General features: G+C 46.9%; 1 protein-coding gene across 2 annotated transcripts; it reads left to right on the top strand.

The window, feature by feature from the left end:
- Positions 1 to 15,052: 15,052 nt before the first annotated feature.
- IGF2BP1 (insulin like growth factor 2 mRNA binding protein 1) lies at positions 15,053 to 61,082 on the top strand. Of its 2 annotated transcripts, none has more exons than XM_082372960.1 (15): positions 15,053 to 15,990; positions 17,162 to 17,222; positions 40,899 to 40,947; positions 41,466 to 41,517; positions 44,930 to 44,993; positions 46,270 to 46,551; positions 47,309 to 47,443; positions 47,946 to 48,068; positions 48,844 to 48,979; positions 50,021 to 50,143; positions 50,507 to 50,623; positions 51,455 to 51,529; positions 52,295 to 52,426; positions 52,694 to 52,807; positions 54,486 to 61,082. In XM_082372960.1, exons 1-15 carry the CDS (start codon positions 15,816 to 15,818, stop codon positions 54,576 to 54,578), a joined length of 1,731 nt encoding a protein of 576 aa, XP_082229086.1. In that variant the 5' UTR covers positions 15,053 to 15,815; the 3' UTR covers positions 54,579 to 61,082. The 2 variants fall into 2 exon arrangements, with proteins under 2 accessions (XP_082229086.1, XP_082229085.1); XM_082372959.1 differs by having other exon boundaries at positions 50,504 to 50,623.
- The last annotated feature ends 9,878 nt before the right edge of the window (positions 61,083 to 70,960 follow it).

Raw genomic sequence — 70,960 nt, 5'->3', positions numbered from 1 at the left:
TATTTATTTTTGACTGTGTTGGGTCTTCGGTTCGTGCGAGGGCTTTCTCTAGTTGCGGCAAGTGGGGGCCACTCCTCATCGCGGTGCGGGGACTGCTCTTCATCGCGGTGCGCGGGCCTCTCACTATCGCGGCCCCTCCCGTTGCGGGGCACAGGCTCCAGACGCGCAGGCTCAGTAGTTGTGGCTCACAGGCCCAGCTGCTCCGTGGCATGTGGGATCTTCCCAGACCAGGGCTCGAACCCGTGTCCCCTGCATTGGCAGGCAGATTCTCAACCACTGCGCCACCAGGGAAGCCCTGAAATTCAGATTTAAGTGAGCATCCTGTACTGTTATTTGCCAAATTTGGCAACCCTACCTGGAAAGATTTTTAAAATCCTAGTGCCTCAGTGTCATTCCCAGAGACTCTGTTGTGTCATTTGTCTGGAGATTTTTAAAACCTTCTATTTTGAAATAAGTTAAAACTTACAGGGAAGTTGCAAAAATAATATGGAGAACTCCAATATACCCACAGATTCACCAACTTTCAACATTTTGCCACTTTTCTTCTATCATTCTATTATGTATCTTCTAAACATTTGAGAGTAGGTTATGTACACCATGCTCCTTTACCAGTTAATATTTTCACCCATATTTCCTACAAACAAGGATATTCACTTATCTAACCACAATAAGTACAGTTATGAAATTCGAGACATTTAACATTGATATAAATCATATAGTCCATATTACAATTTTTTCAGTTATCCCAATAACATCCTTTCAGGTATTTCTCCTCCATTCTTAGATCAGGTCCAGGTTCATGAATTGCATTTAATTATGTCTCTTTATTCTCCTTTAATCAGTTTCTCAGCCTTTCATTCTTTCATGATACTGACATTTTGAAGAGTATAGACCAGTTATGTTATAGAATGTTTCTCCATTTGGTTTTGTCTGAGATTCAGGTTATGCAACCTGACCAGAACACTAGAAAATGAAAGTGTGTCCTTTTTGAGGTATTGCACCTGGAGGAACAATGTGTCTGCCTTCCACCTTCCCATAATTGATGATAATTTTGATCACCCAAAGTTTTGTTGGATTTTCCCACTGTACAGTTACTATTTTTCTCCTTATAACTAATAAGCAATGTACACGGAGACACGTTAGGACAATGCACATACCCTCTTCCTCATCAGACCTACCCCACCCTCAGACTGATTTAACACCTTTGATGATTCTTGTGTGAACTTATCTTTACTATGATGATGGAAAATGGTCATTTTTCCAATTTACCACTCCCTCCACAGTGTTGGCATTTTTAAAATGGCATTGTTGAGGTAAAACCGACACATAATTAACTGCACATATTTAATTTAAAGTGTACAAATTGTTGTTTTGACATGTGTCTTCTCCCATGAAACCATCAGTCCAGCTAAGGTAAGGAACATATCTGCTGTCTTCAGACGTTTCCTTGAGCCTCTCTCTCTTACTATTTACTCTGTCCAATCGCTGATCTGCTTTCTGTCACTGTAGATTGGTCTGTATTTTCTTGAATTTTATATAAATGGAATCATACAGTATGTACTCTTTTTGTCTGGCTTCTTTCGTTTAGCATACTTATTTTGAGATTCAATTACATTGTGGCATGATGTTCATTCTTTTTTATTGCTGAGTAATATTCTTCGATCATATGGCTATATTAGTTTGTTTATCCATTTACCTGTTGTTAGACATTTAGGTTATTTCCAGCTTTTGGCTATTACAAATAAAACTGCTGTGAACACTTGTGGACAAGTCTTTGTAGGGACATAATGCTTTTATTTTTCTTGGGTAAATACCTAGGATTAGGGTATATTTAACTTTTTAAGAAACTGCCAAACTGTTTTTGAAGTGGTTGTAACATTTTATATTCCCAACAGCTGTATGAAATTTCCAGTTCTTCCACCATCTTGCCAAAACTGGATATGGTCAGTCTTTTAAATTTTAGCCATTCTAATAAGTATGTAGTGGTACCTCATTGTGATTTTAATTTGCATTTCTCTGATGGCTAATGATGTTGAGTATCTTTTCATGGCGTTATTTGCCATCTGTATATCTTCTTTGGTGAAATGTCTGCTCAAATCTTTTGCCAATTTTTGCGGGGAGGGGTGTTTGTTTTCTTGTTATTGAGTTTTGAGAGTTCTTTGGATAAAGTCCTTTGACAGATATATGATTTACAAAAATTTCCTCCCAGTCTGTGGTGTGTCTTTTTTTTTTACATTTTTATTTTCTATTTTTCTCTTCCAGTTTTAGAGGTATAGTGACATACAGCACTGTATAAATTCAAGGTGTCCAGCATAATGATTTGACTTACATACATCATGAAATGATGACCACAGTAAGTTCAGTGAACGTCCATCATCTCACAAAGATAGAAAATTTTAAAAAAAGAAAAAAATTTTTTCATTATGATGAGACTCTTAGGGTTTACTCTCTTAACCACTTTCATCTATAACCCACAGCAGTGTTCATTATGTTCATCATGCTGTACATGATGTTCCTAGCACTTCTTTCTCTTAAAACTGGAAGTTTGTAACTTTTGACCACCTTCCTCCAAGTCACCCTCCTCTCACCCCCTATCTCTAGTAACCACAAATCTGATCTTTTTCTATGAATTTGTTTGTTTGTTTGAAGTATAATTGACCTACAACACTATATTAGCTTCTGGTACACAACATAGTGTTTCAATATTTCTGTACATTGCAAGATGATCACCACTGTGGCTTGTGTTTTCATTCTCTTAACAGTATCTTTTGAGAAGCAGTTTTTTAAAATTTTGATAAAGTCCACTTTATCAATTTGGCTTTTTGTGAATTTTGCTTTTGGTGTTGTACCAAAGCTTTGCCTCACCCAAAGTCACAAGGATTTTCTCTTAGAATTCTTATAGTTTTTGGTTTTACAGTTAATTACATGACCTAAGTGGTTTCATTTAAGTATATGATTGAGTTAACTTTTGTATATAGGTTGGGGTATGGAAGGATATTTATTTTTTTGCATATGGATATTCAATTGTTCCAGCACCATTTGTTGAAAAGATTATCGTTTCCCCATTGAGTTGTCTTTTTTTAAAATTAATTAATTTATTTATTTATTTTTGGCTATGTTGGGTCTTCGTTGCTGTGTGCGGACTTTCTCTAGTTCCCATGAGCGGAGGCTACTCTTTGTTGCGGTGCGCGGGCTTCTCATTGTCGTGGCTTCTCCTGTTGCGGAGTACAGGCTCTAGGTGCGCAGGCTTCAGTAGTAGTGGCACGTGGGCTCAGTAGTTGTGGCTTGTGGGCTCTAGAGTTCAGGCTCAGTAGTTGTGGCTACAGCCTTAGTTGCTCCACGGCCTATGGGATCTTCCCAGGCCAGGGCTCGAACCCGTGTCCCTTGCATTGGCAGGCAGATTCTTAACTACTATGCCACCAGGGAAGCCCCATTGAGTTGTCTTTACACCTTTCTATAAAATAAATTGTGGTACATGTGTGGGTTGCATTGGGATTTTTTTTTTTTAATCTATTTTTGGCTGCGTTGGGTCTTCGTTGGTGCGCTCGGGCTTTCTCTAGTTGCGGCGAGCAGGGGCTATTCTTCATTGCGGTGCGCGGGCTTCTCATTGTCGTGGCTTCTCTTGTTGCAGAACACGGGCTCTAGGTGCGCGGGCTTCAGTAGTTATGGCACGCGGGCTTCAGTAGTTGTGGCGCACGGGCTTAGTTGCTCCGCAGCATGTGGGATCTTCCTGGACCAGGGCTCGAACCCCTATCCCCTGCATTAACAGGCGGATTCTTAACCACTGCACCACCTGGGAAGCCCTGCATGGAGATTTTTAAATGCTCCACTGGTATAATGGCAAGTGCAAGGACTTGGGTCCGGGCATATCTGGGTTAGACTCCTGGTCTTGCTACCTGTCAGTGGCCTAGCTGAGCTATAGAATAGAAACAATGATACTACCACTTCAGGGTATTTACCACATTTTACAATGTTCTCTCTGCATTTCTTCTTTCCTCTTCTGCTCTCCTCCCAGGCAAAGTGCTGGAATTAGGAAAGCTCGTCCTGACTGTTTCTCAAACCCTAGGGTCCTCAGATCCAGGGCTCTAAGAAGGAAGGAAGGAAGGTATAATGGGTGCAGTATATCCATGAACTATTTTCAGCCAGTTACGACATCAAACCAATCAGACATTATTCCAGGCAAGGCTGTATGGGTAAATTCCAATGCCAAGTCCCTTTGCTTTTGGTGGAAATAGTATAACCTCTTGCCACTTGTGTGGAAGCTCTGCTTAGCCACTCAATATTTGATATTACTTGATCAATGGAATTTTTTGATAGGCAACGTTTTTCAAAATATTGGGCTCATGGGGGAATAATAAAGGAGATCTTAGGTGGTAAAAATAATGAAGCCACTCACTTAGAGACAGGAAGCAACATGGATCCTGCCATGTGGTTTCCAGTGTATTGAAGGACATGAGATCCCTCAGCAAGAAACTCCGAGACTAATGAGGAAGAAATAAGCTTCAGCCTTATGGGTTTCCAGTGAATGCAAATGAAAACGAAAATGACTCAAGTCTGGGAGTTGAAAGGAGCAGTGTGTCTGCAAGATCCAGGACAGACTGGGCAGGTGTGAATCTGGGTGCTTGCTTCCTGTTTTTCACCAGCTGGTCCTAAGTTTTAGCACATACCACCTCAGTGTATTATGAATACATGTATAATTAATCAGACCTTTAGCTAAAGTCAAGCCACGTCCATGATGGATCAGGGTGAGTTGCAGTTAACCCTCAACCCTGACTGCTAATGGAAAATGAACTTCTGGCTGCATCAAATCTTGGAAGAGCGGATGAGCCAAAGCTACTCCCTATTTGGCTTTTAAAGGTATTTGGGGATGATTAACTTGAATATTCCTTTTACCTTTTTTAAAAGTTTGTTGTAAAAATGTAATAGACAGTCTAGAAATCTTGAAAATATAGCAGAGTCAAGAGACAGCAAAAGAGACAGGGGGGAGAGAAAGAGAGAGAAAGAGAGAGAGAGGGAGGAAACAGAAAGAAATCCACTCATATTCTCAAAACCAAAGAGTTATTGTTAGTGGTGATAATTTTGAAATGTATAGAAATATTGAATCACTATGTTCTGCACCAGGAACGAACATAGTGTTGTATGTCATTACTTCAAACAAACAAGCAAGCTCATAGAAAAAGAGATCAGATTTGTGGTTACTAGAGATGGGGGGGGTGAGAGGAGGGTGAATGGGAGGAAGGTGGTCAAAAGTTACAAACTTCAAGTTATAAGAGAAAGAAGTGCTAGGGATGTAATGTACAATGTGATTAATATAACTAACACTTCTGTGTGTTATATACGGAAGTGGTTAAGAGAGTAAATCCTAAGAGTTCTCATCACTAGGAAAACCAATTATTTTCTATTTCTTTAATTTTGTATCATATGAGATGATGAATGTTCGCTGAACTTGTAATCATTTCATGATGTGCGTTAAGTCAAGTCACTACGCTGCACACAAACTTATACAGTGCTGTATACCAACTATATCTTAATAAAACTGGAAGAAAAAAAGTATTGTTAACAATTTTTCCAAACTTTATTATTTCCATTAATTTTTATTATGAAATATTTATACTTAATGAAAATAATGCAAACTATACACGTACAGTTTCAAGAATAATAAAACAAACACTTGCATAGCCATGACTCAGATTAAGAACTAGGACATCCATTCCCAATATCTTTGAAGTGCCCTATAAGCCCCTCTACAATCATCCCTGTGCTACTTCCCAAAATTCACCACATTCTGGAAGTTTGCTTATCATTCTCTTTCTTTTCTTTAAAGTTTAACCTCTTCTGGATGCATCTCTAAACAATATATTGTTTAGTTTTGCATATTTTTTTGAACTTATATAAATTGAACCATAATATGTATATTACTCAGTCTCTGTTTTTTTTCTTTTTTTCAATCGACATTACGAAATTCACCCATGCTGATACACGTTGCTAAAATTCATTCACTGTTACTGCTCACTAGTATTCCATTGCATAACTATACCTGGCTTTACTTACCCACTCTCCTGTTGATGAATATTTGTAGCGTTTCTAGGTTTTGTTATTATAAACAACGCTGATGTAAAATATTCTTGCACATGTCTCTGGGTATCCACGGGCAAGAGTTGCTGTAAGGTAATTTCTAGTCTTTTATGCACATGTAGTTTTTTTTTTTCTGTCAACCACACAGACTATATGAGCACAAATACTCAATTTTGTGACATGCAGTTTTTGTAAACTTCCCCCAAGTTTTTCTAAATTCTGTTTGAACATAATTTTTTTGATGTTTTAACACAAATGTAGTTTTATTTTATTAAAGATTTATGCTAGTAACTGAGTTAAGAATTTGTATACTCAGGTAAAATAAGATAAAGGAGAAAATTCAAAATAGTAAGACATGTATTCAAGGAATTTTATACAAAATACTGAGTCCAAACAATATCCCCAAATTTAACTCTATAACAAATGCTAGATTATCTATTTTGGGGACTTCCCTGGTGGTCCACTGGATAAGACTCCACACTTCCAAGGCAAGGGGCACGGGTTAGATCCCTGGTCGGGGAACTAGGATCCCACATGCCGTGTGGTGCGGACAAAAAAAATAAAATTAAATAAATAATCTATTTTGTCAGTAAAACTAATATTACTGAGGTTACACTTTGAAATGATATTACCTCTGTTGTATTTAATTAAGGAAACAACATACAGACATACATCCATTACTGTATTCATGTGACCAGTTTGTAATCTAAGCAGAGTGTAACATGAGATAGTTTTATGCCTCTCTAATCACAATCATCAGTGATGATCTATGGAATCTCATTTTCACATCACTTAATTAAAAACTGATCAAATTTAATAATTTCAAAATTTTTTATTTTAAAATTTAGTCTAGTTTAAAACTTTAATTTTAAACTCAATGTAAATCACATTTCTTCCTCTGCATTATATGTTCAGGCTTGATCTGGAACTCTTGACAGTTTATTGTGAAGGATGGTAGGAAATATAAAATATAGGTCAAGTGTACAATTTGATAAGTTTTGACACATGTATACACCCAGGAAATCACAACCCCACTCAAGAATGTGACTCAGAGAGTGTGGGATTTTGTGTACGTCCTTCAGGAGCAGAGTTTCTGTTTCTAACAACCCCCCAGCTCTCCCAAACACAAGCCCCACTGGTCTTGTTTGAACATAATTTTTAATGGCTACATAATATTTTACTAAGTGGCTATGTTAAAGTTACTTGAAGATTCCACTACTTTTAAGCATTTATATTGCCAACATTTTTTTCTTGACACGCACATAACACATCCTTGTTCATTGTTGTTTTTTTTTTAATTTCGAAAAAGATATTTTTTGCCTTCTTTAATCATGGTAAAATATATATAACATAAAATTTATAACTGTAATCATTTTAAGTGTAAGAATCAGTGGCATTAAGTACATTTACATTGTTGTGCAACGATCATACTATCTCAAAAACTTTCTTATCCTCTTAAGTTGAAACTCTGTAACCACAAAACATTAGCTACCCACCCCACCTGCTCCTCCCAAATCCTGGTACTTTCTGTCTCTGTGAATTTAACTATTCTAGGTATCTCATGTAAGTGGAATCATATATTTGTCCTCTTGTATCTGGCTTATTTTACTTAGTGTAATGTTTTTAAGGTTCATCTATATTGTAGCAGGTATCAGTATTTCATTTAATTTCTTTTTAAGGCTGAATAAAAAGTTTTATATACTGGACTTTTGGTAGAAGTGTTACTCAAAAGTGCAATTTCTTAGTCAAATGGTATGAATTTTGAAAGGCTTTTGTTGCTTTAAACTTGTTTTCCTCCACAGTTATATGGAATGTTTTATTTCACTATATTCTTGCTAGTAATGAGTATTATAAATTAAAACCAAAACAAAGCACTTTGCTATTTTCATGACCGGCTTAATTTTTTCTTTAATTTAACCTGCTATAAAAATTGGTTTGCCTTCTCCTTGAGGGTTCATAGCTGTATTGATAGCTAGGATATTCAATAAACATCTACTATGGGTGGGTGACTATACCAGACATTCTGGGAGAGAGTCACCAAGATGGAAGGCTGTCCTGGAGTGACATTTTTGCTTTGGATGACATACAAAATAACAAATCATTACATGGTTAATGGGGTGCTAGCTGCATTCCCAGAAGGAAGACCCTAAGAGGGCTCTTGGCAGGAGGTGCATGTAGACTGTCCCTTGAGATTGTCCTGCTGGCTGTGTGGCATCAAGGAAATCAGGATGACAGAGATGTGCCAACTAACTCTGATGGTTGCCAATGAGTGCCTGAAACCCTGAGCTGAGAATAATTCCGAGGCTATTCCTTTGACCAGAAATGGAGAGAGGATGTTCCTCAGTGGGCAATGGGTACTGTCATGGGCACAAGACTAGGGGGCGACAAGCCCAGAGATACCCCTTGGTTGCTATTTTTGATGTAGACCAATCAGTTTTTTGGATGGCTGCATTTACTTGTATTTCATCTGATGATTGTTGAGTATTGTATTTAAAAAAGAAAAGAAGAGGAGGGGAGGGGAGGGGAAATGAAAGGAAAGAAAGGAAGGAAGGAAGGAGGGGAGGGGAGGGAAGGAAGGAAGGAAGGAAGGAAGGAAGGAAGGAAGGAAGGAAGGAAAGAAAAAGCACTTACAGGCTGAGCACAGCATTTTATCTAATCACACTGACCTCATCTTCTTCTCAGGTAGTATGAAAAGATACTTATTTTATATATATATACACATATACATATATATATATATATATACACACATATACATATATATATACATATATATACATATATATACACATACATATACATATATATATATCAGACACCTGTGTCTGACTCCCTGGGTGATAGTCTTTACCCCCAAGGATTTGAAACATAAAATGCTAATAACCAAATTAGTTATAAGCAACACAAGACACAGGAAAATGATACAAAGAAGTAAAAGTGTCTAGTGAATGTTCAGACAACACATGCTGGGAGCACAGGGCGGAGGAGCTCTGGGGTCTGAATTACCCTGGAGTTCTCCTCAAAGAGGTAACAAGTTTCCCGTTTTGGTGTATAAAATAATTCAAGCATCTCTGTATCCTTCCACTTCACCGGAAATAACAGTTTGAATGACAACAAGTCAGTGATAGTGGGAGAAGAAGAAGGAAGAGGGAAGGAGTGAAGAAAAGCATAGAAAGTTTGAATAGGTATACCGATTAAAAAGAGGAAAGAAATGGGTTGAGGGGCAGAAGAGTCAGAGAATAATAAAAGGGGGAAGAGAAGTAACAAAGAAAAAAGAAAAATTGAAAAGAGGGTAAAGGTAAAGGGGGAGGAGGAAAGGAATTGACAGTGTCGGGAGTAGGAAGAAAAATGGAGGAACAAAAGGAGAGGAGGGGGGAAGAAAAAGGGGAGGGGCGGGGGGGAGGGGCGGGGAGGAAGAGGAAGATAGGGAAAGAGATCCTGAACCTCATTTCAAAGCAATTTAGAAATAACTCTAATATTGCTTCCTACACACTTTGTAAGCACATTTTAGAAATGAAAAGAAATTCATAAAAATTATTCAATCATTTACCATACACATGTTAATCAAATACTTTCCAGTTATGTTTAAGAATGGAAGTTGTGTTAATAATAATTCTTAAAAATTTTTCAGCATTTATGGGTGAAGTGTGTGGACCAAAACTCTTTCTAGATTGTTAACCCATGAAAATTGAAATCACTTTTAGAATTGTATCTCAATTTAGTTAAACAAACAGTTTTTTAAAAATAATATACTGTTAGGCTGGGTCCCTTTCCTTTTACAAAGGAAAGGTTTGTTTTACAAAGACAGATTAAGTGTTTTTAATGAGTATTTTGCTGATGAAATATTAGTGAAATAGTATATGTATTACTTTTTTCAACTTAAAAAAAAAAATAGTAGCATCCCCTTTTAAGCACTCAGAAACATTTAAGACACCTCGTGAAAAAAAAAGTCCTAACTAGAAACAGGAGTAAAATCAATTAATTTTATCATCCGAAGTAAATTTTTAATGAAGCGAACAAAAATATTTTGCTTTCCAGATAGAAAAATTCTTTCAGTCTTAAAAAACATAGAAGTTATGCAGCTAAAGTCAAATTAACTCCATGCAGTTTGATGTTGTAACTGATTCATTTTGAATTAAAATCATTTAAATACCTAGAAGATATGTAGCTTTCAAGTACAAAATTGTCTTTTTACTATTCCCACTTAAATAATATTGAGGTATGTATTCCCTCACTTTTGTTGCTTTTTACAATTTATTTTGAAAAATAACATTTATTTCCTTGTCTTTTCTTCAATTGTACAATTTCCCCCCAAACAAACCAATAATCTATTTTACATTTTGTGCAAAACAGGAACTAAACAAAGTTGTTCATTATCTTTTAACCAAATGATTTTGGAGTGAAATGCAGTACTTGTAATCTGAGGAATGTTATCGACCATCTCTTTTACATGTGTCAATAGGGGCTAGTGTGGTGCAGTTTAATTGACTAACAAATTGAATTTGGAAACATCCATTTTTTTTTAAGTTAATAAAATAAATGATTCCCTGCCTTATGCAAGTTTCTACATTGCAAACCTGAGCCAAAACCAAAAATTGAGCAGTTTTGTCACACACATTGTGTGACCCATACAAAAACAAATGATTGTTCTTAAAGTTCTTTTTCTTCCTTGAATCTCTTCTATCTCTGGAATAAATACATTTCTATTTAAGGCTTTAAACATTGAACACTTTTAAATAATAATTTGAAGGAGGAAATTTCCTTTTCTGCTTATAATTCTCTTACATTTTATGAGTTATCTTAAACACATAGTTATCTTTATTTATTTGACAGGAGAAAATGCTGAATGTGCTTTAAAATTGGGACAAATTTACACTTTTTCAAAGTTTATAGGCAGTTAAAAGAACCACACCAAGACTTCAAGTTGCAGGAAGAAGTAAAATATCTGAAGACAATAACAATGAAAAACAAGCAAACAACAACAGAATAAACAAAAACCAAGCAAACAAAAGACAAATTCTTTCAAACACTTTGAAGTCAACGTGGCCATATGTCAGTAAATGTGAAATTTTCTTTTTCTATATTTCATAGAAACCATAAGTTTATTTCAATATTGATTACGATTCATTAGAAAACAAAAAATGGAAAAATTCTATTTTAATGTATTTTCCTCCTAACTGCTTTCCAGTTTGTGTGTGTGTCCTCTTTTTTGTAAAACATGTGAAGCTTTTAAAATAGAAAGTCATTGATAACTGTTAGATTTAAAATGCAATATATATTTTGGGGATTTATCCAAAGGAGCTAATCTAAAAGAGGAAAAAGTTATATGCCCTCAAATACCTATTCAGCACTACTAACAAAAGTAAAAAAAATTTGATGTAACATATATCTAAGAATAATGATTAATGATTAACTTACATCTATTGGGCTGATGAGAACATGCTGGCTAAAAATGATCATTATCAAAACTTGCAGGCAGCATGGGAAAATACTTATGGCACAACAGCAAGTAAAAAATCAAGATATACAAATAAGATGACAAAATATAAAACTATTACAAATGGAAAACAACTGAAAACTGAAAAGAAGTACTAAAATTAATTTTTAATTATATTTAAATTTTTTAAGTTGTTTTATTCTCTTAATTTTTTTTCTCTCTGCATGTATTTGTATGTTCACACTGAAGGAAAATGGATCAGAATCCCATCTTTAAAATGGAGTCAAGTTTCAGTGTTTCTGAATTCAGAGAATTGAATTATGTAACTAGACCAAACACTTCTCCAGGAAAAAATAGAGAAGAAGGAGGAAGGGGGGAGGAGAACAACAAGAAGTATAATGATAATACTTTTAAAAATCATTATTCTTAAAGAAAACAATTTATCCTGCAGCTATATTTTTAACTCTCACAAACTAAATTGAACTCTGCACTGAAGATTAAATTTTCCCAAAGAAGTTGTGTAGAAAAAAAGTTATTAACAAATAAATGTTGACTAGTTGTCTTTAATTTTTAAAAAGCCAAAGAAAAGAATGATGATAAATTATGGAATCCCAAGTCATCCCATTCCTATCCCTAACCTGGGAATGTGAGTCTTGACAAGAAATAACCCTTCTCTCAGGTTAACTTTAGAGCTGGACTCACTCAGAGGGGAGAGATGAAGCACCAATCAACATCATTCAGTCTCCCCAACCTCAGCCTAAAATAGCCAGGTCACTGAGGCAAAACTGATTTGGGGGCTAAAAGGGTCTGCATCTCAGCCCCAGCTGCCTCCTCTCTCTTGTGTTCTTGCAGCCTCTGACTATACACAGAAGCTCTTGGTGGGGGTGGGGGGAGGATTAGAATTCAGTGAACAGCTGATTTTTAAAAAGAACTAATCAGTTTCAATTTATCAGTAGTTGATAAATTTTTAATTTAATACATTTATATTTTTTCCTCTGTCATTTTAAAACATTAAAGAAACTGACTAATTTCAGCTAACATTTAGACTTCTATTTTTACATGGAAAAAATCAACATAAAAGTGAACCGAATTCAATTATTAACTTAAATTTGTTTCCCTTTGAATTTAGGATAGGAAAAGGTGGGCTGCATTTTACAGGCGTCTAGAGCTCTGAATGAAGATTTTTGTGGGGTGTAACTTGCTTTTGTCTTAGGAATAAAGAGATAGAGTAGTGGACATGTTCCCCAGGGAGAAAACCTGAGAGGTGCTTCTATTAATTCCTAAAGATTTAAATTAAATGAAGCAAACAGCACTTAAAGTTTCTGGGAACTGGAATGCCCTCCCAAGTACGCTCTTCCTTGTTCCCAGATGTAACAGAAAAGGTTTCAGGAGATCGGGGTTCCTATATAGGGAAAGGCCAAGGAACACAACAGCCTTTCTGAGACCATCTTTTAGCCCTTTCAAAAGTACACACACAGCACCAAGAAGAGTCCCCGGGCAACAGACCCACACATTCTCGCCAAGATAATTTTTTTTTTCCCCTGGCCTCTTAATTTTCCTCCGAATGTTCTTTGCTCTAGTACAAAGAACATTTGTATTAGCTTGCTTTTCAGTTAAGAAATTGTTTATTGAATACCTACTATGTGGCAGGCAGTTTCCAGCTCGTTGGTTTGTTTAAAATTGTTTATGGTCAAGAGCTGACTGAATATTAAGAGTCAGAAACAGGGAGCAGAGTCGGAGGAGGTGTGGGGGGTGGAATAGAGATATCGCCCACCTTCTTGGAGAGAAAACATTTTTCGTCTGCTCAGCAACTGATGGCTTACAGTATTTTAATTTCTGCAGACCCATGGAAAGAAAAAATATCACCAAAGTAAAAATCCGACAAACACGTGGCTGGCAAGAACAAAACGCGGATTTGGAGGGTGGGTTTTGAAGGTGGTGGAGATGGAGAAACCGAGTTGGAAGCCCTCCCCCATCCCCACCCCCAAGCCCCATTTCTTTTCAGCGCGCGGGGAAAACGGGGAGGGGGACAAAGGTGGAGCGTGCAGTTCTTTAACTCCTGACTTTTGAACGGTAGAAAATCTTCTGCCAGAAGGGCGGTGCGCCGAAGTCGGAGTCGGCTCACTGACTCTGCAAACACAAAATAATAACAAGAAAAAAAAAAAAATCTAAGGCATTCATATCGGTGCAGCCAACACGTGTTGCGGAGTCGGCCCGGGCCGCAGGCGACTGAGACAATGGGGTCGGGGACCGGGAAAGGGAGAGTGACCCCCTTCCTCACCTGCCCTCGCAGCACGCGTGCCCGCGACAGAATTATTTCTCCCTCCCGCAGAACCCAGAGCAAAACCCCAGCTTCCGCCCAGTTCGAGACTCTGGTATGACTGGGGGTCCACCCCCGCCCCGCTCCCTGGTTCGCTGGTTAAGGGGGCTCCAGGGTCCCCTGGCCGCGCTCTCCACCACCCGCTGGCGCCATCCCAACCCCCGCTGCTAGAAACTCGTTGGCCTCGCTCGCCCCTCGGCCTGGGATCCCGGGTGCTCGTGGACCGCACGCCCGGCTCTGCGTAGCGTAGCCGGGACTCCGAAACGCGCGGCCAAATGCCCCCTCCCCCACCGCCGAGACGGGGTGCGACCGCCCACGTGTCGCCCCTTGCCCAGTCGGGTCCGTCCCTCGGGTTCCCGGGGCTAGAAGATCCGGAACGAGTTGGTCAAAGGCGAGGGAAGGGACCAGGGCGGATCCGCTTCCCCCCTCCCCAGGCGGGCGGGGGAGGGGCCGCCGCCCCCTCCTCCGAGCACAGCTCCCGCCCCTCGCTTCCCCGAGCGCGGAGCGGAAATTACCCCCTCCCCCTGCGGGTCTGACCTGGGGACGTGGGCGGGGCTTAGAGCTCGGCCCCCGGCCCTCGGCGCCTCTCCCGCCTTCCCGCCGGGATCCAAATCCCGCACCCCAAACAAAGTTCCGAGACCCGAACCCAGCGCTGGGAAAGCTGCCGTCGCTGTCGCGGGTGGGACGGGGGGAGGGTACTCCACCTGTCTGCCCCCGCGTCAGGGAGGGAGAAAGGGATCATTTAGATCTCCACCCTGTCACTCCCTGCCTGAGACCTCCCCCTTCGGTTAGCCCGGGTCCGCTCACGCGACCACTCCTCTTCCTTCTCTCCACCCCTCCCTCTCTCTCGGGGTCATCTTGGGCCGGATCCGCGCTTTCCCCCAGGACCCCGAGACGTTATAGTTCAACAGCCGAACCCCCGGTATGAACCCCGGGGGAATCCCGAAACATGATTTCCTGTGGATCCCTGGTTTCCAGCCACGATCCCCCGTGTTTCCAGCTTCACAGTCCCGCGCTCGCAGGGCCCCTCGATCCTGTATCCCCCGAGGCGAGGGAGTCTCCTAGCGCTGGGGCTGGGAAGGCCGAGACCCCCCCTCCCACTTAAAGATCTAGGGGAATAGCGCTTTTCTTCTGAAATCACCGGCTCGCGCGACCCCCTCTTGAAGACCCCAGAGTCCTCGGCTTCTCTTTGTCTCTCTCGGCCGTCCCCCGCCTGTCAGTCGCTAGCAGTTAGCTGGGGTAGGGTGGGCTAACTCCCCCCACTCCCGACCACTCGAATAAAAAATAACCGCACATTTTATCCAACCCATTAAGAGGTGGGAGATTCTGGGCCGGACCACTCTCCCCCCAGCTAGGGCCCGGGTAGGGGGATGGGTGGGGGGCGGGGCGCCTCCCTAGGGGCCAGATTCTTGCAAGGGGGAGGGGGCAAGTAGAGCTTCGGGAAAACAGCCCCCACCCGCCCAACTTACCCGGGGGGTGAGTTGAGAGGCACCCTCCCCCCCCCGGCCGGGAGTTTGGTGGGCTGGGCCGGCTTGGAGGGCCCAAGGGCCCGGAGGCGTCGGGGGTCTTCCCCTGCAGGGTGGGTGGGGGCTTTCACCACGTGGCTTCGCCTTTTTTTTTTTTTCCGCTCCATTTTTTTTTTTTCAAGTCGATTTTATTTAGAGGCGGCGCCAGGGCGGCCGCGGAGAAACGTGACACACCAGCCCGCTTGGAGGGGTTTCGGACAGAAGGGAAGGAGCCGAGCCGCGTCGTCCGCCTCCCAGCGCGCCGCGGGCACTTCTCCCGGGCCTCCCCGAACTCTCCCGCGACCTCTGCGCGCCCTCCGGCCGCCTTCCCCTCCTCGGCTCCGGACAACTTCAGGGGTGGGGTGCAAAGAAAGTTTGCGTCTGCTGCCGCCGCCTCCCGCCTCGGCCTAGGAGGCTCGCCGCCCGCGCCCGCCCGCTCGGCCTTGCCCAGGACTGCGTCCTGCCCGAGACCGCCACCATGAACAAGCTGTACATCGGCAATCTCAACGAGAGCGTGACCCCCGCGGACTTGGAGAAAGTGTTTGCGGAGCACAAGATCTCCTACAGCGGCCAGTTCTTGGTCAAGTCCGGCTATGCCTTCGTGGACTGCCCCGACGAGCACTGGGCGATGAAGGCCATCGAAACTTTCTCCGGTAAGAGTGCACCCACCTCCCCGGAAAAAGCACCGCGAAATGCCTGAACAACGGGGACCTGCTCCTCCTCTTTCCTTGCCCGCCAACTCCTCTCTGCCCCCGGCCTGCGGGGCCTGGCCTCGGTACCGACTCCCATCCACCTTCTCCGACGCCCCCTCCGTCCCCCCGCTGGCCCCTCGCGCGGAAATATTCGGCTTTCCTCGCCCCTTCCTCCTAGCCCGAGATGAAGAGCTGGAGGCTTTAGTGAGGTGATCCTCCTAGCCTCCCACCGACGGGGCGGGAGCCCATGTTGGCAGGAGGGGGGGGGGGCTCGCCACCGAGGCCAACTCAGTCTGGGCGCCCTACGTCAGTCCCTCGGTGTCCGAGGCTGGACGCCCCCACCCCGTGCGCACCCCCTCCCCTTCCTCCGCCGTAGGCCTTTCCGGGCTGGGAAGGGGTCCCCGCTCCGCTCCCGACCTCCAGGGTTTCCGTGGGGACGGCAGCCTTCGGGCCTGACCTGAGAGGAGCGGGGTCCCGCCTACCGCCCAGGGCCCGGGGCTTGAGCCATTTTGATTTGAAAGTGGGGCGTGAGCGGGGTGGCGCGGCGGCGGCGGGTCGCCATGCTGCTTCCCGAGACGCCCAGGCTGGGCCGAGAGGCGCGCGCCGCGGCCGCCGGGGACCCTTCCCGCGGGGCCCAGCTCCGCTCCCCCGGACCTCGCCTCCCGGCCGGCCCCGACAGGTGACCACCCCGCCGCCCGAAGCCCTTCTCCCTGGCTTGACAGGAAAATAAAGTTTCATTCTGCAGCCCCACCCCCACCCCTTGCCACAGACTTTGGGAGAAACGGGGAGCCCTTTCTCGGCCCCTTCTCCCCACATCTGGGAGCCGTAAAGGCAGCCGGCCCTCACGGACGCCCTCGCACTTCCCCCAGATCCGGCTCCCAGAGCCGTCCACTACTCGGCTACCTCAGTGAGAGAACAAAACAAAAATTCAGAAAACACGATAATGAATTTAGAGAGTCCACCATTCCCCAGGCGACCTTTTCGCATCCGGCTGCGGAACCCACTACCTGGGTTCCTAGGAAGATCTCAAATCCCAGTAACTCCTGAATTACCCTGATTTCTCCTTCTTTTTGCCGCCCCCCCGCCCTCCCCGTCCAAGCTCTCATGTTGTCTTTTTCAATTTAATCTTTAGGGAAAGTGGAGCTGCAAGGAAAACGCCTAGAGATTGAACACTCCGTCCCCAAAAAACAAAGGTAGGAAAGAGCTCTTCTCTGGGGAGGGGGTCAGCCTGGGGGCGCTGAGAGGCTGTGTTCAGGGGTCCATAGTGTCTCCAGTGGAAGAAACCCATTACTGGCCTTCCCACCCCCAACTCCGGATGTTGGGGGCAGGGAGGGAAGATTGGCTAAGATCTTGTAATGGGTGGTTTACAGCTTGTAAAAAAAAAAAAAAAGCTGAGGCTGGGGTGGGCTAGGAGATGTTACTTGGAGAAGTAAAAGGGAGAAAAATCAATAGAGGAGAAACCTTGTGGAGTTTGTTCAAGGTGTGTGGGACCATTTTTGTGGGGAGGCTAAAAATCTTTAGAGAGTTGAGACTCATGGACATTCAGCAACTTTCTGGCAGGACTGTTTTTTCCCCCCCTTCCCTCACCATAATTCTTAAGTGGATTGGGAGGGGGTCCCCTTTGACTCTCTAGGGGAAGTGGAATGAATTCCTGCCCCCCAAAGAATTCTGTGCTTGTGCTTTATTTATACTTCTGCAACAGGCAAGGACATTATTTTTTTCACAGACACCTACCTCTAGTCCCTCCCATCACACATCCTCCCCTCCCAACTGGATTTTGCAAATATGCTTTGGCTGTACTATCCTTTCTGAGCCCCCCACCCCCACTCCTTCAGTCCATTGTTGCAAGGGGACCGACCATCTGGGGTGAGAGCTTTGTGTTCAGGCTGTGAGCTGGGGCTCTTTGGAGGGTCTAGAACTCCCTGGATGAATGGTGTGTGTGTGTGTGTGTGTGTGTGTGTGTGTGTGTGTGTGTGTGTGTGTGTGTGTGTGTGTGTGTGTGTGTGTGTGTGTGTGTGTGTGTGTGTGTGTGTGTGTGTGTGTGTGTGTGTGTGTGAAAGAGAGAGAGACTGTGTTCCAATACCTTCCTATTCTCACTTCAGCAAAGGGGGTAACTCTTATCATGTTATCCCCAAAGCTGATTCATGGTTCAAATCTTTCATTGAACTCTGGCTGGGAAGTATAAGGGCAGAGTCTTTCTGCTTTCTCAGACCTGACTTTAAACATGTTGACAGTGCAGAGTTTTCTCTCATGTTGCAGCCCCCAGTAAATCTTTGATCTTCTCCTCGCTTTCTCCCCTCATTTCAACTGGAAACTTGCTGCATTTTAGAATAGTTCCTGGCCTTTTCTGGGTGGGAAGGTGGAGGTGGGTGGCTCTGTTTTTCTGAAGGCAGTTAAGAGAGTCTAGAAAGTTTAATGTGAGAAAAATCTTTCAGTGGTTTAGCTTGAGATATTTAAGTAACTTGGAACTATTGTTTCTATAGATGATCAATATGGCTTGTAACTATGTTTATAGAGCTTGTGATTTAACCTCAAGTGCTTGAAATACTCTGTTATTGGAAAGGCAATTAGAGTTAGGAGTAAAGAGGCAATAAAATCGGAAGAAAGGGAAAAAGTCTTATTTATTATTTGGAAGCATTTCCTGGAGATGGGAATGAGAGAACTATGTACACTGACATCAGTAGATCTACTGAGAAGATAGGGGATATTTGAACTGAAAGCTGAGTGTTTGAAACATGTTGATGAACAATAACCAGAATAACTGGAATTCTGAAATATGTGGAATTTTTTTCTTTTGCTCTAAAGGATGGTTTAAATTTTAAAGGGAATGAAGTGATAAGCAAGAAAATAGCAAAATGTGATGAAATGGAACCCACAACATTTATATTTTAATTTTCATGGTGCTCAGTGTTTATGGATCTTTTCCCCTAAGCCATCTACTTGCTTTAAAGCCATTTTTAGGCTCCTTCTTGTTCCCTCCAAAATGTATTACTGAGGGCTCCTTTCAGTTGGGAAGGGGTGGGGTTTGTGAGGAGTGGGTACAGAATCTTCCCTTCCACACCCATATTCAATCTTTTGTGTATTCTCTCCCCCTTCCTGAAATAATTTTTGAGCACAAACATTGAGTCAGTTGTGTTTTATTTTTTTCTCTGAGTAGTGGTAAGGCACTTCATTTTTCTAGAGTGAATCAATTTTTGAAGTTTTAGGATTTTTTAAAAAAAGAAAGTTTGTTTTCATGAAGTCAGTTTGCTCTATCATTTTGTGTTCTTTGAGGAAGCATGTTGTGGTATGTGTTTTTAGTCTGTCTGAAAGTATTTCTTCAGTTGGTTTGTTCCTGGCTTTTTCAGTCTCATGGATGTATAGAACAGGAACTAGTTAATTAACTATGACTAATATATTTTAAGCAAAATGAACAATGGTGCATATATATATTTTGTGTGTGTGTATATATATTGTTTTCACTATTTAAAATAGAGAACTCTTCTTGATGTACTCAGTTCCAAATGAATTATGACTTTTTAAACATTTCTAAGAGATTCATAAAAACCTGGCAACCTAAATGTTCCTTTTTTTTTTTTTTTTTAAGAGGGGGGTTATCGAGAAAAAGCTACAATATTTTTTAGCAGTTATTAACTCTGAGTAACTGATTTTGAAGTATTAATATATTTTGTTTTAACCTTGTCTCTATTTGCTAAATATAATTTATTCCTTTTTAAGAACTCAAGAGACTGAACATTAAGTTGAAAAACTGAAAACATTAAGTTGAATTTTTAAAATGGGCGGTGTTAAATTTCTCTGAGATCACCTTCCCAAATACTTTCTTAGTCAGTGTTGGAATTTTGGTCAAGAGTTTCAGCTTATTGTTGAGAATTTGTATATATTCACTGTCAAGTATTAGGACAAAGGAGGAAAACCAAAAGCATTTTAAAGACAGTTGTGGAAAGGATTTGTATGTGTTTTTTTGTTTGTTTGTTTTAATTTCAGACACTTGAGTAGTTAAGGTAAAGGGGTATCATGTTAGTGAGGCTTGGGTATTTGGGGAGAAAATTCCTTAAAAGGGAATTAAATTTTTGTTTCATTTGCCACTGTGTGTGCCTTTTTCTAGAGGAATGTGGCCTAAAGATAGCATACCTCCTGTCCACTGGTGTCATCAAAATAAAAGTTGTTGCTGTTAAGAAAAAAAGTGAAGAGATGTACTGCATTTCTCTAGGTGAAATGTGTTCAAGTTAAAGACTTTGATTTCCTTAGGCAGATTAATGGTTGTTTTCTCTGACTTAAAATGAGGTGGGCTAATAACACTTTCCCTTAAATTTCTAACTATCAAAAAGCACACAGAAATTGGTCTCCTAGCCCTATAAGTGTGAGAACTCTCAGAAGAGAAAGTATTCAAACTTAATTCTGATTTTATGGTTTAATTTTCTAAAGTTAGTTGCTTTAGAAATCTCTGCAAAGGGATGTCTTGTAAGTGGCAAAAATATTTTTAAGTGATTTGCGGAGACTCTGAAGAAATAATTGGATCACTAAATGTTTTAAAAACAGACAAAAATTTTGCCTTCAGAAATGGGTTTGCCTTTAAGGAAAATTGTTCTTATGGGCTGAAAATTAAGTATGGGGGTTGTTAAGAAACAAGGGAATGTCTTTAAAAAACAACTATAAAGGAGGACAAGTACTAGGGTGGGAGTACTTGCAGGCACTTTTGCCTTAGTGGTTATGGTTGAAAGATACGTCTGACCAGATATTCAACTAGTAAGTTCAAAGTAGAAACGGTTTGTGACACTTTTAGCAAAAAGGTTTTCTTACTAATATCAAGTTTCTGAGTTTTAAATAAGTTGATTCTTAATTTTTCTGCGCTGTTTGGAGGAAAGGTGGAAATCAATTCACTTTCTCCATTTTAATTTTCACCTAGAAAATAATGTTTACAAATTCATAAATTAAGTTTTTTTCACTGCTAGAGAAATCTTTAACTTGTTATTTAGTGCTCAGTATTTCAAGGTGACTTTCCTAAAGACAGTGGTATATGACTATCCTTTGGAAGAGTTGTAGGTTTCCAGAACACTTTATTTTCTAACCCAAAGTAGAAAGATGAAATTTTACTCCAGTGGTTTCCCAGATGGAGAACTTTTGAGTAAAGAGGGGGAAGAACTGTAATTCCCATCACTAATTTATTCAAAGTATAGTTAACTGTTTCAAATGTGAAGTTTTAATGGCATAGATTTTGCTGGAACAAGAGCAAAACATTCTTTCTTGTAATTATGTTTTAGAGACAAAATACATGACATTACCATTGGAAGAATCTTGATTCACAGGTCCAGAGCTTCTAATCTTTTAAAATTACCTTAATATATGTCATTTGAATCATATTTTATGTGTTTGGGTACTTTTAAGGCTTATTTTTTGAGCTTATTTATTCTATAATGTGTAACATCCAGTTGACAAAGATACCATTGAGATTGGCTAGTGAGTATAAAATTTTAAAACATTAAAATTTTAGTTAAGTGAAAAGAGGGAGACCTAAGTGCTATTTGTAGAAGTCTAAGTAAGGGTTTTTGTGTTGAAGAAATATGTATTGGTTGTACCTGTGTTGATTGTCGTGTGTGTGGGGGGGTGGTAGTGTTGGTGATGTTGTTATTAGAATAAATGTATGAAGCAAAGGCGTTTGAAAAACAGACATTTTGCCAGCTGTTAGAATTTAAATTCAGTCTTGTTCGCTCCCCATCCTCTTAAAAGATTCTTAAAATGTGGCTAATGCCTTCCAGAAAGTGCAGCTTAGATTTTGGGATGGGAGTGTTTGGGAGAGAAAAGAGGAGGAGGGAAAAAGCAGCAGGGGAGACTGGAAAAATCAGACGAGTTAGTCCTGGGTTGGAAATTCCAGACGGGGGAAAAAAAAGAGAGAGAGAGAGGGAGAGAGAGAGAGAGAGAGAGAGAGACAGAGGGGGGGGGGAGAGAGAGAGAGAGAGAGGGAGAGAGAGAGAGAGGGAGAGAGAGGGAGGGAGGGAGGGAGAGGGAGATGGGGGTTGGGGTGGATTGCCCGCTTCCCTTTTAAAGAGGAGCGGCTGGAGGCGCACAGCGACCCACGGGAGAGGGGGTCGCAGACACCAGGTTTAGAAGACGGGTGGTAGATTCAGCCCAGGGCAAGGCGATTTTTGCTTTCGGAGTTGCCTGCCTTCCCTTCGCTTTTTCAAAAAACAGAGAAAGTCGCGGCGGCGCTGGAGGCGCTTCCTGGAGAGCCCGCGCCGGCCCCGCTGCCCTTCCCCGCCCGCCGCAGACCAAGCCCAGCCCCGGCCTCGCAATCTCTGCCCGCTCCGCGCAGGGGCCCTCGCCTGCCTTTGAACCAGCCCCTGCCCGGGAACATCCGCAGGCCTGGGTCTCCGACGAGGGCTTCCTTTCCCAGGGTCCCGAGACCCCTGGCTGCGGCGCGCCGGCCCACAGCCTCGCCTTCGTTCTGGGAGCCCCCAGATCCCAAACCTCCCCGCGGCTTCCCCAGCCTTCCCCACTGGGAGAGGTCCCAGGCCCCGCGGTGCAGACCTTCCAGCGCCCGCGCTGTCTCAAGACCTTTACATTCTAAGGCAAGAGCTAAAGGCTGGAGGGTGATTGTGGAGTGAAGAGTCAGGGGAGGGAGGAAAAAAGCAGGTCAGGGGAAAGTAAGAGGGGAGAGGTGGAGAGAAAATGGAAGTGCATGTTAGCTGTTGCCCTCTCCCAGGAGCTGAGGCCCCTTGGCCATGGGGCATAGAACCTTGGAGAGTTAACAGCGTCGCATAATCTGTAATCTTCAGTAGATGGACTGTGTGTCCCCATGTCCCAAAGGCTGACTGAAACAATAACAAAGGGAGTAATAGTAACCAGAGGTTCTATGATGGGTTTTATTTATGTTGTAAAAGATGGACAACGGGTCTTCCAGTTGGCCACTGGCGAGGCTTTGAAGATCTTTCTCAGGGTCTCAGCCAGTGTTTGACTCCATGTTAATGTCAAATTTGCATAATACCATTTCCACCTGTGCCCAGTCCACACCTTTTTAAATGTCTGTCAAAACAAAAAAGAAAAGGTCTCTTCTCAAAAAACGTGGAATCAAAATGTATGCTTTTTTGGTTATTGATAAAAGTTTGATTTAGCTAGAAAATGATCAACCAGGAGAGCGCCTGTGACAACACAAACCATTTCAAGGGCGCATCGCCAGCAGGGAGATGTCCAGTCCCCAGTTTGTTAACTGCATTCTAGTAGAAGAACTTGAGTTTGTTTAAAGGGGGCTCTGTACTTTTTAGTGGGTCCAAGGGGTCATCCTAGTATTGAACAAGCAGAGCCAGCTTTGTAAGACCTCCTTCTCCTTTGCAGCCAGTAGGTTTGCAATAAATAGTCATGGAATGAAGGAACAACAGGCTGGAACAAGCTTTCACCCTAAACGCAGACTGCTGAAATAAAACGTGTGTTGATTATGGGTAAATCACAGGAGAAAAGTAGGTCTGGACCTCATCATTTTAATATAGTTGGAGAAAACCTGATTGCGAAACACTGAAATGTAACTGTATACAGAACAAACACCACCAGAAATGCAGTCCTAGTGCAGAAGTCCAGGCTTCCAGGATTTGATGTTCTGGTCGTGTGGCAGAGAGCAGAGAGCATGGCGAGCCCACCAGTGAACTGCTTTTGTATGAAATACAGAGCAAGCAGCTGGATGAGTAAAATAATTTTTGACTGGATTGTCCAGATATTTTCAACACCCCTAGGACAAGTCTGATTATTAGACAAGTGGCATTTTGGTGGCTAAAGGCGTATAAGTGACCCATCAGGATGGGTGGGAATTTTGGCCATAGTTTAGGGGGAGGGTTGTGGAGAAAAGCTCTGTTAGAGAGGAGACAGGAGAAGTGGAGGATCTCTCATTTTCTCTTTCCCTCTCTAATGTATCTGTTTTGTGGATTCTAGTCAATCCTTTCAACATTTCCTTAGGAAAAGTGGGTTAAGGAAGGCTTCAATTTTTATTCATTTTGAGTTAGTTTCAGTTAAAAAATTAGTCCTTCATCCAGATGTTTTGGCCACTTGAAATGGAAAATGTTAAGTCTAAGTTAAGTTTGATTGGATAGTTTAGTTGATTGGATATAGTTAGAATCTTTAAGAGGAGAAATCAGAGAATTTAGAAATTTAAAAAAATTGTTTTGTGTAAAGGTTGGTTGTGGAGTCTGAGTTCTTTGGCAACAGGAGCAGGGAGGACAGGAATCATTTTCAGAATTCTTGAGGCTCAAGGAGGGAGGAAGCTCTATTATTAGGTCAGAGTCTCATGACCTACCCTAGGTCCCTCACTCAGTCCTACAGGAGTGTGGAGGAAAGGTCTCTCCAGGAGAGCTCAGTGCTCAAAAACAAGAGTTTTTTGGAGTCAGGCAATGACTGGGAAACTGGAAGAGTTACTTAACCTCCTTGAGCCGTCATTGCCGTAACTGTAAGCTGGTGCTGTTACACATTAGCTATTATTTTCCTTTGTTTCCCATGTGGACCTGTGCCTCCTGTCTTTGGACTGTGTGTAACAGCTTGGCCATATATCTAAGGCAACAGGTACGGTGTTCAAGTACACTTCTGTGAATATGGCGTGTATTTTATGTGGAACAATGATGGATAGGCATATTGAGGGGGATTTGTGTGCAGGATGCTTTCGATAACCTGTGTGCTGAAAGGAAAGGCCACCTTTTGGGAGAGGGAGATGAAGCTCATCAGGGCAACCCTCAAGAGCCCCTAGATGTGGACCCTACCACTGTCTCTTAACCATCCTCTTAGGAGAATGGAGCATACATTGCAATGTTGATGCCCTCAACCTGGGCCAGGTTCCTCGCTGAAATTTCACACTTCGGTGCTCCTGTCAAAAGTGCATGTAGGGTAGGGACTTCGATGAGAGGAGAACTATCCTAATTCTGCAGATGAGGTGTTGTAAGAATTCAGGATGAAGGGGACTGTGTAAGTCCTTTTGGGGGTCTGAGGAAGAAGAAATGGGCAGCTTCCCCTATCTGGTAGGAGATGGGCATGTTTGTCTTGAAGTTCTGTTCTTGCTTAAGCTAACAAAGTAGGCATTCAGGAGTTGGGGACCCTTGGCTGCGGAGGAAGTGACGGCATACATGGCTCCCCTTCCCGTGCCCTCTTAGATGGCAAAGCCACAGTGGTCTCAGTTTCTCTCCCTGGTCTGGAAACAGTCCCCAAAGGTGTGCTCAGGACCCACCTTGATGTCCACTTCCTTTTTTCAGCCCTCCCTGCCCAAAAGGTACAAACTCACAAACCCACAGACTTTATAGCCCCTTTCCACATCTCAGTCCAGGGAATGAAGGTTGAATCTTCTCTTAGTGGGGTGGGGAGAAGGGCTTCCAATCCGGATGTGGTTTTAGGCCATTTAACAGGCTTGTGACTTTATTCAGTTACTATAAAGGGTTTTACAGTTAGTTTATGCGGAATGATGTGTGTTGCCTCTTTTCTGGAGTGGCATTTGGGATTGCTTGGGACTTATCACCTTTCCATTAGGTACTCTGAGGAGGAGAAAATGAGGGGAGAGAGGAACTAGAGTGGGCCTGTTGGGTGGAGTAAGCTTGTTGAGGCTATCTATTCAGAGTTAGACGTATTTATGCTACTTCCTCCTCCAGGTCTCTAAGTTGCTTGGGAGGAGAAGTCCAACTGTAATAGAGAGCAGTTGCTTTGGCAGGATTTGGAGACAGAACCCTAAATTAAAGGGCAAAGATGATCCTTCACAGACGTGGCTGTTGGTGGCTGCAGCCAGTGTGTTCTGAGCGAGGACGAGATGTAAATAGGATGTTGGCTGCGGAGACGGCAGGGTTCAGAAGAATAATCTCTTCACTTATTTTCTAGAGTGTCCACTCCAGCAACCTTTTATTTAATGTAGAAGGGAAAATCTAGCTGACTGAAGTTATTTTATATAGAGAGGTTTCCTCCCAATGTTTATTACCATTTGATTCAAAGCCGCTTCTGCTGACTTTTTAGAATAGAGTGGAGTGATATCTGTCCGGAATAAGCTGTGGGAGGAAAGAGGTGGAATAAAATGATCTTCACGAACCTCATAACCTCACAGATCTCTCAGATCATCTTTCTTTCACTTTCCCACCCTTGCCCCTGACCATCTTGAGTAGTTTCCTTTAAACTTCTTTTTTTTTTTTTTTTTTGTGGGAGAGGGGAGGCATGCCTCACGGCATGGGGAAGCTTAGTTCCCCGACCAGGGATTGAACCCCTGCCCCCTGCATTGGAAGTGCAGAGTTCTAACCACTGGACCGCCAGGTAATTCCCTAAACTTCTAACTAGAAGAGGAATGATGCCTGTCTAGGCCCACGTTCCTTTGTTCTCCTCTTCAGAACATCACATGGTCAGCCACTTCAGCCTGGGTGTGTGGGGCTCTTGCCAGTCAGTCATTAGCCATTTTTTGGAGATGGAGTGGGGTGTTGATTTTAAAAATATATTTTTACAACTAAATCATGTAAGAAAATATTTAACATGTTATAGACATCTGATAGCTTGCATATTGCTCCAAAGCTTGGTACTGCTAATCATGCATTCATTCACACATGTATGCATGCACCCACTTATTTTTATCTATTCAGAGTCTACTATTTATTTTTAATAAATGTATTTATTTATTTATTTTTGGCTGTGTTGGGTCTTCGTTGCTGCGGGCGGGCTTTCTCTAGTTGCGGCGAGCAGGGGCTACTCTTTGTTGTGGTGCCCCGGCTTCTCATTGCGGTGGCTTCTCTTGTTGCGGAGTACGGGCTCTAGGCGCGAGGGCTTCAGTACTTGTGGCACGTGGGCTCAGTAGTTGTGGCGCACGGGCTTAGTTGCTCTGCGGCATGTGGGATCTTCCCTGACCAGGGCTCGAACCTCTGTCCCCTGTATTGGCAGGCGGATTCTTAACGACTGCGCCACCAGGGAAGCCCCAGAGTCTGCTACTGACATGCCCTCTGCCAGGTTATAGAAATATAATGAAGAACAAACAAAAGACCTTGGTCTTTAGAGTGGAAACAGCAAAGAAATACAATTTATCAGATCATTTTTCTCCAGGAGCTTTTAGGTTTCCACCTCTATCCTTTTTTTTTTTTTGCTAAGCTGCATGGCACAGCCAAAAAAAAAAATAATTAAATTTTAAATTAAATTTCATTTTTATATTAATTAAAATTAATATGAAATAATTAAAATAATTTTACGTAGTAAAATATACATAACACAAAATTTACCATTTTTAAGTGTACAGGTCGGGTGTATTAAGAACATTCACAGTGGTGTGCAACCATCCTCTCCGTTCATCTCTAGAACTCTTTTCATCTTGCAAGACTGAAACTGTACCCAGTAGACAGTAACACCCCATTCCCGCCTCCCTCTGGCCATATTTAAAGCATCACCAATTTTGATTCTTACACGGTGGTCACCTCCTCATTCTGTATAAAATGGGGGTCTTTGTCTGACCCTTCTCCTGAATTATACATTTGATTATTTATTGGGTTTTTATTTAGCATTATTGGGTCTTTTTCAGGGCAGGGAAGGGAGACATAGGGAGAAGGAGCTGCACAAAAGAGGTGCAAGATAAAATTCCTGCCCTCCAGTGTTTTCACTTTAGATCCAGGAAAAGCTGTGGGACAGCAGAGGCTAAGAGACTGCATGCAGTGAGAGACACACAAGCTCAGGAACTAACAGGAACTAACTAACAGGAGGTAGGCTTTGAGTGAGCTTAAGCTGTGTTTTTGGAGGACAGGCAGAAAAAATAGGAGTGGATTCAGGAGAGCACTGTGGACAGGCACGGAGATGTTTGTGGGAAGACAACTCTTCTGGAAGAGAGGGATGGCATCCTAGTGGGGAGAGGCCCCCAGGTAAGTATGGCAGATGTCCGTAATTTCCCTTATTGAGCATCTTCTTTTCTCTAGAGCTCTGTGTGACGTGCTGTGGGTCAAAAGACGAGTTCCTTCTGCAATAATAGGGAGCACAGGGCTTCCCTGGTGGCGCAGTGGTTAAGAATCCGCCTGCCAATGCAGGGGACACGGGTTCGAGCCCTGGTCCGGGAAGATCCCACGTGCTGTGGAGCAGCTAGGCCCGCGAGCCACAACTACTGAGCCCGCGTGCGGCAACTACTGAAGCCCTTGCGCCTAGAGCCCGTGCTCTGCAACAAGAGAAGCCACCGCAATGAGGAGCTCATGCACCGCAACTAGAGAAAGCCCATGTGCAGCAACAAAGACCCAACGCAGCCATAAATAAATAAATAAATAAATAAATAAATAAATAAATAAATAAATAAATTTTTAAAAAATGCTTTAAAAAAAATAATAGGGAGCATTTATTGACTATCTACTCAGAGCTAGGCACTGTTCCTTCATTGAGTCCTAAGAACCCTGCAGGCATTATTCTTCATTCCACAGAAGAAGAAGCTGGAACTCTGAGTGGTTATGGTAACTTAGCCAAGGTCATACCTTGAATACTGGTGCTGGGTTTCAAACCCAGGCCTTTCTACCTTCAAGGCTGAGCTCTCTTAGAAGGTGGGAATAGCTGATCCTCTAATATTCAGAGAAGTTGAATGTTTTGGGGGGGAGAGCATAAGGTTAGCAAATAAAAACATGCCCAACATTAACTTCTCCCTGCTCTGAGCCTCCTTCCTCCGTAGGTGCTTCATACTTGCCTTGCATTATTTTTCCTCTCACCATTGAGATTTTCAGGCAATCTTGAGTGGCTGAAGAAAACTAAGAACATTCTCCCCTTGTCTGGGCAGCTATCATGGGAAATGGGAATTCTGCTTTTAATGAAAAACCACGGAAAGGGGGTTGAATGAAGTGGAGAAGGACTTGAGTGGTTTAGGATTCAGGCGTCAACCTCAGTTTGCCCTTCTGCCAGATGTGTGCACACCGTGGTATCTGGGGTCAGTATCTTCCTGGGCCTCGTGTCCTCATATGAAGCCTCCCCATCTCCATGAACCCCGCTAAATAAGCTGGGTAGCTATTTTGAGTTCTAAGAGCTTCCATCCTTTGGCATTCCTATAGGTGCCAGGGCTGGCGCTTTGGGCTAATTTTTTTTTTTTCCCTTCCCCTTTCCTTTTGTTTGGGTTCAAACCTGGGGAAAATGAGAGGTTGGGGGGAAGGGCGCAGGGATCGAGTGGCTTCCCCTCCCATCCGCCCTCCTCCTAGCAGGAAGGGACAAAGAGTTGACCTTTGTTACAAGCCTGCAGAATCATAATTCATAGCTCATACATGTTTTTGAGGAGCGAGAACCCAGTTACCTTTCCCTGATGAGCAGGAGCCGGCTTCATGGTGTGGTGACAGTGGCTGGCTAGTGTCAACTTGGGACTAGGCACTTAACCTCTCTGAGCTTCTTTTTGAATTGCAAAATGGAAATAAAAATATTCTCAATCTTCTGTGGTTTAGAGGCTCAAATCAACCTGTGTTCTAGGCTCATAGGAGAGTGTGGATTGTAAACCCTAAAGTACTGTGTAAACGTGAGTTATTAATAAGACTACCATTAATTGATGACACCCCAAGAGGGCAGACAAAAGAAGGTCATTCGCATCCCCAGACAAATACCCTACTCTGCATGGAGGTGTGACTCTTCGATTATAAATTTTCTGTAGCCGCTCCCAGAACGCCCTGGGAGGGGAGGGTCTTTTTTTCGAGGCCCGGAAGGCCTCTTGGTTCCGCGCCCCCAGCCCACCCCACTCCCAGGCCTCAGTTCCTGCCTTCGCAGTGGGAGGCCTCCCGCCCGGGTCCTGCCTCCTCCCACAGCCCAGCCGAGGTCTCCAAGGAATGCCGCCTCCCGGGCCATTTTCTCCCCTTCTGCTTCTGCGGCCCCACTTCCAGCCCCTTCCCAGCCCCCTACCCCCAGCCGGTACCCACTTAAATGCTTGCAGGCCTGTTCGCAGGCGGGAAGCCCCCTCCCCCACAGGACCACCTCAGTCACAGCCCTGACCACGGGGAGGTCGGGTCTGGATTTACTAAAGGACCCCGGAGGGGGAGCCTGGCCCTCGCTGGCTGCCTGGCTCACTGATGGGGTCGGGTTTCGGCCGGTGGCTCTGGAGAGAGAGACAAAGGGCAAAGTCCTGGTCCCCACCCCCACCCGGCAGCCCCCGGCGCGTGTCCCCTCCCCCTCCGGGCCCTGCGCGCGTAGCCCAGGGCCCCCTGGGCCGGGTGGGACCGGCTGGGGAGAGTCGGGACGCCGAGGGGGTTCTGGCGGCAGAACGTTCTAGACCGCCGGGCCCCCCAGCAGAGGGGGCCCCCGGGGACATCCTCTGTCCCGCTCCTTGTGCTCTGCCGACTCGGCCCACCCAGCGGCCGGGGTGCGGGGCCGAGCGCTCAGCTTCCCCTGGGTGAGGTGAGAGGGGCTGGGGGAAGGGGCCGGCCCACGTGGGGCACAGGCCCGGCGACGCCAGCCCGGCCGCTCAGCTGCTCGGCCCTTCTCAATTGCCCGTTCATGAGGACTCCCCTCCTCCCCCCCAGCTGCTGCCAGCCCTCCCCCACTCTCAGCTGCTGCCGCCCTTCCCCGGCACCTCTTTCTCAATTGCCCTGCCCGCGCCTGCTTTCCGCCGGCCTCCTGAAAGGCCGTGTTCGCCGTCCCTTGGGCTGTTAGAGACCTTGCCCCTGCTCCCCCCAGGATGGATGAGAACCGTCTCGAATGGTGCTGTCGTGACGCCCTGGAAGAGTCTGGGGCTGGGGAGAAAGACCTCTACAGAGAGGGCATTTTGCTCCCGCGCAAGCCAGGGCAGAACTCAGGGTAGGGGTCCATGTCAGAAGAGAGTTGTTCCGATGAAGATCTACACACTGGAAAGAAACAAACAGCAGCTTCCTGAAGTTTTCGGCCACCAACAGGTCTGTGTTGGCAGCTGTGGAGAGGAGACAAGGATTCCTTGAGGTTGTTAAGGGACACACCAGAGCACCTTTCCACTAGTAGGGTGAATTAGTATTTTTCAGCGTATGCTGGCGTGCATTCTTATCCTTTAGCAGGAACACTAACAATTCCAAGAAGTACCCAGACTCCACTAGGGTCTTTCTCAGTGCAAATTGTGAGTTGCAGAAAACTGATTTCTCTTGAGTCTGGTCTAGTATCCTTTTCTTTGCTTCTCTGCCTCAAAATCCTAGCCTGGAGCTGTGCTTCCAAGCTTGCCGGTCCCTCCTGAGGAGAGAGCCTCTCCCCCTTGCTCCATTTCCGAGGCATGCCCCATAGGGCTTTCCTCTGGGTGTCAGCTCCACCGTCAGTCAGGTCTCTGGGCCCCAGAGTGCCAGACCTTTTGGCTCTTAAGCTTTCTGGAGAGATGCTGACATCTCCCCTGGGGGGTGAGCTAAACCAACGTCTCTAGTGAGGCTGGGGCAGGAAATGGTCTTTCTAGCCCCCCTCCACCTTTCCCTCTGTCGGAGCGAATTAACACCCGCCCCCCCCCCCCCCCCCAAGAAGATCCTGGAAATGCTTCCCATTGCCAGCCAGAGAAGGCAGGTGAGCAGTGTCCCCAGTGGTTAATTTCTTATCCACACCATCGCTGCCTGGACCAACAGGGTTGCACTGCTTACACCAGGTCACTTCTCCTGTTTGTCTCCATGCATTAGGTTTAGTCTGATGGCTTCATCACACCTCGCACTTCACACTGTGTAGGGCTCAGGAGGCCATCTCTGGCTCTCGGAGCCCCTCAGGTGAAAGAGCATGGTTCTAGGCAGAGAGAGCATGGTGGAGGGAGGGAGTGGCAGTTGGCCCAGGCCGACTTGGAATTTGACTGGAAAGAGCTCCACTGTCTCAGCTTCTGTTTTGGCTTCCTCTGGCACTGCCCAGATGGGCAAGAAAAAAAACGTGAGCTCTCTCTAGTCAAACCATGTATTTCCGAGATGAGTGAATTGAGCAAAGGATTTATTCCTCTTTTGCTTGCTTTCCAACATCGGGTGGCGCCTTCCCACCCGCCTCTCACCTTTGCAGCCCTGCCTATCCCAAACCAACGTGAAATTTTTCAAGACAGAATTTTTGGTGACTACACTTTTTCCCTGCTAACAAATCTCTCTGACAGTCATCCAGCCGTATTATAGTATAGTTAGCTCTTCTGCAAGTTAAATCCTGTGCCCAAATTGGAGCCGCATGCAGTAAAAGCCAGTTGGCATGCACTTAGCCATACAGGATATGGGCATTTTTCCTGCTGCTGACATCGGGGCTATACAACTTCTGCTGTGTTAACACTTCTTGTCAGAGAGAAAGAAGCGAAGTTTGGTGAGATGAGCATAAACCAGCCTGGGAGGAGGCTGGTTTATGCTCATCATAAACCAGGTTTAACCAGCATCAACCAGCTGAGTTCTAGTCCTACCTCACAGTTGCCAAGTCTCTTTCCTTTTCCTGAGCCTCAGTTTCTCCATCTGTGAAATGAGGGTGACTATTTAAGACCCTCTCAGACCTCGGCGTATGAATCTTATTTCCTCAATGTAGGAATCTGATTTTCTTCAATTGGAACTGCCGATTGCTGGGTTAATGGGGTGTGTGTGTCCTTGGTCATGTAAGAGGCCTAGTGAATCCATCTCTTCTTCCCTGACTCCAGGTAGGCCAGGAGCACATTAAACACAGTACAAGAGCCTGCCAGAGAGGGAATATCGTCCATCCCAGAGTTTCTCCCCGAGATTTGCGTTTCCTTCCTGTCCTCAGCATTAGTTCAGGAGCACATGTGGGACAGTGTGTGTGTGCCTCATACCTTTAAAAGACCATGTTCATGGGACCACAGATACACTCCAGTGGTGTCCCTGCTTTCCAGCTCCTCCCCCCAGTACTTTGACCCCTTGGTGGTGGCATCTGCTCTGCTTGGTCCTGCACCTTCCAGTAGGTCAGTGTTTTCCTTTCCAGCCCCTACCTTGCTGGTCAACCCACCCGACTGCCTGCCTGTCTGGCTGCCCTGCCTCTGGATCAGCCTGGCACGGAGCCCTGGGCATTGGGCCAGCTCCTCCTCCCCTCCCCAGCCTGGCCCGCTTTCTCAGCTACTGCCATGCTTGGAGCGTGCCAGGTCCGCCCCCTTCAGAAGCTTTCCTACACAATTATTTTTTTCTCCACCTCTCCACTCTACAGGGATAAGGAGGCAGGGTGGGGAGGAAGGACTAGGTCAGTGGTGATCTTATGGAAAGGGCAGAGGTTGGCACGTTAGGACATCTTTTATGTGTGATTTCCAGCTGGGGAGAAAAACTGGGATGGGAGCCAGCTTTGGGGGGGTGGTGCTTATTCTCCGGTGTCAGCCGCATGGGACTCTTGTTGAGGAGTCAACAAGATCACCCACTTCTTTTTTTTGGCCGCACTGTGTAGCACCCGGAACTTCCCCGACCAGGGATCGAACCCACGCCCCCTGCAGTGGAAGCATGGAATCTTAACCACTGGACCACCAGGGAAGTCCCAGGATCACCCACTTCTGAAAGGGTACTGTGGCCAGCCCACCTCCCCAACCCACTTAACCTTGTCTATTCTCTTCTCCCATCCCAAACCAAACGGAGGGGACTTCCCTGGCGGTCCAGTGGTTAGGACTCCTCGCTTGCACTGCAGGGGGCACGGATTCGATCCTGTTCGGGGAACTGAGATCCTGCAAGCCCTGCAACATGGTCAAACAAAACAAAACAAAACAAAACAAAACAAAACAAAAAACCAGCAACAGCAAAAAAAACCAAACTGGGGTCCCCTGCTGGACTGTAAACTCCTGAGAGCAGGAGGCTTGCCTGGCCTCTTCATCCCTCCACGCTCTGTGCTGCAGCATAGCGCCTTGCATTGTCCAGTAGAAATGCGAGGCAAGTCACATATGTAAGTGTAAATTTTCTAATAGCCACATTAAAAAAGAAAAAAGTGAAATTAATGTAGACGATTAACTCAAAAGTTATTTTTAAAGTTAATTCAAAAGATTATTAGTTCAATATGGAATCAATATAAACGATTAATGAGATCGTTTACTTTTGGGGGGGCTACTAAGTCTTAGGAACCCAGTGTGTATTTTATTTTACTGTTAGAGCCTGTCCCAATTCATATGCTAAATTTTCATTGGAAACAGTTGATCTGTATTTAGAGTTCATAAAATATACAGAAGAAAAAGTTAAATTATACAAACATTTTAATTTTAAGAAAAAATTCAGTTGCTGATTTGAAGTGCTCAGTAGCTACATATGACTAGACTAATGGCTACTGTAGTGTGGACAACACAGGCCCAGTGCATAGTAGGTGCCAAGAAAATCTGGAATGATTCCACAGCAGCTGGACACCAGAAACCTTGGGGAAGTGGTAGTGACCTTCTTGACTGCTGATTAGAATTGAAAGAGCATGGTGTTACTGCAAGTTTGAAAAATCTTAGTTGCTCACTCTTAAAATTGCCAGGTAATAACCCCAACTCCATCCCCAGTCAAGCTTAGCTTCCTAATTGCCTTGGGCTAGTTTCTTCCCACATTTTCGAGGAGATGTCTGCAGGCTGGAGTGAATTTTGCATTTTTCTGGTGGAGAGTGTTCTTAGCTTTTATCGTATTTCCTAATGGGAACCTAGTCTCCAGGAAAAAAAGGGGGTTAAGAACCACTTAGGCAGACCATGAAGGCACAGAAAATCACTCTAATTAAGAAAGTGTATCACTATAGGTGGACAGGGTTGATCTCTGTCTGGGGACACAAGATCCAGTAAAATGGACTAATCCTAATCCTTGTTCCCCTGATATGAGAAACTGAGGTCTAGGGAGTTGAAGGCCTAACTTGCCCAAGAGCAAGCAGCCTGCTAGTCAGAGAATCACGGCCCGGGGGAGGGGTGGAGAGGTGAAGGGTCTAATCTGGAGATCCTGGTTTAATCCTAGTTCTCTGGAGAGATGAAAGTCCAGGTTTGACTCTGATAGTGGCCTCTGGGGGTTGAGGCCCCAAGACTGAAAAGATTTCCAAAACCTACTGTTGCCTCCCTCCTCACAACTGGCCTGCTCCACCCTGGTTTAAAGGAACGCTTCCCTCTCGGGCAGGGTGAGGCCGCCAGCGTGATTGAAGATGGCACACTACCCTCTGGGAATGGGGGTGGAAAGAGGAAGGAGCTGGTTTGCAAAGGGTTAGAAAAAGAACACTCCCTGGGGCAGTTTTTAGCTGTCCTCCGGAAGACCTGAAGACTGTTCCCCGGGTGCATTCCGTCCAGGTGTGCATCTGTCATATGGGGAGGCCCCCTTCTGCAAAGTGTCCTATCTATGCATCTGTTCCTCTCTCCGCTCGACTCAGGCCCGTTCTCCCTGCCCTCAGCCGGCTCCTCACCAGGGCCTGGATTCTTGCTAATAAAAATAAAAGAGGAAAACCTCATTGGCTTAGACCCATTAATTTTGAATCTGTGATGACTTTAAAATTGGGTGAGCTAGAATTATCTTTTTATTTTTGTTTTATTTATTTATTTATTTTTATTGGAGTATGGTTGCTTTACAATGTTGTGTTAGCCTCCACTGCACAACAAAATGAATCAGCCACACACACGCAGATATCCCTTCCCTTTTGGACTTCCCTCCCACCTAGGCGACCACAGTGCATTAGGTAGAGTTCCCTGTGCTATAAAGTATGTTCCCATCAGTTGTCCATTTTATACATAGTATAAATAATGTATATGTGTCAATCCCAGTCTCCCAATTCCTCCCACCCCACCCCTTTCCCCCATGGTATCCATACATTTGTTCTCTACGTCTGTGTCTCTATTTCTGCTTTGCAAATAAGATCATCTATACCATTTTTCTAGATTCCACATACATGCGTTAATATACGATATTTGCTTTTCTCTTTCTGACTTACTTCACTCTACGACACTCTAGGTCCATCCACGTCTCTACAAATGACCCAATTTCATTCCTCTTTATGGCTGAGTAATATTCCATTGTATATATGTACCACATCTTCTCAGAATTATCTTTTTTTAAAAAGTTTTTTGTTATGGAAAAAAAAAACTTTGGAATGTGGAAAGGATAATTAAATAATTCCACCATGTACTCATCACCTAGCTTTAAAAATTACCAAATCAGGGCTTCCCTGGTGGCGCAGTGGTTGAGAATCTGCCTGCCAATGCAGGGGACACGGGTTCGAGCCCTGGTCTGGGAGGATCCCACATGCCGTGGAGCAACTAGGCCCGTGAGCCACAGCTACTGAGCCTGCGCGTCTGGAGCTTGTGCTCCGCAACAAGAGAGGCCGCGACAGTGAGAGGCCCGTGCACCGCGATGAAGAGTGGCCCCCCCTGCTCGCTGCAATTAGAGAAAGCCCGCGCACAGAAACGAAGACCCAACACAGCCAAAAATAAATAAATAAATAAAATTACCAAATCATATCCAGTCTGTATTAATTTTCCCCCTAATTACTTTAAAGCAAGTCCTAGACATATTTTATCTGTAACTATTTCAGTATGTATTTCTAGAAATCAGTATGATTTTATTTTATTTTTTATTTTATTTTTTTGGCCGTGCTGCACGGCTTGTGGGATCTTAGTTCCCTGACCAGGGATTGAACCTGCACCCTCGGCAATGAGAGCACAGAGTCCTAACCACTGGACTGCCAGGGAATTACCTGATTTTAAAATATTAACAATATATATTTTTTAAAAATAAATTTGTTTATTATTTATTTTTTGGCTGCGTTTGATTTTCATTGCTGTGCGCGGGCTTTCTCTACTTGCAGCGAGCGGGGGCTACTCTTCGTTGAGGTGTGCGGGCTTCTCATTGCGGTGGATTCTCTTGTTGTGGAGCACGGGATCCAGGCACGCAGGCTTCAGTAGTTGCGGCACGTGGGCTCAGTAGTTGTGGCTTGTGGGATCTAGAGCGCAGGCTCAGTAGTTGTGGCACACGGGCCCAGCTGCTCCACGGCATGTGGGATCTTCTGGGACCAGGGCTCGAACCCGCGTCCCCTGCATTGGCAGGCGGACTCCTAACCACTGTGCCACCAGGGAAGTCCTAAAATATTAACAATATTATCAAATGTCTAGTCAGTGTTCAATAAGCACAGAATCACTTTTCCACTAACAATGGAAATATGCGTCTTAAGGAGTTACAAGTGGGATGTTTCGACTTATTGGAGAGCAGCACCCACTCAGCAGGCCCGTTGTTCACTCTGTTGTGTGAACTCTGAGTATTTTAAATTTGTTCTCAAGCCAAAACTTGACTATATTTTGGCAAAGGCTTTTTTTTCCTTTCTGCCATCAAAAAGGCAGCGCAGGGGACCGTGCAAAGAGCCTGGAACCAGACAGTCTTTGGGTTCAAATACTGGCTCTGGCTCTTAGAACCTATGTGACTTGGCAGATACTCAAGCCCTCAATCTCAGGACCCCAGTCTGTAAAGTGGAGCCATGGTTATCGTGGTCATGGGTAGTGGGAGGCTTATAGGAGGTGCTGAATCTGAGCCTGGCATCTGGTAAGCACTCCTCAAATGTAAGGTTCTTCCTTAATGAACTGTTTTCCTTCCCATTCAGTCTCTAAGTCAATGACATTTCTCTAAAAAGGAGAAAAGGACGAGAGCTTCCTGCCCAGGGAGCACTCCCAGCCATACTTCCGGGTGCCTAGCTCCTGTGCTTCCTGAATCTCTTGTTTTCCTACTTAACTCCTTACGACGCTGTTGCTCAGATGCTCTCTCCCTCCGGTCTCTCCTGGAATCTCCCCTGGGCTTGAATGGTCACTTGGTCCCTGTGGCCCTGGTGTCCCCTGCTTGTCCCCAGCAACATTAGAAAGGAGCATCCCTTGTGATTGCTCTGTATCTGGGGAGCTGCCCCAGGGCCTGGTAACTGCCCTGCTGGTCAGGGCAGGCAGAGGGGGTAAGAAGCCACCGGGTATCAGCATCCAGGGAAATAATTTGACTGGCGCAACCACTGCCTTCATTGCCAGGGGCTGGAGGCTTCATTCTTTCACTCAGCAGGTTTATCAGCTCCAGGGTGGGTGGTGGCTCCTGAACCTCTGGGAGTTCCCTTGCTTTTCTAAACAATGGGTGTTAGAGTTTAGGGACCTGCGTATAGTGCAGTGCCCTACTGCCTGCAGGGCGAAGGCTCCACTCAAACCTAGTGGGAGCCGATCAACAGGAGTGCTGGAGTGGGGCCCTTTGGTTGTCACGGGAGGTGGGAGTGCTGGGGCTCTCTCTAGGCTGTGGTATCTCCCGCTATTTCCCCACCAGTGCAGAAGCCTAACCATTTTACTGTCACAGGTAGTGGCTCCTGGGGACCGGGACTGAGCACCACGGCATGGCAGGCACACCCCTGCCCCCCGCCCGCCTGCTTTAAGCCCTCACAAAAGCACTATCAGTTTTCCGCAGGAAACTAAGGTACTGAGCGAAGAAGTAAGCAGTTAGGGTCTCTTAGCTTCCATGCTGATTCCCCAAGCCCTCAGCACACTGCCCCGGCCCAGTCTGAGCGAGGCATCCAGAAATACCTGTAGGGTGAGTGAGTTACCCATGGGTTCCTAGAAGGGAGTACTGGGTCCAGTTCTCAGCATGGTCACATGTGCTTTGGGCCAGAAAGAAATTATGGTGTGTTAAGCACCATACTTAACACAAACCAGGCCAACGGCATAAAAGACAAAGGTTCTTCTTGGTCTCTGTGTTTTTGTCAGGGTTGGGGGCTTTGCTGGCCAGGTTTGGAGGCCTGAAGGGGCCTGGCTTGGGTTCCCAGGATTGGGTGTGTGTGCCCTGGAGGGGTGGGTGAGTCCCTGCCTGTTGGGGGTGGGGGAGGGTTGCCAGGATGTCTTTTCTTTCATTGGTTGGGTGTCCCTGCCCTCCTCCCCCTCCTGGAACATTCCAGACATTCCAGACTGCCATTGCTTTCAGGATATGGATTAACATCCCAAACTGAGATTTGATTTCACCTCCCCATCCCCTCCCAACTCCTCCCTACCCTGAAAAGGAAGCCCTTAAAACTGGGAGTTTGAAGTAGGAAGAGGGTATTTTTGACCCTTGACCTGAGATTATAGTGATCTATAGGACCATCTTGAAAGAGTGCTCTTCAAACTAAACTTTTGCAGGGGACTGCTTTAAGCTCTTACTGGTTTGAACTCCAGGCAGGCACCGCCCATCTCCTCGCAGTCCTTCCAGAAGCGTTTGCTTGAGGGAGGTCCTCCCTCAGTTTAGGTAACCCCTGTCACTAGCATTAAGGTAGATCAGTGTTCTCAATCTTCCAATGGTATAATCATCTCTTCAGTTCACCAAGAGTTTGATTTTCCTCATGTGAGGGCCCCTGCATTTTCTTTGCCCATTTCGTCACGAAATGTGTTGTGTATGGGAAATCCTATATGCCATGTCATGCAGATGCCATGAGGCTCCCTCTTGGCCAGTGAATTGGATCCCAAGAAGCTGGCCTGGTGTGGGAACCAAGGACCTGGAACTGGACTTGTTTCTGACCCTTGTCCTGCTATAATCTAACCTCCTTAGATCAGGTTCATGAACCAACCAAAGTAGAGAACTGTGGACATAGATTCTCCAACACTTATGCTACATTTCCCTTAAGTTATTTCAACCAGGGAAAAGATTTCATTGATTAAGACTTTCTACCCTCAAAGCGGCAGAGCTAGAAGGAATCTTAAAGACCCTTCTGTTTCCATTTTACATCTCAAGACACTTGGTCACAGGGATGAAATGAGTGACCTGGCTGAGGACAGAGCCAAGATCAAAAACATTTACAGTTAGAGTTTAGCATCCCTTCCCTTGCTCTCATGTGTTTTGAGTACCCCTTCCCCCTAGCTTGGCAAGAACTGCCTTGGGCCCTGTTGCATGTCAGCCAGGAATATGGGGCCTGAAGCTTGAGTGGCTTAGTCAGAACAGCCAATCAGGGGCAGTTTAAGGGCTAGAACTGGATTTTCTTGCTTCCTAGTTTCATTTTCCCTTGTGCCACTAGAATTTTGTTGGACCATGTCCCTGAACTAAGAGTTTGTGATCAAGGATATGCAAAGACATAAGTGACAATTGACCAATGCAGATCAAGTCAATTGAAATGTTTTAAACCCAGGGATTAGGGCATTGATTTGGGTGGTGAGCAGTTAATCACCGTGGGAGTCAACCTTGAACCTGAAAGCCTTCCTCAGGGAAAATTACGTTTTTAAGAGGGATTGGAAAGATGGAAAGGAGAAACCGTAGTAAACTGGGAGGAGGGAGGGGGTGGTCCTAATGCTGGGTTGTGTGCGTGTTGATTACTCCACCTTAGCATCCACACATGTGTCTGTTATTACATCTTAAGTACTTACTCCAAGCCCTTTGCTAAGCTCTTGATAATATTATCTAACATTACTTTATAGCTCCCTGTGAATAGGTATTATCCCTGTTCTACAAAGGAGAAAATTGAGCCTCAAAGAAGTTAAATAACCTTTTAAAGATCAGTGCTGTTAAGTGGAGCACAGGTTTAAATCCATATCTGTACCAAGAAAGAGCTGAGCTGCTGCCAATTATCCCGCTGTAATTTGTTTGCATATATGTTTCCCCTAATAAATTGTGAGCACCTTGAGGCCAGGTACTTTGTCTGTTTTATCATTGTGTCCCCAGCATGCAGAACAAAGTCCAGCATGAAGTAGACACCGATTGAAAAGGTATCAGGTTAATGATTCGTGTAGTAATTCACATAGCTAGCTCTGTATTCCTAGATCCTGAAACACAGTGGGTGGTAATAGATGGCTGCTGAGTAAGAGAACTGGTGAGGAGAACCTAAGAGAGATAAAGCAGATGTGACTGGGGTGGGGGGGGAGGAATTATGTTATCCCAGTGCTTAGGGCATCTGATTTTGGCTTTCCTATCTGTGGTAGCACTATATTTTGCTCTCTAAAATGAAGCCAAATCTCCATTCCCAAAGGTTATCATTCTCAGACTCTAAGGCTTTGGTGTTGAGCAGAAGGTAGGAAGATAGACCGGAACAGGACTAAAAAATGCAAGGTCACAGGCCCCTAGAGTATCCAGAGCTGTCACTGATGCTGTTCTCTCTAATTTCAGGAGTCGAAAAATACAGATCCGAAATATTCCACCCCAGCTTCGATGGGAAGTAAGTGACTGCGGGAAACTCTCAGTGGCACTGGGAAAGAAGTCTGGGTCAGCCTGAGTTGGCAGAGATGACTGGGAGCTGTCCTGGGGGTTTGGGGCTAGGCCAGAGAAGCTGGTGCTGAGGGGAGGCTGGTTGGATCGCATCCTTAACCCAAGACTTCCAATATTAGTCCTTTGGGCAGTCGCTACCGTGAGAGGCATTAGGGAGGTGGGAAGGGTATTCCCTGAACCCCAAACTTAGTGATGACAGAGGATCAGCTAGGGACTCAGGTGGCACAGGTCTGCTTCCAAAAAGGCCCTTAAATGCCTTTTTGAGCTCAAGTACATTCTGTAAAGACACCCCGACGGATTACCATCAGCATTAGTACCTGAGAAAGGGCAAACTGAGCAGGTAACATGCTCAATCCCCGCCAAAGTCTCTGCCTGTACCCCAGTGCTGTGGGGTGAGGAGTGTCTAGTGATGCTTTGTGAGTTCCTGGGATGCCCAGAGCAGCTGTATTGCCTTCTCCCTGCTCCCAGGTACTGGACAGCTTGCTGGCTCAGTATGGTACAGTGGAGAACTGCGAGCAAGGTAAGAGCGGGCAGAGGAGTGGGGCGGTGGGGTAGGGGTGGGTGTTGGAGTTGGGGGCGGGGGCGTGGGTGGGAAGAGGGGCAGATGGCCAGAGGTGTGGAGGGAGGTACGCTGGGGTGGGGGCTGGGACATGTAGTTCCAGCTTCAGCTCTGCTGCTTCTCCGGGACAGGTTTCTCCTCTGTTTAATGAGAGACTCAACAAAGTCACTCATTCCAAGCACGGGGTCCCCAGGCTCCTGGGGCCAACCAAGGTAGCAATAGAGGTCCCAAGATTTTAGGAATAGATTAAGAATGGAAATTGTGCACGTGGCCTGAGTAAATCTGTAGCCCTTTTACTTTAAAAGCTTCACAATTCTTTGTTTTTGTCTGGAATAATCAATGGGTTGTCTTTTTTTTTTTTTTTGGTAGAACCTCTCATTGTGAGCTACATGTCTTTGGTCAATTTAAAAAAACAGGATTTTTGTACATATTGATGGGCAGGCAAAATCTTTCAAGAGTGGAGAAGAAATTATTTTTATTATTATTTAAATTCTTTTTATTACTTCTCTTTCAAGAAGGAGAAATAATAAAAAAAGAATTCTAGATCATAAGAAGTTTGCTACGATTTTTGAAATTTCTCCATTGCTTAAGGTTATAAATTATTTTCAGAGAAAATAAGCTAAAATAAAATTTGGAGTGATTTGGGTTGGACATAAAGCAGAGCTTGGTCATTAGGTAGGCAAAATAAACAGTTTGAGTTTGCAGAACTTTAAGAAACCTAGACAAGACTTAAGTATTCATCTCCAAATTCTTTGTGGAAAGGGGCAAGCTGTAAATCATTATAAATGATTAAAATACTTGCCTGCATAAAGGTATGAAGTGCTAAATCAATCAAACACGTTCTCTCCTGCTGACCCCGAAGCTTGCCTTTTATCATAAACGCCAGGACACAACTGGAAGCGCTGATAACCATCGCCCAGTCCTGCTCACAGCTTAGACTGATGACTCAGTTACTCCTGGACAAAGAGACAGCAATGGCTTGGGAGCACACTGGAGAGCCTCACTGGGGGCGCCCAACAGGAGTCACCGCTGGTTAAGAGGCTCACCAGGGAGCTATAACACACCGAATCTGGGGGCAATACCTGCTACCTGGAGAGAACAGAATGGGAAGTGTTTGATTTTGTAAAAATTAAGTCTTCTAGTCTGCTCAGATGCCACTTTTTATTTAATTAATTTTTGGCTGCGTTGGGTCTTCGTTGCCGCACACGGGCTTTCTCTAGTTGCGGCGAGGGGGGGCTACTCTTCGTTGCGGTGTGCGGGCTTCTCATTGCAGTGGTTTCTCTTGTTGCAGAGCACGGGCTCGAGGCGCGCGAGCTTCGGTAGTTGTGGCACGCGGGCTCGGTAGTTGTGGCTCGCTGGCTCTAGAGTACAGGCTCAGTAGTTGTGGCACACAGGCTTGGTTGCTCCGCGGCACGTGGGATCTTCCCGGACCAGGGCTCGAACCCGTGTCCCCTGCATTGGCAGGTGGATTCTTAACCACTGCGCCACCAGGGAAGCCCGGCAGGCGGATTCTTAACCGCTGCACCACCAGGGAAGTCCCATCAGATGCCACTTTCTAAGCAAAGTCCTCTCTGCCCACCCTTTTACTTTTTTTCAGGGAGAGAATGACTTTATTATTATTTTTTTAATTGAAGTATAGCTGATTTATAATGTATTAGTATTAGTTTCAGTTGTACAGCATAGTGATTCAGTATTTTTAAAGATTATACTCCATTCAAAGTCATTGCAAGATATTGTCTATAATTCCCTGTGCAATATATTTTTGTCACTTGTCTATTTTATTTAAAAATTTTTTGGCCACACTGCGCGGTTTGTGGGATCTTAGTTCCCTGACCAGGGATCCAACCTGGGCCAATGGCAGTGAAAGTGCAGAGTCCCTATCACTGGACCGCCAGGGAATTCCCATCACTTGTCTAATTTCATACATAGTAGTTTGTATCTGTCAATCCCATACCCGCATACCCTTAAGGTTCTCCCCCCTCCTCTTGGGTAACCGCTAGTTTGCCTTCTGTCTGTGTTTCTGTTTCTGTTTTGCACGTACATTCATTTGTATTTTTTAGATTCCCCGTATAGGTGATAGCACACTATTTGTCTTTCTTTGATATTTCACTAAGCATAATGTTCTCTAGGTCCATCCACATTCCTGCAAATGGCAGAATTTCATTCTTTTTTATGGCTGAGTAATAGTCCTTTGTCTCACCGTCTTTTACATTTATTTATTTGTTTGTTTGTTTATGGCTGTGTTGGGTCTTCGTTGCTGCGTGCGGGCTTTCTCTAGTTGCGGCCAGCGGGGGCTACTCTTCGTTGCGGTGCACGGGCTTCTCATTGCAGTGGCTTCTCTTGTGGCAGAGCATGGGCTCTAGGTGCGCGGGCTTCAGTAGTTGTGGCACGTGGGCTCAGTGGTTGTGGTGCACGGGCTTAGCTGCTCCGCGGCATGTGGGATCTTCCCAGACCAGGGCTCGAACCCGTGTCCCCTGCATTGGCAGGCACATTCTCAACCACTGTGCCACCAGGGAGGTCTCTGGTAGATTATTCTTTTAGAATCTTCCTCTCCACTGAGGTGGGAGAGCTGTACCGCTGAGGTCAGAAGGGCTGAGAGTGGTCTGCATTGCAGTTTTGTGGCTAAGTGCCTTCAGTGTTGTGGGGCGGCGGCTTGATTTTTTTGGTCCAAGTCCTCCATGCCAGGGCTAAGCAGGCCTAGGCGACCCATAATCACAAGACGAGGCATAGCGGTTAATTTTATCAATCCCAAAAGGGGGAAGAGTATGTGCCCAGATCGCCTGGAATTCTAATGTCCAACCCAGGTCCACTCCCAAATCCTTCCCCCCAGACTCCATGGCAGCCACTCTTGTCAACTCATTCAGCTAGGTCGTGATGCACTTACATTTGATCAGTATATCCTTGAGGATACTCTAAAATGGTTTTGGGTGTTTCCCCAAATCTCTTCAGCCAGGTCCTTACAGACCACTTCTTGGTCCAGTCTCACTAGGTGTGTGATTTTTAACTAGTTTAAATTTCTTTCTAAGAATAAATTTATCTCCAGGTTGGGGTGTGTGTGTGTGTGTGTGTGTGTGTGTGTGTGTGTGTGTCTTTTCTCCCTGTTGCATAACTGCCGAATATGTTGACTGCACACCCTTTTGTATTCCTGGCTCTCTTGAGGGCTGGTAGGGAAATCAAAGGAAGTCATGTAAAGTCTAATTTGAATTTTCCAGGAGTTGTGGTGAAAGCGGTCTATAGGGGAAATGCTTTGTCATTCAAGTATTTCCTTCTTGATCGCATAACCATCAAAGATGAGCTTTTTACAATGTTTACATCATTGGTGCCATCTCCAGATCTCACTGCTCTAACCTTGACCTCTGTTTTGCTTCCCCAGTGAACACCGAGAGTGAGACAGCAGTGGTGAATGTCACCTATTCCAACCGCGAACAGACCAGGCAGTGAGTGGACCCAAAAGTGGGGCAAGGGAGGGTCTTTGTGAGTGGTGAGAGCCAGGTGCCCCTGCTTGGGCAGAGATGGGGTCTAGGTGGGCACGAGTCTGCACCTAGCCTCTGATTTTGTGGCAACCAAATCCAGACTCTTGTCTTTTGGTTCAGGAATCTGAAAGGTTCAGAAACCTCACCAGGATTGATAGCAAATACTTTGAAGGGAGAGACCCAAAGACCTCCCGGGGAAGGTGGGACATCCTCTTTAGGACAAGATACTGGCTTTTAATAGGTGTCTGGTTGCGGGAGAACCCATAGGGTCCTTTGCTGTGTTCATGGCGCCATCTAGTGGTAATGAGAAGGAACTAAGACCTAAAGGATTTGTTATGATGTGGCAGAGGCAGACATTTTATCTCAGGGATTGCCTTGAGTCCCATCACACCCACAATTTCTGGCTCCTTAGCCTGTTTGGTTGAGTCACATTTCTCCACCCACTGGTACTGACAGACGTGTATACTTTGTGTACTCATTTATACTCTATTATAGGCCATTTTGCTTTTGATGGCTTTCTTGTCCCTTCAGCATGTTGCCTCTATCCCATTTGTTTCCTCCAACCTAGTGTAAAATCCCTCCACTTTCTCAAACCATTCAGTTTTCTTTTAGTTGCCTGCTGGACTCAGAATTTTCTGGAGGTCCCTGTGGCTGATCTATGGGCTTTAAGTCAACACTTGCTTACTTCCTACTACATATTGTTGCCTTGTTAACATTTCTAACCAGCATCAGCCTTGGGAGTGGATGGGGCTTGTCCCTTCCCTTCAGTGTCCACCAGTCCCGTTTTTCAGACATTCTAGATAGACTTAAACTCCTGCAAGTCATTCTGTCTCCACCTCTTCTGTTTCCATGGAGTTTGCTTAAATGTGGACGGTATTACTCTCAATAGGTGACACAACAAACCTTGTTTTAGCACGTTTTATTTATTATTCATTTATCGCGAATCACATGTGATTCTCATGTGAATCCTATGTGATAGGTAGCTCTGGTCGAAATTCACAAGCCAATTCCAAAATTCAGTGGATATAACTTATTTGTGTTATAATACCTTACTTGATGTCCTATGCTATTTAGACTGGAAGGTTCTCTAAGGTGGAGGTGGGAGTGGTGCGCAGGTGGTCATCTCCCTTTCTTCTGGCATGTTCCATGTTGTAACCCAGCTGGGTGCTTTACACCTGGAGGGCATTTGGTGTGATTGGCATGGATTGGAGTGACCAGTAGATTCTCCCTCTGTCCTCAGAGCCATCATGAAGCTGAACGGCCACCAGCTGGAGAACCACGCCTTGAAGGTCTCCTACATTCCTGATGAGCAGATAGCACAGGGTCCCGAGAATGGGCGCCGAGGAGGCTTTGGCTCTCGGGGTCAGCCCCGCCAGGGCTCTCCTGTGGCAGCGGGAGCCCCAGCCAAACAACAGCAAGTGGACATCCCCCTGCGGCTCCTCGTGCCCACGCAGTACGTGGGCGCCATCATCGGCAAGGAGGGTGCCACCATCCGCAACATCACAAAACAGACCCAGTCTAAGTGAGTCTTGGCTGCAGGGGAAGTGGAGGTGGGGCCAGGGAACAGTGGTTGGTGCCCAGGAGGCGAGGTCTCTCCTGGAAGCACGCTGAGGGGCCTCGACTCAACTTTACCTCTTAGGAAATGTTGGGGAGGTAGAATAAGCCTGGGGGGTGCCATTTGGTGGCAGTGGCTGGGCCACACACTTTCATTAGTAGGAAGGGTTCTATTTCTTGTAGAAAGTCTCGAGCAAACCTAGTCTTGGTAAGGTGGCCACTCCTTAGTGCTCTGTGATTTCGGCACCGCTTATTGGCGGCAACGGGATGGGGCCCGTCAGGGACCTTAGTAAGAGGTCACAGTTCTGACCCGTCTCCCATTCCACCACAGCCACCCCTCTTCTCTGATCTTTATAGCTGATCATTGTGTGCTCTGTGGAAAAAGAACAGGTCACGTTGTGTCCTTATTCATAACGCATCCTTTTATTATTTACTTTTAATTTGGGACAGTGTGCCGTGTCTTTATAGGTGTTGCAAGGGGGAAATCCAGAGTTCAAGGGGAAATGCAGCTTCAGAGCTGAGGGCTGTCGATCCCCCAACCCTGTATTCCCATGATAGACGCCACCACTCTCAGCCACCACCTCCTGACTGAGACAGAACCCATAGCAACAGGCTGGCCCTTTTCTCTGCCCATTTCAATTCTGCACTTGGCCTTGTTCCAAAAGGAGCAGGACTGTAGCGTTGGCTGAGGGTTAGCTAACCATCCGTGTACCTGTGGTCCTCAGGATCGACGTGCACAGGAAGGAGAACGCAGGTGCTGCCGAGAAGGCCATCAGCGTCCACTCGACCCCCGAGGGCTGCTCCTCTGCCTGTAAGATGATCTTGGAGATTATGCACAAGGAGGCAAAGGACACCAAAACGTAAGGCTTCAGCTTCTGGGCACATGGGGACTGCCACCTCCTCAACTCTAACACAGACTTTTTTAAAGAAAAATAGAGACAAATAGGAGACACAGAAATTGTACGAAAGGATAAAAGCTGAGAAAATGAATCCTCCTTGTAAATAACGCCTTGTATATCCTAGCAATGCTGTGCCCTCACAGGTTTGTGCATGTGTATGTATGTGCGTGTATTTTAGCACAAATAGGATCATAATGAACATGCTGTTCTATAGTTGGCTTCTTTTCGTCTATGAGTATATCTCTAAAACCATCACGACAGTTAGGATAAGGAACATATCCATTGCCCTTATTGACCTTGTGCCCTTGGCCACCCATCCCTACTTCCCATTTCTCTCCCTAAACAACCACTGATCTGCTGGTTTTCTTTGAAAACGTAATTTTATCTTGGGGTTTACCTTGGAAACCCCTCATCTGCGGTGGTCCACCATCTAAGAAGCTCTTGTCCCTCACTTCTTCCCAAGGGCCGACGAGGTTCCCCTGAAGATCCTGGCCCATAATAATTTCGTGGGGCGTCTCATTGGCAAGGAGGGGCGCAACCTGAAGAAGGTCGAGCAGGACACAGAGACGAAAATCACCATCTCCTCGTAAGGCGCTCTCTCATTTCCCTTTACGAGTGGGATGCCTGGGCACCTGAGGTGGCCGTATTTCATTACTGAGCCTTAATATCTGCTCCTTAAGTTGGATACAGTTTCTGCTTGTTGAAGAAGAATAATCAAAGAAGCGGTAAAGAGCATTTATCTGTAAGGGCTGGAGCATTTATTATAGCGCCCATCACCGCTGTGGGCTGTTGTCAGCGTGCTGCCTCTTCAGTCCTCTGCTGCCACATCCTGTCTCTCTTGCTCTGCACCTGGAGGAGAGAACCTGTGGCCAGGAGCCAGGGCTTTGGGGTTTCGGGAGCATCTGCCAGGCCACGGGAAGCAGACAGACCCAGATCCTTTTCTGAGCCCTGAGCACGTGCTGTGGGTGGTGGTTTGCCTCACTGTGGGGGGAACCAAAGTCGTGCAGCTGTTCTAGCAACTCCGTGAGCACTGTGCCTCTTGATGTTGTCAGAGACTTACCAGTGGGCAGAGTCGCTGCTGTGTTCCTAAGGGCGCAGGAAGTGGATTGCCTGGCACCACTGGGGACCAGCTTCCAGCTCTGAGCATCCTGCCTGCTTTACCAGTCTGCTCTGAGTGTCCGCACCCCCCTGTGGGGAATCCTTGCCCTGCTTACAGACCCAAGGCCAGAAACAGAGAGCTATTTGCCCAAAACTAAACAGCCTGCAGAAATGGCATTGTTGTGTCTCGGCCCCAGCCAGGACCTGTTTCCCGGTCCTGGCCTGTCAGTGGAAGGCTGACGCTGCTCTGCTCCCCACCCCAGGCTCCAGGACCTCACCCTCTATAACCCCGAGAGGACCATCACTGTGAAGGGCGCCATTGAGAACTGCTGCAGGGCCGAGCAGGAGATCATGAAGAAAGTTCGGGAAGCCTATGAGAATGACGTGGCGGCCATGAGCGTGAGTGTTGGGTGCCTCTGCCTGCCCTTCTGTGAGCCTGAGCCACATGGCAGGAGTGGGTCGCCAGTGAGGTGGGCGTTCACAGGCTGGGGGGGCCTTGGAGCTTTTTTTTTTTTTTTTTTTTTTTTAAAGCAGGCAGTTTGTTGAAATGTGGGCATTACATTTTTTTTTTTTAATTTTTATTTATTTATTTATTTATTTTTGGCTGTGTTGGGTCTTCGTTTCTGTGCGAGGGCTTTCTCCAATTGCGGCAAGCGGGGGCCACTCTTCATCGCGGTGCGCGGGCCTCTCACCGTCGCGGCCTCTCCCGTTGCGGAACACAGGCTCCAGACGCGCAGGCTCAGTAGCTGTGGCTCACGGGCCCAGTTGCTCCGCGGCATGTGGGATCCTCCCAGACCAGGGCTCGAACCCGCGTCGCCTGCATTGGCAGGCAGATTCTCAACCACTGCGCCACCAGGGAAGCCCCAGCCTTGGAGCTTTTACTTTGCTTTTGGACCTCGATTCATCAGAATCCTTTTTAAATTAAATTAATAGGGATTCTTCATTTGATTCCTGGGGTGCAAGTGGGAGTCCAGTCTTGGGCTTTGAGGTCTGTGATCCTCCTGTAAAGTTTGTGTTTATGTGCACTTTAGTGGGGAGAGGGTCCATAATTTTCATCTGGTTTTTAAAGGGGCGTGAGGATGTGGGGCACGTGACCAAAAAGGTGAGTCCTAAAAGTCAGAGATCTGTCTCCTCTTCCTTGTCATGGGCTGAGTCCGAGGTATGTCTCTGTCAGAGCGGAGTAAACCACTAGAGCGGAAGGACGTCTGAGGGTCTAACTCTGGGCCTTCTTCTCAGGGCTGCCGGTTCTTAGTCCAGCGAGAGCCGTCGGTGTACATGTGAGTGTGTGTAAAAACCAGAAGGGCAGGCAGGTTCGGGGCAAAAGCACGTCATTCCGCTGTTTAGGGCCACTCACCCTCTTGTTCAGCCAGGGCCACGTACAAGGGCCACCAGGTCCTGTCAGAATGAGCCGACCTCTTTCTCTTCACCTTCGTTCCCCAGCTGCAGTCTCATCTCATCCCCGGCCTGAACTTGGCTGCCGTAGGCCTTTTTCCAGCCTCCTCCAGTGCAGTCCCACCACCTCCCAGCAGCGTCACCGGAGCTGCTCCCTACAGCTCCTTTATGGTAGGTGCAGGGTCTTGTTACAGGGGACCCCTGGGCCATGTGGCCGCAGGGTCCAACTCTTTGTGGCAGCCTGACGCTTGGGGATTTGAGGGGAGAGGGAAGGGCTCCCAGCCACTGGCGTCAGCCCTCCAGGGCATCAGCCCTGTGCACGGCAGCCTCAGATGCTGGCGGCACTCTTCCTCTTAGTCTTGCCCGGCTTCTTCCATTTGTCCCTGCCGCAGAGAGCTACAGAGCATGTAGCCCAGGGTGGCCGCTGGGTGCCTGCACCCCTTCCTCCTCCCGAGGATGCAGGGCAGGGCCACGGAGGGCTGCCGGGCTGTGTCCCTTGACCTGCGTTAATAACATGTCCTGTCTTGGCAGCAGGCTCCAGAGCAGGAGATGGTGCAGGTGTTCATTCCTGCCCAGGCAGTGGGCGCCATCATCGGCAAGAAGGGGCAGCACATCAAACAGCTCTCCCGTTTCGCCAGTGCCTCCATCAAGGTGACCTGCTCTGTCTCCTTCCAGTTCCCGGGGTGGGAGAGTGCTCTGCTCCCATCACCCTCTACTTTTGTTCTCAGGCACCCCATCTGCCTAGTGTTAGGCAGATGCTTTGCTTTTGACCTCGCTTGGTCCTCCGTGGGATGCCTTCCAGGCTCCTGGGCTTTCAGGCTAAGGGAGGAGGTGGTACTGTAGCACAGAAGAGAACTTCAGTTCAGGCAAGGCTGACCGGGTTCAAATCGCAGCTTCTGAGCTATAGGACCTGAGCCTTCGATTCCTCATCAGTACAGTAGGGATGATAATACTCTGAAGTAATGCAGCCAAAGCCCCTGGCTCAGTGCCTGGTGCACAGTGGTTGCTCAGTAAACGTTAGCTGTCTTCCCACCTTCCCTGGCCATGGAGAACCTGTCACAGTGAACAGATGTTTTGTTAAATTTCACAAGTCTCAAGCCATTGGTTTCAGTGGTCTGAAAGGTTTTGGTCAAATGCAGTATATGTTCTCCGAAGAAGAGCTCCGGGAGATTCTCTGGGAGGTCACTGCCCTCCCCCGACTGGTCATCTGTGCCCCTCCCTCTTGGCAGGACTCTACTGAAACCTGCTGGGGAGTGGGGGAGATGGGGTGTGGGCAGGGTGCCCCTACTTAGAGAATGTCAAGAAATGAACGCACCCATGCCCTCATAAGAGTTTTGGTGCAGGCGCGATAGCCTTGGGGTTCGGGGTCTTTGTTCTTCACTCCCCTGGCCGTCCGAAGTGGGGAGTGGAAGCAGGGTGGTGGTAGGGGTCTGGAGGAGGTGGAGATAGAGGGCACCTCTTTGACCGGTGTTTGCTTTGCAGATCGCTCCTCCTGAAACTCCGGACTCCAAAGTTCGTATGGTCATCATCACTGGACCCCCAGAGGCCCAATTCAAGGTTCTCATCTTTATTGTTTTTCCAAGTAGGACCCAGAGGAATCGAGTTTGGATGGGAGTGCAAATCTGTATCACGTTTTTAAGCTTCCCTGCAAAATACAGGGCTGCAAGGCTGCTTTCAAATTGACATCAAACGGGAATTCTGTTGCTTTCCCTCTTTGCTTCCTGAGAGTAAACAGGCACATGGGAAAGAAGGCAGTCTGAGAGCTTCTTCCTTGCCCTCTGCCTTAGTGACCAAGGAAGGCCCTTCTCTCCTTTATGTCCCTATGACATGCCGAGGTTCTCGAACTTTTGGGCAGACAGCCAAAGAGCTGATAGCTTATTCTGACCTAGGGAGGGATGGACAATGGGGACAGCTCTCTAGACTGTGTGGAGTGACCAAGAGCCTGCCCTCTGAGTGAGTGACTTCCACCAGCTGCCACTCAGGGCCTTGACTTGCCAGCCACAGCTTGTCCAAGCCCATGCAAGCATCCCAGACCCCATGGGTCTGGTTTGTAGCTTAGGTACTATGTTCCTCTGGGGAGTTACGTATTCATACTGGGCAGTTACTCTGCCCAGGCTCCCCAGTGTTACAAGTGAGCAGGAGGAGTGTTGGCAGGTCAGTCCCGTGGACCTTCCGTATCACCTGGCCTAGATGGTGACCACCCCCCCCCCCCCGAGTGGGGGTGGGCCTGTGGGCCAGAGGAGGAAGGGCTGGGGCTTGGGGAGCTTCCCTTTCGTCACACACAGGTGGCCCGCTGATACAACAATGACCTTCTCTTCTCAGGCTCAGGGAAGAATTTATGGAAAACTCAAGGAGGAGAACTTCTTCGGTCCCAAGGAGGAAGTAAAGCTGGAGACCCATATCCGGGTGCCAGCGTCGGCAGCTGGCCGGGTCATTGGCAAAGGTGGCAAAACGGTGAGCCGTGAGGGTCAGGTTGAAAGCTCTGGACATTAGTCCCCAAACCCGACAGCTCTTCCCTGGGCCCCCAGCTCCTCCACCCGGCCCAGCCTGGGTACTCGCAATTTGCCTGTTTCCTTGATTCCACTTCCCAAGCCCAGCTCCTGACTCCTCCAGTTTCTACCTGCTCGTGACCAAGCTCTTGACCCTCCAGTCCCACCCATGTTTGACATGGACAGCACCCTGAGCTCCTCTCTGACCGGTCCTCCCTGCCCCTGCCCCCAGGTGAATGAGCTGCAAAATTTGACAGCAGCGGAGGTGGTGGTGCCAAGAGACCAGACCCCTGATGAGAACGACCAGGTCATCGTCAAGATCATCGGGCATTTCTATGCCAGCCAGGTGCGTATGTCGCGCCCCCATCACGGGAGGGCGGCGGGGCTCCAGAAGCAGGGCCTCGGCACGTCCCATGCGCTCTGCCTGCCTCTGCGCTGGCTCATTCTTTCCTTCCAGGTGTAAGGGCGTGAGGTGTAGGTGTTTTATCCCTTCTTAAGGCTGTGGGGACAGTGATTTGACCGTTTTCATAGGTAGTCTGTATTCTGTAATAACTGTGGTGTAGCATATGTTATATGTTAATAGTCTTCCCTGTCGTCTAACCTTCGTCCTTCTCTTTTGCGCCGGATGAGAAGAGAAATGGGTCTCATCCACCACCCAGCCCTGTTCATGGAATAACGTCCTGGGTTGCCCGTTTGCAGAGCACTTCCTTCACCTTTCCCAGAACCACTGCTCCCTCCTTGCTTCCAGTTCTTCCACCCTCCTGTTCTCTTCCTGGAACTCACATCCATCCCGGCACTGCTTCCAGTAAGCCAGCCAGCAGTGCCCAGCATTGGGACTGACCCCAGGGTCTAGAAAGGAGGGCAGGTATCAGGTTCAAATTATAGGATGATTGGAAGCTAGTGGGGTTTTCCTAAAACCCCCTAGTGTTGGAGCTAGAAGAGGTGTGGAGAGTATTGGATACAGTCCCTTCCACTCACAGAGGATAAGCATGTCACATCAGGCTTGTGGCCCACCTGAGGCTGCTCACGCAATCAAGGGCAAAACAGGAACCCAGACCCCAGCATAGTGTGACAACTTTCTCCGACAGCCCTTTGGGAGCCATTAATAGCCACAGAAATATTTAAGATTTATGGGTTCTGCTGCTACACCAAGCATTATTCTATGTGGTCTCTATTAACTCACGTAATCCTCATAACAACCTCATTGTACAAATGAGGAATGTGAGATTTAAATGATATATCCAGGGATGCAGAGAGCCAGGGTGTATTAAATACCAAAGTGGGGACATTTTTCATTGGTTAAAATGAGAACTCAGTGAAAAACTATGTAAAACATCAAGCACAGGGGTGACAGCATAGGAATTAATGTATAAATATTGACTCCACATTCTTTCCCCAACCTAGACCAACTTTCTCTTTAACCAAGAAATCAAGCACTCAATTTATGGAAAGGAGACATTCTGGTAAATTTCTGTCAAGAGAATCACATTCTACAGTTGATTTCCCTTATAAAACTTTGTTCATAGGGAAGACACTTTTAAGAAGGAAAGAGTAAAGATACCAGTCCTCTGGTGTTTTGTCCACTTTCACAGTGGAGCTTATTTCACTACCTTTTGGTTATCCCAATGCATCCCCTTTCCTGGGATATTTACATGCATAGTGGAGTTGTGATTGGTGACGAGGTCTCCTGATTTTTGACCTTCTGACAACACATGCGCCTGGAAGCTCTGGGAGTTCCCCCTTGAGTTCAGTAACGTGTGTCAACTTAGTCATGTTTTAAATACTGATGAATGAATTTATACTACTGTTTATCCTCCCTTCCTCTGTATGAATCCAGTGGGTGCTCAGGGTCTGCTGGGAGGCAAAGAAACTTATGGTCACTCTAATCCTCAGTCTTCTCTTACCTTTCGTACAAGTCCAACATGACCTGTTGTTGCCGCTGGTGTCCAGACCCCGATGGCTTCTCTCCAAGGCTGTATCTCCTCGCCTTCGGAGATCCTCACTCTCACTTGTTCTGTCTGCAGATGGCTCAGCGGAAGATACGAGACATCTTGGCGCAAGTCAAACAGCTGCACCAAAAGGGACAGAGTAACCAGGCCCAGGCCCGGAGGAAGTGACCAGCCCCTTCCCATCATGTCGGCTCAAGGACAACAGGCCGAAATCGAGAGCACGTTCTCCCCAGCAGGCCTGAGAATGAGCGGGAATCAGGGACACTTGGGCCGGGATGTAGATCAGGTTTGCCCACTTGCTTGAGGAGGTCGTTCCAGTGAGGAACCCTGATCTCTCAGCCCTAAACACCCAACCAATTGGCCCAACACTGCCCACCCCTGAGGGTGTCACCATGGAAATTCTAGCTCAGGGTGCTTTTAAACGTGGATTGTTTAGGTTCTCCAGGTCCCACCTAGAGGGTGGGTCAGACCCCAGTGGGAAGAGAAATAAAATTTCCTTCAGGTTTTTAAAACATGCAGAGGGGTGTTTTAATCAACCTCAAAGGATGGTTTACTTCTTGACCCTAAGATCCTTCCAACCTTCTTCTACTTGGTTTATTGATTAAAATACCTCTATTCTTGTGCCCTGACATAGCCTTTTCGTATATTCACACTGGTTATGTTACCTTCCTGCTACTGGCAAAAGTGAGAACCAATCCATTGCTTTGCTTACGTTATTGACTCGAAGGGAGAAGACACATTGGCATCTGTAGATTAATTCCAGTCCCTTCCTAACCAACCAGTAGGAACAGCAAGGAATAAAGAATGGGGGAGAAATGGGGAGAAAGGTGATTGAACTATACAGTAATCCACGTTTAAAAGGAGTGCCCTTGTGGCTGATTGATTCCAGATCACCACCTTGAAAAATTGGCACAGTTCAAATTTCCCGCTCTGTTGGGGCTTCCCCACTAGGATTCCCGCCCCGTTCATGTCCCTCTAACCATGTAAGTCCCACGTCATGTCCAGGTGCACGTGGGTGGTACTGACTGCTCAGCGGGATAGGGGCTGACCACTGTACTGTCCCTGATTCCTGTCATTCTCAGGCAGATTTTATATTTTTTTAAAGTCTATTTTAATGATTGGATACGAGCACTGGGAAGGGGACACTAACGCCCCTTGATAAAGTCTCAGTTCCATGGAGGACTTGAGTGGCCCCAAAGGCTGCCACTGCGCCCTCACGCCAGCCCACGTGCTCCCATAAGGGCTGGTTCCCAGAAGCAGGGGTTGCGGGGCACTCCCCCCCACGGCACTGTTCCCTTGGTGGTGGTGGGACGTGGAACCCGACCCTGAGCTCCTGATAAAGCTGAAGTCCATCATTTGGCATCTTTTATGACTGTTCAGTAAATTGGAGAGAAAATTTGCTTCTGTTTTCATCCTAGAGGCATATTGAACTGATGGCTTCTGCCTCCACGAGCCGTTGGCATGATGTTATGTGTGCCTAAAAAAACAAAATTCAAAATACCAGCAACATTATGCACAAAGGGGTAAACAAGCTTAATTTATTAATTTTCCAGGCTCAGCAAGATCCCGTTTTCAGTTCAGCCCTTGTGGAAGACATCAGCCATCAGTTAAATGAGGTTAGGCCTCCCCTCCTAATGTACTGATTGTCAGTGCATGTTAGCCAGGTGGTGCACTTTAGCTACCTTGGACAATGCTATCAAGTGTGCTGGGAAGGGAGGAAGGCCTCCCGCATGTGGAAGAGCCCATGCTCTGGACTCCCCTCCTTCCGACATTGCAACAACGACAGTAACAACCAGACCACCTTGACATGTGGGCGGAGTCAGTCAGGTAATGCTGTGCGCGAAGTAAACTACCTCAAGGTATGAAGTTACCTCAGCAATTACTTTCCTTTTTGTTCCCCCCACCTCTTTTTTTTAATCTTTTTTTCTTTGCGGCTTGCTGATATTTTATATAAAAAAGAAAAGCAAAGCAAAAGAGAAGCTGATAGTCTTGAATATTTTATTTTTTTAATGAAAAGAAAAAAACGAGAAAGTTATGTTTCATAATTTCTTACAACATGAGCCAGTGTAACCCTTTAGGAACTCTCTATGGAGAACAGGCCCTGTGGGAAAGGCAGCTGGAGCTGCCCCTTGGATGGAGGCTGGGCCGAGTGGGAAGGCCCACGGGTGAGAGAGCCCAGGGCCAGGCTCTGATCTCTAAGCCACCAGCCTCTCCCAGGAAAATCCTGCCTGATGAGATTAACAGGCCCAGCAGAGCTGTGGCCCCAAGGGCGAAACAACAGCCTCCAACAGCCGGCCTGTGGTCTCCCCTCCCCCCTTTGGTTAAAGGGCACCCCAGTCGGTTTTTCCCACCAGTGGTGCTGTTGAGATATTTAAAAATATTGCCTCCGTTTTATCGAGGAGAGAAATAATAACTAAAAAGATACCCTTTAAAAAATCTATACTTCTCTGTCTAAAAATATGGGAGCCAAGATTCCATTAGTGGAAGAGACAAAGCCATCCTCTCACCCTCAGAGAGGTCCAACCTGGTTTGTCGTTGCAGTGCTTTTCACTTTTTGTTCTTATTTCATTTCAATCCCGTCTTGCTATTCTTGGTCTTTATCAGTAGACCAAGGGGCAAACAGATAACTGCCCCCTCTGTCTCCCCGTCTTCTTTCAATTGATCTGATGGACTCTTAACTGTGGACCCAAACTTAACCAAATTCTTGATTTAGGGTGGTGGGGAGGGGATTCGGGAATGTGACTGGGGACAGGTTCCTGCCTCATTTGTGTCTTGTCACTTTCTCCCCATGACATTCCTTTATAGCCCCCAGAACTGTCTACCCCAAAGAGGAGGAAGCAGGAAAGCATTTAGGGATGATATCAGGCCAGTATAATTAAGCTTCCCACCTGTCCAAACCACAAAAAAGGGTCTCCCAACTTCTCTTTCTGGCTCTATATGCTTTATTCCAAAATGAAGCAGATAACGTTCAGACATCGGCCATTTAGTGATGTAAGGTGAATTTCCAGCAGCAAGCATGCTTTGATATCCGGTTCAAACTACCATCAGAATAAAATCCCCACAGTACCTGAAATGTGATTGTTGCAGTGTTCAGTTTCCTTGGGATCCTGCTCCCTTCACACCTTAAGCCCACTTCCTTTCCCTTTGGCTGATTCAGCTCCCAGAAGAGACCAGGAGTGTGGCAAGGGACTGTCAAACTTGACTTGGATTAGGCACGGCTGATACTCGCCCAGCAGGAAAATTGTGGAAGTTAACGCTACCAGAAAGCAAAGGAATATGGTTTGGTGGTTAAGGTTTAGCAGGATAAAAGGCCTGTCTTTGTGGGTCTGCTTTTGACCTATAGACGAGGGCTTTGGGCACCTCATGCCCCCCTGCACATCACCTCCATTTCCCCATCCTTGGTGAGATAACAACCTGAAACGCACTTGGGAGGTTTGGTTGATTTGAGAAAAACGACTTTTAAAAAACAGCTTCTGTGCTCTGATATGTGTGTGAGCTACATATATATTTTAAAGAAAGGACCATCACTTTGGGATATATTGTTTAATTCTGTGGAACACGTAAAAAACCAAAATGGTTTGATTCCCTGACTTTGAAGCTGCATCTGACAGTGACACCCAATGGCTTGAATCCCCTCGAGGGTCTGCTTGCCTTTTGCAGTTTGGGTTGTGGACGTGGCTCTTAGGAGGGGTCTGGGAAGGAGAGAGCTGTTTTTAGGGACAGGGAGTTTCATCACCTTCTCTTTCCTCCCCTTCTCCTGGTCCTTCTCAGTCTTTTTCCCTTTACCCTGAGCTCTCCACTTCTGGGGGCGGTTGGGGGCTGTTAAGTTATGCCTCGCGATTGGCAGAAAAGACCCTGTGTAAAACCCAGAGAACACTGGAGGGGAACACTCCGGTTGGTTCTGTGTGTCCGTTTTCCTCTGTGCCAAAGACAGACAGACAGAGGCTGAGAGACGCCATTTCTGAATCAAAGCAATAGCCATCTTTTGACATAGACCTGGGCTGTCTGAGAGGGGGAGGGCTCCCGGAAACAGCGTGGGCTTAAAGACCCGTCCCTTCCCTTCTGAGGCTCCTGGGGGATTGGGGGCAGTACGTGCCAAGGGGCGGGGAGCTGAGAAGGGGGTCCGATGGCTCCTGGTTGCACTTTGGAGAAGGAGGGGAAGTTTGGGGCTCCTCCGAGTGGGGCTGTGCTCTGTCCCCTGACCCCACTGCAGAGGCAGCACTGCGAGTTCTCTTCAGGCCTGGCAGACTGGCAACGAGGAGGGGCCTCAGTTAGCTCTCAAGGGTGCCTTCCCCTCCTCCCACCCCAGACATACCCTCTGCCAAACTGGGAACAGCAGTACTACATAACTACCTCACAGAGCCCCAGAGGGACTGCCCGAGCTTCTGCCTCAGTCCACGCTTCCCTCCTCCTCCTCGCTCAGGGGTGGGGAGTCCCCTTTCCCCCTGAAGTGTTGGTGGCGAGATCCTAGTGGCTTTGACGTTCAAACCTATTTGTTGAAAACTGGTAGGAGGAAAACAGCACAGCCTGCCACCGTAACTGCAGGAAGATAGAAGAATCCTCAATGCCAGGGGACATAAAGCCATTTCCTTTCCAAACTCTTGGTGATTTAGATGCAGGACTTTTCTCTTGTATTCAGACTTAGAGCAACACCAGCTAAAAACTTCAGTTTCTTTCCTTTGGATACATAAGGCTTCTCTATCGGGGTACAGGACAGGGAGGAGGCCTCATGACCGAAGGTGGATTTGGAGGGTGAGGGCCGGAGCCCCAACCCTGACCCTCGGCCCTGTGCAACTCCTTGGGGGCACAGTCTGATGGCACCATTACTGGTGCCTTAGTCTGGTTGAATCTGGATGGACAAGACAAAAGAAAGAATTTTTTTTCTGAAATGAAATAGCAGGAAGCTCCTCGGGGCATGTGTTTTGAGTAACCACAGGTGATGGATGCTAGGAGTATAAATGGATTAACTACCTCAATCCTCACAGTGAGATTAGAACCAAGGGCTGGGACTGGTGAGGAAGGGTTTGGATCCCAGTCAGTAGGAGTGAGCTGAGGCTTGTGCCACAAAAGGTTTGTCCTTGAGGAACAGGCATGCCTGCTAGATACTCATCGGTTGGGTTGGGAGGACTGGCCATTAGGCCCCCCTTTCTGCCTTCCTTGCCCCGGGGTCCTATGCTTCACCTTTTTCCCCTTCAGCCTGTCCCTCCCTCACCTGCTGTATCTTATTGGACCAGAGGGTGAGGAGAGGACTTGCCTCCTCTTTTCCTGCAGAGGGGGCTCCCTGGAGGTGAGATGTGGGGCTCAGCCTGGAACCCGCTACTCAGCCCCAAAGCCAGGAAGCCTGGGGAAGCCGGAGCTAAGACCTCTTCAACAGGGTTTCTTTAGATGTTCCACCTCCTCTGTACCCCTTCCCAGTCTTCACGGGGACGGTTGGCTCTAGAAGAAGAGGTGGAGCAGGATCCCTTACCCTGAGAGTCCGAGGGCCTGGTCCTCTGGTCACTCAGGAGTCTTTGTAGTCGGGGAGTTCCACTGGGCGATCCCAGCCCCTCCCCACCCTCTAATGGACCTCCTCATAGAAGCCCCATTTCACTTTTGTTTTATCTACCTCTTAGCAAGACAATAGAGATAAATTAGGTAGTGGCAACTCCACTTGCTTAGATTAGGGGGGGAAAAAGATTTCTTTTTCCAAAGGAAAAAAAAAAAAATATTACCTTAAAAATACTTTCCAAAAAATTAAAAAAAAAAAAAAAAACCAAAAAAAAAAATTTTAAGAGGGAGACATTTTCCAGTGACTGCTGGATTGTTTTAATTCCCCAAACTTTTCTCTTTTTTTCCCCCGCAAATAAGTTTCACTCTTTGGCGATTTTCTCCACTTGTTTAAGATGATGTGCTCTTCTAACAGATTCAGCTTTCACAATCTGCCCCCTGGCTTGCCCCACCCCAGACCCCATTCCTGCCAGTGAGTTCCTACCTGTGCTCTCCCTGTTGCTTCTCAGCCAGGTGACTTCACTCACCCCCACCAAGAACAAAGGCTTTGTGTATATTGGGGTGGTGAAGTCTGGTCTCGCCATTTCAACCTTTGGGGGTTGGGGGGGCACTTGTAACACTTCCATGTAAAATTTCTATAACCTACTGCAGTGTAAAGGTGTTCAAGATGAATTTCAGCCGATAATGAGTTAGCAGGAGGAATAAAAGTCCTCTTGCCACCGTTTGAGGTCTCCCCTTTCTCCAGCATCTTGATCCTGGTCCCAGAAACCAGAATAAAAGAGCCCCCTCCCCGGAGGCAAAGTGAATTGGTGTCTGGTCCTGAGACATCACTCACGTGGGAGAGTGAAAAATGTATTTTTATAAATGCAAAACATGGGTGGGGGCTGGAGGGGGGACTCATGCCTGTGATTGTGTAACCGTATCCTGTAACTGCGGCCACTTTGAAAATTGTACTTGGCTGGGAATCTGCCGGCCCGTCACCACCCGGTTTTGATTGTACCCTTCCTTCCACCCTTTAATCTGCTCTGTGCTTGGTCTGGGGAGGTGGGGCGGCTGGCTCAGACTTTTGGAGTTTGTTCTTTTGCTGGATGAGCGCTCCGGTTTTCTTTCCTGTGAAGGTTGTTTCAGCTACAAATCACTTCATTCCGCTGTTTCAATTTCAAAATAAAAGGAAACATATTGAAAGCTGTGAATTGTGTCTATGTCTCAGGGAGGGTTTTGGGGATCTGGTAGCTGAGATGCTCAGACTTCTGGGGGTCGAGCCCTGGTCTCCAGGGACCAGAGCCACTCAAATGCAAAGTAGGCGTTTTTGTTATATTTACAGGATAGCAAGAGAGGAGTGGCTTTTAAATGGCCTTGCTCCTAATTTACTTTGCATATTGGAATAAGGCCTCCACCGTTAAAGAAGATGTTGGATAACGTCTGCACAGGAGTTGCAGTTGCTTTTCCTGACACCTGCCCTAAGAAAAACGGTGCCGATGGCTTTTTTGGGGGGTTTCCTGGAAGGGAGCTTGGTCATCATCTACTGTGACCCTGCACTCCCTTATTTTTTTTTCCTTTTCTGAAGCCCAGATTGGTTGAGGGACAGCCTTGTGTGACACAACTTGGACCCGAACTTGGCTCTCCTGATTCTCGGTCCAGCCTTTTTCACTCTATCACCCATCCTTAAAAGATGACATGATGGTACTGGGCAACGCCATGCTTAAAAGAAACATTCCAGGTTATCTTTTGAGTGAATAGATGTGGCTACCCCCAGAAGTCTGGTGTAGAAGGAGCACACTAAGAACTGTCCCTCCCACTTAGGTTTTTTTTTTTTTTTTTTTTTTAATTTATTTATTTATTTTTGGCTGTGTTGGGTCTTCGTTTCTGTGTGAGGACTTTCTGTAGTTGCGGCAAGCGGGGGCCACTCTTCATCGCGGTGCGCGGGCCTCTCACTGTCGCGGCCTCTCCCGTTGCGGAGCACAGGCTCCAGACGCGCAGGCTCAGTAGTTGTGGCTCACGGGCTTAGTTGCTCCGCGGCATGTGGGATCTTCCCAGACCAGGGCTCGCACCCGTGTCCCCTGCATTGTCAGGCAGATTCTTAACCACTGCGCCACCAAGGAAGCCCCCCCCACTTAGGTTTTTTAGCAGCCCTGGATATTGAGCAGATCAGTGAAAACTTGACTTCCACAGGGGACAGTGAGGGATATTTGCTAAGTATGGTGATACCATACTTAACCCTCTTCCTATGCAGAGTGACTGGATGGGATAAGGTCATTGGGCTAGATTTAGTGTTGCTGTTATAGTGCCTTCCCAAATAATTGGATAAATGTTGGGACATGATTTTCAAGTCTTAGTGGAAGCTTTATATAAGAGATTAATATTTATTGGTTCCCTGACTTTTTTTGGGAATAATTAAGGTGGGAAAAAAAAGCAGCTTAGGGAATTCCCTGGTGGTCCAGTGCTTTCACTGCCAGGGCCCAGGTTCAATCCCTGGTTGGGGAACTAAGATCCTGCAAGCCACTTGAGGTGCAGCCAAAAAAAGAAAGAAAGAAAACAGGAATAATTAAGGTGGTTAAACATGGGAACGAAACCCTGTGGATACTTTCCTAATGGTGGCCAGTGTTTGTTGAGATAAATATTGTGCTTGTTACACATTTAAGGCATTAAGGACTTTACGTGACGGATTATTTATTTAACCCTCACAACAATTCTAAAGTGAATGTTATTCCCATTTTATAGATGAAGCAACTGAAGTTCAGAGTGGTTGTTACTAAAGTCACACAGACATTTGATTCTAGAAACTACCTTTCACAACAAGGCTAACCAGCATCTCTGCGAGAGAAATCGTCATTGGTGCATGTGAGACAAGATGAAAGGTTTACTGGAAAACCTTTTTCTTCTTTTCACCGTGCATGTAAGTAATAAACTGGAAATCTCTTTGTATCTTTGCTGGTCAAATCCGTTAGACCTTGACCTTGGCCCTGCCTTGTCACGTGTATATGAGTTTGACAAATTTGGTGCCCAGTGTGGAGCTCATAAAGTTAAAATGCCCTTAAAAGAAGACTGGAGGCTGCGTGGGCCAGGCTAGGGAATAATATACTTGCCCCCGGACCTGGTAACTCAGTGGTTGGCAAGAGGGCAGGGGTCCTATCTCTTCAGGGGCTGTGTGCTTTGTGGGTCGCATTAGGGGACAGGACTTCCAGGGATCTGATAGCTAATGCCACTTGATAAATGTTGGAGGTCAAGTGGCTAGAGGTAGGATTGGTGCTTTCAGGTGTTAGAAGTGAGTTTGAGGCTGAATTAATGACCACCTAAAACCCAAAGTAAGTGCAAAGCTGCTTATTGGTGCAAGTTGCTGCCTCAGCTTTCAGCTACTGCAGTGCCTGTGTTAAAACTCCTTGGTCTCTGTTTCTGTGAAAAAGCACCTAATAGAGTTTGGGCAAAAAACTTGCAGTGAAGAGAGGAAAAAAAACGGTTAAAGTAACTTTGCAAGCCAAGGGTCCAGCCCATTCATTGTATGAACTATTGTATAAACGTGCAATTGGTATTGAAATGTGTCACCTGTTTGAATTGTGACTGTGCATGAAGTATTAGAAAATTCCGGCAGCCCCTGCGAGCAGCGGCGGGACCTGCGGCCACGCTGACGCTTCGCAGCGCGGCCCCGGGGCCCGGAGCGGCCGGAGCAGCCCGCATCCTGACCCCGGCCCGGCTCCCGCTCCGGGCTCAGCCGGCGGGCGGGCGAGCGCGGCGCGGCCCGGGCCGGGGGGATGTCTCGGCGGACACGTGGGTGAGAGGAGCCGGGAGGCTAAGGGCCCCTCCCCCCTCCCCGACCTCCCCCCAACCCCGACCCCTGCCCCCACCCTCGCCGTCGCCCTTCTGGGCCGGGCGGGGGTGGGGTCCTCAGGAAACGCAGTGTCCTGTGTCGCCCGACGCGGGGAGACGTGGGGGGTGCGCGCGAAGCCGGGGGGCTCTCGGGGGCCCCTCGCTCGGCTCCCTGGGCCTTGGAACTGGGGCGGGCGGGTCTCCTGGGACCCGGGCCAAGCCCTGCATGATGTCATTTTGTCTCCCGCCTAATTGCGGCGGGGTGGGGGTGGGACGGCAGCGGTGTCAGCTAGAAGGGGCTTTACCGGGGAGGGAGGCGACCCCTGGAGAAGGAAAGTGATTTTCCAAGTCACGGCGAGCTGGCGGCCAAAGCCTGGGAGGCTCTTGTCGTTCAAGCCTTTTGGGGTTCAGATTTGCCGGTGGGCATTTCTTAACATTTGGGGAAACACAGAACCCCAAGCTCCCTCCCCCGACCTAGGAAGGATGCAGGGGCGGGGGGGGGTGTGACTTTTTGGTCCCCCACCACCTGGGTTGCGGACCCCAGCTCGTTTTCGTTTCGGAGACCTGTCTTCCTGTTCCACATGAGGGGTTTGGGGGCAGCTGAGGTTGAAGGCGAGGGGAAGAGAGACTGATGTGTATCGAGACCGCTCTGTGCCAGCAGCCCCTGGGGTGGAGGCAGGAACTGCGGTCTCCATCTTACTTAACTCGCCAGAGAATGAGTAGCAGAGTCAAGCCAGGAACCAGGTCTGTGGGCTCCAGGTCCCTGTCTTAGACCTGTGCACCCGGTGCCTGAGCTCTGGCCTTTTCAACCAGTCTGGGAGTCACGGAGGACAATGGGATTCTGCCCTGTTCCCTCCCTGGATTCATGCAGCCCAGATAACTTCAAACCCCACTTCAGATGGTGTTTGCCTTCTCAGGCCCAGCATATAGACCTGAGAAGCGATCGTTGCTGGCTTTCCCTCGGATTCCTTTCAGCAAGGAAGCATCTGATCCCTGGGCAGTGGTCAGGCTCAGGGTGTGTCTTCCTCGGCCACAATTTCTCAGGGCAGCTCCAATTCCCAAGGGTTGTTCTGGGCAGGCACTTGTCAGGCCCTGAATTTCTGGTTCAGGAAGTGTTAACTCCAGGCAACAACCAAGGCCCCAGACAACTCCCAGGTCCTCTGCTACTTCTCCCCTGGGGCTCAGTGGAGGACCCCCGTCCCCCCAGGTGAGGGATGAGTTCTGTACCCTGGACCAGCATTCAGTTTGATTCTTGGCCACTCACTGTAACTCTCCTCTGCACCAGTGCCCTACTTCCTGCTCAGCTTCTGACTCACCCTACCTGGAGCAGAGCCCAGCACATGAAAGGGCATAGAAAGGGTGTGTTGGACCTCCATGTGGTTGCCACTACTGACTTAGCCTCTGCTTTTCCAGCTGGGATTACGAGATGAGGACTGGAAGGTGCCAGTCGGAGCCTGGCTTAGTGGAATTGGCAGGTGGCATAACCCCTGTGAGCCTCAATGTTCACATCTATTAAATGGGGATAATGATAATGCATGTGAAGTAGACAGTCATCATCGTGTTGGTGATAGAAGTATATTACCTCACAGAATTCTCCCAGCTGTCTGAGCTGCTCTCCCCATTAGAGTATTTTGGAGCACCAGAGAGTGTTCACACAGAAACAGTTTCTTCCTCGAAGGAACATTTGCTGAGCTTCTGTCAGAAGCTGGGTGCTGGAGAACCAAAGATAGTTTCTGTCAAAACAGAGTCTGGGGGCAGTTGATGTTAAAGCCAGCTTCCTTCTGTTATTAGCATCTTGTAGAGTTTTTTTGCCTCCTACTTTGCGATAGTGGAGGACCCCATGAATTGGGTTGGGAATGACAAGACAAGGCTGAATTCCAGCTCCTCCTGTGACTGGTGTATTGCTGGGTTTAGAAATCCGTCTGTCCCTTCCTTTCCTAATTCTAAAAAGTTTACTTATATTAGCATTTCTTATCGACTAAGAGGCAGCAGTTTTGCATGTTTATTCATTCCTATATCCAGCCATTCCCAGAGCAAACATTTCTTAAGGCATTTTGGTGCTACCCCCACAAAGGCCCTACAGATGTGAGGTGGAGCTGACCTCTGTCCAGGTTGTCAAGGAGACAGGCACTTGCAGCCTAAGGGCTTATGTTATGAGACGGGAGGATTTCCAATGTGCTCTGGGGAGTGTGAGTATGGTTAGGAAGATGCTGAGAAGGGGAAAGGAGCGTGGCCACAGAAGGAAGTCCTCTTCCTCTTTTAGAGAGGCCTGTGCTTGCCTTGCTTGTTTGGAGACGTGTAGGCTTTTCCCACTTAAAAATGCCTGACATCGGAATGTCCCTGACAGAGGTGACTAATGGAGTTGGGAGGGTGCTCTTGTAAGCCCCGGACATGCCTGGGGGTGGATAGCATGATCTCCATTTTTGTAACTATTAAACCTGATAAACAGGAAGATTTTGGAGTAACTTGGAAAATTACCTGTTAGAAAATAAAAGCATCCAGAATTCAAAAAAAAAAAAACAAAAAAAAACCCAGAAAATTCCTCTGGTGTCCAAAATTTCCACTCTATGCTGGTATCTTGTTTGGCGAGTTTAGAGGTCTCGTTCTTAGTGGCCTTGGATGCCTGCCAGTGGCAGCGACCACAACCCATGGGCCTCAGCGAGACTCAGGCCTGCTTGCCAAGTCAAGTGTCTTGAAGTAATGATTTTCTCTGACAGTCAAGGAAAAGCTGCTTTTTTTTTTTTTTTTTTTAAACAAGAAACTCTATGTCCTAATTGAAAACTTGTAACTCTTGGCAAAAGTTGGTCAAAGTTGGCCTATTCATCTTGCTGTAAAAGAGGCCATATTAGTTTCCTTGGGCTGCTGTAACAAATTACCCCAAAACAACAAGTCAGATCAAGGTGTCAACAGATCTGTTCCTTCTGGAGGCCCTTAGGGACATCTATCTCATGCCTGTCCTCCACCTTTTGGTAGTTAATAGCAATCATTGGCCCTCCGTGGCTTGAAGACAGATCACTCCAATCTCTGCCAACATGGTCTTCTCTGTGGCTCTGTCTCTGTTTTTCTGTCTCCTATAAAGACAGTCCTCACTGGATTTAGGGTCCACCCTCATCCAGGATGATCTCATCTCGAGATCCTTGCACATATCTGCAAAGATCCTTATTTCTATTAAGGTCACATTCTAAGGTCTGGGGTGGGCATATCTTTTGGGGGGACACCATGCAACTTACTACAGAAGACATACTACTTGGGCCTACCTGACAGGCTGGCTACATGGGTTTGTTTTTTTTTTTTTAATTTATTTTTGGCAGCGTTGGGTCTTCGTTGTTGCGCACCAGCTTTCTCTAGTTGTGGCGAGCGGGGGCTACTCTTCGTTGTGGTGCGCAGGGCTTCTCATTACGGTGGCTTCTCTTGTTGCAGAGCATGGGCTCTAGGCGCGAGGGCTTCAGTAGTTGTGGCTCGCGGGCTCTAGCATGCAGGCTCAGTAGTTGTGGCTCACGGGCTTAGTTGCTCCACGGCACGTGGGATCTTCCCGGACCAGGGCTTGAACCCGTGTCCCCTGCATTAGCCGGTGGATTCTTAACTACTACACCACCAGGGAAGTCCTGCATGGGATTTTTAATCCTCCTTCTCCTGGAGGTTGATAAGACCACAGTGCCCTTTTGGAAAAAGACAGGTGAGACCCTACCAGCTATGGATCAGGATACTTGGATGGTAGCACCCTGGTTAGTGAAACATTTGGTGATAAGGGGACAAGTGGCACTTGACTGTTGCCCCAAGAACCTTCATGGTTTGTGTTCCATGAGTTAGAGGACCCCATAACACTAAGAAAAACATAGCATGGTCATTGTTCACCCTTCTGCACCACTGGGAAAGCAAAACTGCTTCCCTCCCACCTGTGGGGGTAACCCGAGATAAAATACTCCCTGGTGGTCAAGTGCAGTCAGTTATGCAGGACTGTCCTGTGGTCTGCTCTTACAGTGAGTGGGAAAGGAGGAACATTAGGTTTGGACAAAAGCCCAGCGTCTTAGCTGGGGCTGCTATAACAGAGCACCATAGATTGCGTGCCTTATAAACCACGGACATTTTCTTCTTACTATTCTGGAGGCTGGGAAGTCCAAGATCAAGTTGCCCACAGATTTTGTGTCTGGTGAGGACCTGCTTTCTGGTTCATAGACAATTGTCTTCTAGCTGTGTCCTCTTGTGGCAGGAGGGATGAGGGCTGCGCTGGGTCTTCGTTGCTGCGCTCGGGCTTTCTCTAGTTGTGGAGAGCGGGGACTACTCTTAGTTGCGGTGCATGGCCTTCTTGTTGCCGTGGCTTCTCTTGTTGCAGAGCACGGGCTTCAGTAGTTGCAGCACGCAGGCTCAGTAGTTGTGGTTCATGGACTCTAGAGCGCAGGCTCAGTAGTTGTAGCACACAGGCTTATTTGCTCCACGGCATGTGGGATCTTCCTGGACCAGGGATTGAACCTGTTTCCCCTGCCTTGGCAAGCAGATTCTTAACCACTGCACCACCAGGGAAGCCCAGTTAGTGGGTCTTTACCTCCACAATGAAACAGTGGCCTACCCTACAGCAGCTTCCCTTGTCTGATAAGTATCCATGGATGATAGAAGGAGAACCTGTAAATTTCCTTAGGGTCACTGGAACCCCAGCCTGGAATTTCAGTGGAAACCATGAGTGCCGAGGTGATGAGATAGTTACTTAGGGTCAGACTGATTGGCTTGGTCAATTGGCACCAATCGTCAGGGACAATTAAGTCCAGAAAACTATTTAGCTACTGGGTAACCAACTCCCCAGGTCAGAGACCTGACACAGGTCGAGGTAAATGCCCTTCAGACTAAAGAGGAGAGAAACAGATTGAAGATCCAGGCTGTAGGACAATGTGGACCTAGCATTTACGTCAGGGAGTTCCCAAACAGGAGATTGATGACTTGCCCATGAAGGAAATTCTCACTCTTGGGCCATTAGAGGGCCACAGATTTTAAAGATCTGGGCTGTAGCAGGTGAAGATGCCTGGCCAGCTGTGACATTTACTGTGGACAAATAGGAGGACCAGGAGGGCTGAGAGGTCCTGCTGAGGTCTGCACTCTTTACACTTGTGTTGGTCCGATGCCTTCACTTCGCCTGTCTAACCAGATGTCACCCTTTCAAGAACAAACAGGACTATGGCAGAAGCCAAGGTCCCCTCTTCCCTAAGGAGGGCTGGAAGCTGTATGCACTAGTCAAGATGTGCTGGGGACCTGATGGCAACCAAGGTTGCCAAACCTTTTCAGTCCTTTTGGACAGTGAGGTACAAACAAGTCTGTGGTGCCAGGAAACACCCAGGGACATGGCTGGAAAACTACTGCCACTGGATTTGGGACTAACTCTCAGTTTGGACAGTGGACAACTGTAACTCAATGAGTGGGCCCTTTAGGCCAATACACACTCGAGTGGTTGTCACTGATACTGCTTTTGACTACAAAGAATGTTCCCAATGGGGAAATGCCACAATTAGAACAGTGGTAGTGGGACAAGTCCATAGTCAGGAACCCAACAGGCTTCCCTGGACTACTCTTATGACTGTGAACCAACACAGGATGCTATGGTTCACAGTCATATGCTAAGAAATGTTATCGCGGCTTCTCTGGTGGCGCAGTGGTTGAGAATCCGCCTGCCAATGCAGCGGACATGGGTTCGAGCCCTGGTCCGGGAAGATCCCACATGCCCCGGAGCAACTAAGCCCGTGCGCCACAACTACTGAGCCTGCGCTCTAGAGCCTGCGTGCCACAACTACTGAAGCCTGCGCGCCTAGAGCCCATGCTCCGCAGCAAGAGAAGCCACCGCAATGAGAAGCCCGCGCACCGCAACGAAGAGTAGCCCCCGCTCGCCACAACTAGAGAAAGCACGCGTGCAGCAACGAAGACCCAATGCAGCCAAAAATCAATCAATCAATTAATTAATTAAAAAAACCCCGAAGTATTATCACCTTATAATAACCCTATGTGGTAAGTGAAAAAGCCATTGGCACCTGGCATCTTCCTGTGGACCCCTACAAGCTCAATGTGGCCTAGTGCCCTGTTGTGCAGACTGGAGCAGCCTCATACACTGTGGGGGAGCATTGCTAACGCCGACTCCAGCATCCCACTGCATCCAGATGATCAGAGCCGATTTGCCTTCACGTGGCTTAGGTTACAATGTTGTCACTGGGCTGCTGCAAAGCAGGCTAATCTCTACCACAACTTGTCACCAGTGGATAGATCGAGACCTAAAAAGGCTAACATCTCACCAGCAGGGTCCAGTACCATTACATGGAGACACTATTCTGACTGGAAGGGCTAAGGACAGCATACTGACTGCCTTAGATAAGATGGTTCAGTTTCTGAGTGAACAGGGCTGGAAGATTAACCCCATCATGAATCTGGGACCAGTAACCCAACCAAAGTTCTTGGAAACTGTTACGGTCTGAATTGTGTCCCCTTAAAATTCATGTGTCAAAGCCCTAACCCCCAGAATTCCCATGCAGGGGGGCAGGGGTTCGATCCCTGTTCGGGGAACTAAGATCCTGCAAGCCGCGTGGCACAGCCAAACAAAACCCTTAACCCCCAGTACCTCAGAATTGGATTGCATTTGGAGAGAGGGGCTTTAAAAAGGTGATTAAGTTAAAATGAGGGTGTTAGAGTGGGTCCTAATCCAGTCTGCCTGGTGTCCTTATAAAACGAGGAAATTTGGACACACAGAGGCACCCGGGATGTGCAACCCAGAGGAAAGGCCATATGGAGACACGGTGAGAAGGTGGCCGTGTGCAAGCCAAGGACAGAGGCCTCAGAAGAAACCAAACTCGCTGACACCTTGATCTTGGACTTTTAGCCTCTAGAACTGTGGGAAAATAAATTTCTGTTGTTTAAGCCACCCAGTGTGTGGTATTTTGTTGTGGCAGCCCTAGAAAATGGTTTCAGACTGCATGGGCAAAGGAATTCTGCTCAGTAGGCAGAGTGCAGACTTCGGTGCTTATTTTGAAAACACCCCCCAAAATGTACCTTGTGATCTATTTATTAACTCATGGGACTGGCAGTGTGGTCTGGTGCCTGGCCGGAGTTGACCGGATCATCAAGTCTCAGGCCCTCTGGGGACGAACACCATGGCAGCAGATTGCACAAGACCCACACCCCCTGTTCATGACCTGTGGGGGAAAGAGACCCTTCAAGGATGAACATCGGTGGAATCGACAAGCTGGTCTGCACTGCCCAGGTGAGGACCACGACTTTGTGGACACACT

Source organism: Balaenoptera borealis (assembly GCF_965194805.1).
Source record: "Balaenoptera borealis genome assembly, chromosome: 20".
NCBI lineage: Eukaryota > Metazoa > Chordata > Mammalia > Artiodactyla > Balaenopteridae > Balaenoptera > Balaenoptera borealis.
The sequence above is the reverse complement of the archived record's forward strand: the minus strand, read 5'-3'. Positions and strand labels throughout refer to the sequence as shown.

Excerpts from the sequence above, each read along its gene's own strand:
- IGF2BP1 (XM_082372959.1), top strand. The coding sequence starts at position 15,816 with ATGAACAAGCTGTACATCGGCAATCTCAACGAGAGCGTGACCCCCGCG. Across the intron at positions 15,991-17,161 it reads GGCCATCGAAACTTTCTCCG|GGAAAGTGGAGCTGCAAGGA; the intron begins GTAAGAGTGCAC and ends TTTAATCTTTAG. Across the intron at positions 52,427-52,693 it reads TTGGCAAAGGTGGCAAAACG|GTGAATGAGCTGCAAAATTT; the intron begins GTGAGCCGTGAG and ends CCCTGCCCCCAG.